This window comes from Lytechinus pictus, chromosome 3 (genome assembly GCF_037042905.1).
Source record: "Lytechinus pictus isolate F3 Inbred chromosome 3, Lp3.0, whole genome shotgun sequence".
Classification (NCBI taxonomy): domain Eukaryota; kingdom Metazoa; phylum Echinodermata; class Echinoidea; order Temnopleuroida; family Toxopneustidae; genus Lytechinus; species Lytechinus pictus.
The window spans coordinates 71,780,968-71,853,056 of record NC_087247.1 but is presented as its reverse complement, the minus strand read 5'-3'; the positions used below and the strand labels follow the sequence as shown (position 1 = coordinate 71,853,056).

General features: G+C 35.4%; 3 protein-coding genes across 4 annotated transcripts; 2 read left to right on the top strand and 1 right to left on the bottom strand.

Moving 5' to 3' along the window:
* The first annotated feature begins 25,105 nt into the window (after window positions 1-25,105).
* LOC129255356 (transmembrane emp24 domain-containing protein 3-like) lies at window positions 25,106-38,639 on the top strand. Its single transcript, XM_064097677.1, has 3 exons — window positions 25,106-25,558; window positions 32,343-32,591; window positions 35,375-38,639. The coding sequence occupies exons 1-3, from the start codon at window positions 25,403-25,405 to the stop codon at window positions 35,603-35,605; spliced, it is 636 nt and encodes a 211-aa protein (XP_063953747.1). The 5' UTR covers window positions 25,106-25,402; the 3' UTR covers window positions 35,606-38,639.
* A 2,193-nt stretch (window positions 38,640-40,832) lies between these two features.
* On the bottom strand, window positions 40,833-61,572 carry LOC129256741 (uncharacterized). Of its 2 annotated transcripts, none has more exons than XM_054894911.2 (11): window positions 61,337-61,572; window positions 56,680-56,828; window positions 56,056-56,142; window positions 55,242-55,361; window positions 54,529-54,663; window positions 50,663-50,719; window positions 49,642-49,728; window positions 47,687-47,800; window positions 46,610-46,741; window positions 42,688-42,729; window positions 40,833-42,464 (listed from the first exon to the last, which is right to left on the bottom strand). In XM_054894911.2, exons 2-11 carry the CDS (start codon window positions 56,710-56,712, stop codon window positions 42,168-42,170), a joined length of 1,104 nt encoding a protein of 367 aa, XP_054750886.1. In that variant the 5' UTR covers window positions 56,713-56,828; window positions 61,337-61,572; the 3' UTR covers window positions 40,833-42,167. The 2 variants fall into 2 exon arrangements, with proteins under 2 accessions (XP_054750886.1, XP_063953745.1); XM_064097675.1 differs by having other exon boundaries at window positions 56,056-56,199; window positions 61,337-61,489.
* Window positions 61,573-65,367: 3,795 nt separating this feature from the next.
* Window positions 65,368-65,907, top strand: LOC135153461 (uncharacterized). The gene has a single exon (XM_064096073.1). The coding sequence runs from the start codon at window positions 65,368-65,370 to the stop codon at window positions 65,905-65,907; it is 540 nt and encodes a 179-aa protein (XP_063952143.1).
* Window positions 65,908-72,089: the final 6,182 nt, after the last annotated feature.

Below are 72,089 nucleotides of genomic sequence, written 5' to 3'. Positions count from 1 at the left end.
TCACAGGAGTCAGCACCATAACATGCATATAATTGTGATTTAAGAGTAAAATATTGTCTGAAAACATAATTTTTAACAAGATATATCATTCATTCTGCCAGGTAGGTGATAAATAATGTATTTTGAAAGTCAAAATGGCCGCTACAGGCCCTAACGGTAGGCCCATTATGTACTTTGTGAATGGGAACATATAATTTTAACAGAATTTGGCTTTGCTTGACTAAAATGGTGTTGCATTTATGGGTGAAATATCGTCTGAAAATATGATTTCTAACCAAATAGATCATTTCTTATGTTATTTAGGTGATAAATGCTATATTTAAAATTCAAAATGGCTGCAATATGTTTTTTTTTTGGAAATTATCTTTCCCCATTCAAATTTTACATATGCAGATAAGGGACTATGGCGGCCATTTTTCATTTTTAAAAGGCAGCATTCATCACCTTTATGACACAAGCTATGATATATTTCGTTAGAAATCATTGGGTTTAGACAATACTTAACACTTATATCAAAATTAAGCCATTTTTGTAGTAAAAATTCTGTCAAAATTAGCTGTCCCCAGTTACAATGTGCATACTACTTTTGGCTATTGCATCAATTTTGAATTTTAAAGTAAGGCCTTTATTACCTTCTTAACCATTATGTGATGTATTTAGTCAGAAATCATGTTCAAGACCAAATTTTACCTATACATCATATACGTGCGTTTTTGGTTCTCATTCTGGTGATTATTAGTTTCCCTATACGCATGTTACAGAATTTATAAGGGCTTGTGCGGCCGTTTTGAAAGTCAAAATCATAGACTAATAAATACGTATAGACGGAAAGGTAGCACCCGCGGAAAAGCCTCATTTAAATAACATTTGCATATAACGTACAGATACTCCATAGGAGCTCCATGGTGATAAGCGTATTTTGTACCACTTTTGGCCACACCTCCAAGGGAGACATTTGAACCGAATCCTAAGCCCCCATTTGCATATTGCTAATGAATCATTTATTTTTTCTTTGCGTATTCGCAAGATACTGTGATTTGATTGGACATTACCTCATGAATAATGTATTTTTCTATTGAAATTCGTACGTCATAATTTGACCCCGTATCGTCACTTCGGCTTAATCAAGGGCTGAAAGGTGACGTCACCCGCACAGAAGAAGGTTATTTCCTTGAAAGATTTTCGGTGAGTACTGTCAGATTAACGCTGAATTTTAATTCATTTACAAAAATAAATCAAAAGATCTGATGTTATATGGGATCTTTAGATGTCTGGGTATAACGTGAATTAATTTTTGTTTATAAAAAGTGAACAATTAGGAAGCAAACGACTTGCGAAAACTCAAAACTATTTCCATCGTCGTGAGCTAAAAATGGTGGCTATAAAGCCTATATTACTTGATGTAAATCTCCATCTGCTACCATTTGAGACCTCGTATATTCAATTCACGCCAGACTTTCGGGCGAGAGTTTCTCTGAAATTTCGATTCCTACCGAAGATCTCAGCAGGCATGAAAAGAACTAGAATCTAGATAACGTTTAGGCTAGACATATTGAGTTTAGAAAGACATTCACTCCATTAACCCGTCCCTTTGAATTCACATATCAAGACAATAGGACCGTAGCCTCTAGAGTAGATCTAGAGTCTAGTCCTCGATCATTTTGTAAAAAAAGATGTTTTTCCCAAACTTATTTCTACTAATATTAATACGGTACTACACTAGTTCTTATGTTTCCTTTTATTTTTTAAACTTGAAAGTTGGGCCTACCGCCTTGATCTAGATCTAGACCAAGTCTAAGTTAATCTAACTTAGAGTTAGACGTAGGGCCTACCCCGGGGTCTGAACGTCGCCACTTCGGACAGCCTCGGACTCGGCAACATAGATCTAGAGGGGAGTAGATCTAGTCTAACTCTAAGTTGGGCCTAATTCATCGGTAGATCTGATTACAGGTCTTGGCTAAAGCTAAAAGAAAACATTTCTACCTCCCAGCCTATCTAGCTTAGGTCTAACTTGTTATAGACCTAGACTAGACTTGGATCTAGGCCTACAACAAAGTCAAAGCGACCTGTAGAATCTATATAGGCTTAGTATTATTTCAGTCAGGGTCTTAAGTTAAGGCCAAAGGGTTCATTTAATTTTGGAGGTTAGCTTTTGAGTTTTGTTTGGCCACGTGCAGATTTTCCATCGGAGCACTTGTCATCAGAGCAAATGTCATGAAACTATTTTAAAGACACTAGGTCAAGACAGCTTTAGTCTAGATCTAACACTTGTATGATTCAATAACATTGAAAGTTCGCAGAATAGTAGGTTCAACAAATATGAAATTTAGATCTACTTTTGATGTAGATCTAGATCTACTTACATTTAGTTCCAGATCTATGTACGTCAGAGTCTATGACTAGATCTAGATATATACGCTATATAGTCCAAGTGTTATGGTTTTTTTTTTTTTACAATAGCTTGTATTGCTAACATTTCTGTCTGTGTATTGTTTTAATCAACAGACATAGAACATGATGCTGCTTCACATCCTCTTTTAAAGACTCAATAATTACAAGACCAAATTAAGCTGCAGGACCCTCCTGATTCAAAAAGGTAAAAAAAAACAATAATCATCCTGTATATCAAACTGAATGACTTCATGTATTTACATTCCAAACGACTTTATCCAAGAATGATTCCAGATGTCAATGATTTCATAATCCTACAATGGTTATATTAAAACCCATTTCAAATTTCAATACCCATGTTCAATAACTTACAAGATAATTGTTTAGTAAATTCTTTTTAGTGTCAATACACAAATTAATTTCTTTGAAATTTTGCTAACTCATGGATTTTGACATCATTGGCATCTGGAGTCATTAATTTTAGCCATGCCTTATTTCGATGCAAATCAAAATCTACATCTCTGCAAAGAATACATACTGACTATCCAACCATGAATATGATATCACATTATTTGGGAGAATATACTCTTTCTAGTGGTATATAATATGCGTTCATGACATATTTTTACCTTAAATTGGGGTTTTGTGAGGTGTCCCTTTTTTTTGGGGGGGGGGGGCTCACACGGTAGACCAAGATCTAAGTTTTATTGAGTAAATGAAAAGAAAATCAGCTCAGAGACTAGGCTGGAGTCGTTTTGACAGGCTCCATTTTCATTTTCACCTGTCATATTTTCACGGGACAATTAATATCACCTACCGGTAGATCTAGCTTGTCAAAATTAAATAAGAAAATCAGAATATACTATACTATAGGCTAAGCAAGTGGAAAGTCATTTGTAATCAATTTATTTGCTTCCTACCCACTCATGAATTCTTCAATCCACACCAGATTTTGTAAAGGCGACTCATTCGGCTTGTGATTTCATTAAGTTTTTATATATTGTTTTATTTCTTTTTATTTTGATGATGGCTTGATTGAATTGCTTACATTTCTGTCTTTTTGTGTGTGTTTTTTTTTCAACAGACATGGAACATGACTCTGCTTCACATCCTTTGTTTTAGAGACTCAAGAAATACAAGACCAAATTAAGGGTTTGTTTTTTTAATTCCAATAATAATTTTCTGGTGGAAGAATTAGGGAATAATGCATTGACAATATGCCAAACATCCTATATCAAACTGAATTACTGCATGTATTTACAATAGAGTATTGTAACCGCTTCCCCCTCACCACTGACCAAACAAAACCCACAAACAATTTAAGAGGGATAGGGTTATTTTAGGGGTAATTATCCTTGCTGATTGTAGCAGTAGTTTTTACAAATATGGATGTAGTTAATGATGATGTTTATGATAATAATACTTAGAATAATAAATTCATTACGATGACATAACAGTAATGATGAATAAATATGATAATTCAGCACTATAATATGTACATGAAATTGTGTAACAATTTTGGCAATGAAGAATTTTAAAAAAAAATAATGATCAATGAATTCGGGGGGGGGGCATGTGACATTGCATCTGTGTTTGAGAGGACAGTAGTGTCTTTCACACCATTTCATCTTAAGCAGATGGGAACGAGCTCTGATCAAAATTTGATCTTTAAACTCAAGAGGAAAATAATTGTTACCTGATTTATGTATTTGGAATAAAATGAATTGAAATAATAATTTTGTCATTGTCACTGAATTAACAAGTCTTCTATAATTCTTTTAGCTGAGAGTTTAGGTGAATCAAGATATTTGAGGAGACACTGAAAGTACTAGTAGAATTAATGGACGAGCAATAGTGAACAAGCAGCATAAATTTAAGAGTAATGAGACCTACATTTTGCAGCCATGGATCAAGGTTGGAGGGGGTGGTAGTTGCAGGTTTTCTCTGTAAAAATCACCCCCATTAAAAAACATAACAAATAATATATAAAGATATTTAAAAAAAATGAATAAATTTGAAAATAAAATAGAAAACAATCCTTTTGAGAACCAGGACCTTTAAGGTGGAGGGCAAAAGACCCCCCCCCCCCTTAAAGAATTTTTGATCCATGGCTGTTATGTAGATGTGATAGAGAATTTCTAAATATATATTTTTTTTTTAATGAGAAAGATACATGGGTGATTTCAAGTTTGCTGTTGAACTTTTGGTGTGGCGTCTTACAAGTTCTACATCATCATCACAGCACCAAAATTACAATCAAATTGATTCATAGATTCATCTCACTTGATGTTGAGCTATTAATGTGATTTGGATTATTTTTGTAAACTCACATTAGGTTTTGGAGGAAGGAAGAACTAAATTGTGCTACGAACACCAACGCCAAAGTTAGAATCACCCAGTGTATTTTCTTTTTTTAATGAATTGCGAGAAGAGCTGAGAGGTGGAAAATATAAGAGAAAGAGTTGTGTGTGTGGTTTAATAATGAGAGTGCGATATGGCAAAGAGAGAGCTGAAGAGAGATTAAAAGAATAGATAATGTATTATAATGATAATGTGAAGGGGCATAGGGTGCACAAGAGAGTGGACAGAGCCAATTGACAATTTACCCACAAGGAGAAACCATAAAGGGCCATTTTATTCTTTATTTATTTTGAGAGGAGGCCGGGATAAATGAGGGAGAAACAATTTATAAAGAGTGGGGAAGAGGAATAAGATGAATAGAGATGACTTTTAAAGACAAAAATTAGGCCAATCAGAGTGTGTGTGTGGGGGGGGGGGCAAAGCCGATCAGTGCGCCCCCCCCCAAATTTGACAGGCTCAATTAAAAATTGTAATGTAAAGTGTGTCCCCCTTCTGAAAGTGAAGACCCCCCCCCCCTTTTTTTTTTTGCTTTTCAAAATTTTCCTTGAGAAAATGTGCCCCCCTTTGGAAAAATCCTAGATCCGCCCTGCCTGAAACTGATGAAGTTTGGTAATGACATGTCACTTATCTGTGCTCTTAAAAAGAGTGAACACAAAGAAATTAGATTACCCCCCCCCCCTGCAAAAAAGAATTAAATGATCATTATCAATAATTGGAAAGGCTTAGCGTAAAAAACACACTATTAATTAATTACAGAAAATAAATGGGTTCTAATTAAATCCAATCCTATTTTCTAAAGAAATATTGGATTCAGAATTTGTTTTTACTATATCATTACTAACATACACTGCGATGTGGAACATGCCTCTAGTGATTCTGATCTGGAGAATAGCAGAGAAAGGTCGTATTTTTTTAAAATGAAAGAACCAAATTACAAAACCAGTAAGTGAAACGTTCAAACTGAAATACATTGTTATTATTTATATTGGCGTATTGTTATTGTGAAATAAACTAGTTCGTAAATATCTTCCCCTTTCATTTACACCGATGTTAAAACGAAGATAAAAACAGGCTGATTCACCCCCCCCCCCCCCATCTCCAGGTTAAACAAGATTAAGAAAAGTGTCAGGCTGCGGTGCTAGTGTACGTTGCATGTAAACTGCATGTATGCACGGATTGAAAAACGATGCATGCATGATGACTCATTGTAGTGAAGAACGCTGATTGGTCAATAGTAGTAAGAAGTAGATTAATCACGTGATGAATATATTAAATGTCATGAATAATTAACGCAAAGTTGACCTCGCTCAATGCGCATGCGTGACGCTGATCTCCACTTTCTGCTTCGTCATATAGAGAGTCTATTGGGATGTGTGGAGCAGCGAACTGATGAATTATTCATGTATATGCAAATGGGGGCTTAGGATTTGCCCAAATGTCTCCGACAAAATGGCGGAGCTTCGGGGGCCTGGTCAAAATACAGTATTTATCACCTACATGGGAGAGGAAATGTTATATTAAAAAAAAAAATCACGTTTTCAAACAATATTTTCCTTATACAACATAACTATATGGATTTCATAGTCAGGCAAATCCTAATTCTTTCAAAAGTATTTGTCCCCATTTACATTGTAGATAATACTGTAAGGGCCCATAGGGGCCATTTTGAATTTTACAATACAGCATTTATCTCATACATGAAAAAGGAAATGATATGTTTCGCTAGAAAACATGTTTTTAGACAATATTTCACTCGTAGATTACAATTACATTCATTTTACTGTTTTTAATCTTGTGAAAATTAGTTTCTTTATTCGCTTTGTTCATAATACAGATAGGGCCTATGGCAGCCATTTTGAATGTCAAAATGCAGCATAATTACCGAAATTGCAAGGGAAATTATATGTTTCGTTAGAAATCCTTGTTGTCAGACAGTGTTTCACCAATATTTAGCAGTTATTGGCATTTTAAAGTCAAACAAATTCAAAGATTGTGAAAATTATTTGTCCCCTTTTATAATGGGTCTATGACAGTCATTTTGAATATTATAATACAGCATTTATCACATTAGATAGTATACAAATGACATAGTTTTGTTAATAGTCATGTTTTCAGACAGTAGTCCACTCGCAGGTCACAATCACATGCAATAATAGTGCTCTTGTTAAAAAAAAATATTCCCCATTCATATTCTACATAATAAGGTATACAGGGGTTATGGCGGCCATTTTGAATATCAATAAAATAAATATTTTATCAAATATCGCTTTTACAACGGGTATTTCACTTCTGCACAACAACTACATGCATTTTATAGCTAATGTGTGGGCAATTCTATGATTTTCATGGGTAATTTGCATTTTTTGGCAGCCATATTGGATTTTGCCAATTTGCGGAAAATGCTCAAGGTTACAAGAGTGGCATCATTCAGATTCGGAATCAGCACCCTCGAATTGACAAGAAACCATCAAAAAACATTGTATATCTAAAAAAGCAAGGTTCGACCCCTTCTCTATGGGGCCTATCCTGGACTATATAGCTTAAATTGACTTTCAATCAACATAGGCCTACTTGAGATAACGAGCAACAAAATTGAAAATCGCTTTTAACATTTATCCCCATTTCTTGATATTAAGAAAAAATTATTGAATTGATTTTGTTTATGTATTATTTTCTTGATATCAAGGGCTCGCCATACGCCCGCGTCGCTGAAAGCACCGTACGTCGCTAAGCGATAACTCGCCAAAATCACGAACTGCTGTATTTTCAACCATGGACAAATTATAGGTCCATGTCTCAATAAAATTGATGGCCTTAACGCCGGACATGGTAAAATAGATAGAAATGAATAGATTCGGGAGTTTTTCGCAAGCACTTCGCAGGTGCTTTCTGGAACGTAGAGAATCTATTGTCAAGAGCCTTCAGGCGGACAAAGCAGTCTTTGTCGAACATCGGTGAATCAAAACAGCAATGTCGTCCGTAACTCTAGACAAAAGGCATATTTGTATTTTTTTGTCAGCTCAGAATTTTAAGAAGATCAGCAGTCCCGGGGGGCGTTTCATGAAAGGACTTGTCGGACGTTTTATCCGACAAGTCCCATTTTATCCGACAGTTACCATAGGAACAGTGCCTCTCAGCCAATCAAAATCATGGAAAGATGTCAGATCTGACAACTTGTCGGATGAAAATATTGATGAAACGCTCCCCCGGTTCACCAATTTTCGACAAAGGCCTCTCAGCTGTTTTTTTTTTTCAAAGTGATTTGACGGGCATTTTCAATAGATTTAGGTTGTAGAATCCGTATTCTGAAAACGTTCTTATCTTTGTTCTTATCTTTTATCTTATCTCATTGAGATAAGAAGACGCTAAAATCATTGCAAATCGGTATTCTGAAAATCTTCTTAACGCGTTCTTATCTCTGTAAGGACTGCCTCCTTTTTATCTTCAACACGCCCATTTTTAGGATATTACCAATCAAAATGCGCTTTATATTGTCGGTTTAACCAATAGAAGCGTTCCTTATATGAAGAGAATATCATGGGCACTGCGCGTACACTGTTTCTGGCGCATTGCTCGAAATAGGTATTTTATACGCAATGACTGATTATTATTTCGAGACACGTGCACAATAAGGAAAGAAAGAAAGAAAGAAAGAAAGAAAGGGGAGGGAGGGAGGGAGGAAGGAAGGAAGAAAGAAAGTAAGTAAAGAAAAAAGTAAATAAGGCAGGTACGAATAAAGAATAAAACATGAAGAAAGAAAGTAAGTAGGTTAGAAAGGAGACAGACAAGGGTCAGAATGAAGCAGAAATAAAAAAAAATGAAAGGAAAAAAACAGAAAATAATGAAAGAGTTAACGAAAGAAAGCAAGCAAAAAGAACTTAAATGAAGAAAAGGAAAGAAAGAAACTTAAAGGAAAAAACGAAAAAGGACAAAAAAGATTAAAGGGATAAAATGAAGGAATAAAGAACTGAAAAAACAGAAAAAACGAGTGAAAGAAAAAAAAAGAAAGAGAAAAAGAAGGAATAAAAAATGTAAAAGGTGAATGAAGAGAGAAAAAAAGGAAAATGAAACAATGAAAGAGAAATTAAAGCAAAAATAAAGACTAAAGAAAGAAATCGAAAGAAAGGTTAATTCAAAGAAAGAAAGAAAAAGAACGAAAAGGGAAAATAAAAAAGAAAGAAAGATGAAGAATAAATGAAACAAAATAAAATAAGAATAAAAAAGAGATTAAAAAATTCAAAAGAATAAAGCAAAAGATATAAATGAAGAATGAAAGAAAGGAAGATAGACAGATAGAAAGAAAGAAAAAGTGAAAATGGATAAAGAAAGACAAAAGGATAGAAAAATAGGTGAAAACAAAATAAAGGGTGGATGAAAGAAAGGATGGAAAGAATACATGTTATTACCAGTGGCCATCTTTTTTAGCAAGAAAGAACACGAACATCGTGAGATGTGATAACCCTCTAGCTATCTTAAATATTATCATAAATATTGTAAAAGATAAGAAAGATAAAAGATAAGAACGTTTTCAGAATACCACTTATCTTTATTTTGTTCTTATCGTTTTAGCGCGCTTTTGTATCATGCGCGTGTAATAAATTTACGCGCTCAGCATAGGATGGAAAGCAAGATAAGAAAATGATAAGAACAAAAGATAAGAAAAAGATAAGAACGTTTTCAGAATACCGCCCCAGTTCGTAGTTACTTTTGGACAATTTTGGTCAAATGACCTTTCATTTCTTTCATTAAGATAGGCATATTTCAAAGCAATATATTACGTATGCATGCCTTACATAGCGGGATGAAGAAATTGAATGGGGTGGTATTCTGAAAACGTTCTTAACTTTGTTCTTATCTTTGTTCTTATCTCAATGAGATAAGAAGACGCTAAAATCATTGCAAATCGGTATTCTGAAAATCTTCTTAACGCGTTCTTATCTCTGTAAGGACTGCCTCCTTCTTATCTTCAACACGCCCATTTTTAAGATATTACCAATCAAAATGCGCTTTATATTGGCAGTTTAACCAATAAAAGCGTTCCTTATGTGAAGAGAATATCATGGGCGCTGCGCGTGCACTGTTTCTTGCGCACTGCGCGAAATAGGCATTTTATACGCAATGACTGATTGAAATTTCGAGACATGTGCACAAAATAAAGAAAGAAAGAAAGTAAAGAAAAAAGTTAAAGAAAGCTGTTACGAATAAGAATAAAGCAGGAAGAAAGAAGTAAAGTAAGTAGGTAAGTAAGAAGACAGAAAAGGGTCAGAATGAAGCAGAAATTGAAAAAATAAAAGGATCAATGCAGAAAACAATGAAAGAAAGAAAAGGTAAACGAAAGAAAGCAAGCAAAAGGAACTTAAAAGAAAATTTTAAAAATGAAAAGAAATAAAAAAGGAAAGAATACAAGAAAGAAAAAGGAGGAATAAATAGAATGATAATCAATGATAAAAAGAGGGATAAAAAATTGAAGGAAGATAAAGAAGGGAAAAAAACGAAAAAGTAAAAAATAAAAGATTAAAAAGGATAAAATGAAGGAATAAAGAACCAAAAAAAGTTAGAAAAAACGAATGAAAGAAAGTAAAAAAGGATGGAATAAAAATATGTAAAAAGTGAAGGAAGAGAGAAAAAGGGAAAATGAAACAAAGAAATAAAGAAAGAGAGGGAGAGAAAGAAAGAGACAAGAGAGGGAAGATAAAAAAATTAAAGGAAAAGTAAAGCAAAATTGAAAACTAAATAAAAATTAAAAGAAAGGTAGATTCAAAGAAGGAAAGAAAAAGAAAGGGAAAATAAAAAGGCAGGAAAAATGAAGAATGAATGAAAAAAACGAAGAAAGATTAGTAGAAAGAATAAAGAAAAAAATGAAATATACTTTTCCCTAAAAAAATGAAGAAATAAAAAGATTACAACAATAAATAAAGTGAAGGAAGAAAGGAAAAGAAAAACAGAAAGAAAGAGAGAAAAGGGGAAAGAAAATAAATAGGCCTAAATGAAATAAAGAAAGACAGAACGAAATGAAGGTCGAAAGAAAGAAAGAAAAAAGAGACAGGCAAAATAAAGGGTGAATGAAAGAAAGGGTGGGAGAAAAACTTGTTACTACTAGTGGCCATCGATTTTAAGCAAGAAAGAACACGGTCATCGTGAGATGTGATAACCCTCTAGCTATCTTAAATATTATCATAAATATCGTGAAAGATAAGAAAGAGAAAAGATAAGAACGTTTTCAGAATACCACTTATCTTCATTTTGTTCTTATCTTTTTAGCGCGCTTTTGTATTATATGCGCGAGTAATACATTTACGCGCTCAGCATAGGATGTTTAGCAAGATAAGAAAAAGATAAGAACAAAAGATAAGAAAAAGATAAGAACGTTTTCAGAATACCAATTTGAGATCGTGACGTAGATAAGAACAAAATTAAGATAAGAACGTTTTCAGAATACCGCTCGAACCTCTTCATCAATTTATACATGTATAACTTCCCCACAGCTTGGATTTCAAGCGCACGCCACAACGCCCAGTTATTATATCTTTATTATAGTCTTTATTCCAGATTGACTAGAATAGCACATCAATGAACACTCTATGAAGGTATTTGTTGCATTTCTACTTTGAATGCAAAATTGCATATTAGAGGATGTTGTACAATGTACTTGGCAAACTGTGAAATATACCAGTCATTCGTGGACGCATTGTTTTTTGTGGATGTGAATGAAAAACACAATTCAAAAAAATATATGAATATTCAAGACATCGAAGTTGGTGCTTATCTCATTAAATTTTAAACCACCATGTCACTTTAGTACAAATGACCTTCCTCTGATCATGCGCAGACTCTTCTGATCATGCGCAGAGTGTAACTACGAACTGGCTTAAGCAATAGCCAAAATTCATAGGACGACGCGCTCTGTTAGTGAATTCATGAATAAATGCCAGACAGTCTCTCATTAGGTCCATGCTTCTACCAAGAGGGAACAACTTAATCCCCCCTGGAGGGGGCGGTCAAATGTATTATTGTACACATGCCGTGGCCAAATTATTTCCAAACACCCGAACGAGTTTTTCTCTGTGTGCAAAATGGCCCCCTAAACAAGTTTTTCGCGAGCTTCATTTACACATTTTGGCCCCTAAACAAGTTGCCGCCAGAATATGACCCCTAAACAAGTTTTGTCTACTTGCTAACAACAATCTTAAATAGACAAAACTATAGGCCTATTCATGGGTATCGCATACCCCCAGTGCAGTTAGGGTTAAAATACCTCAATCGGGAAGAACCCGAACACTTTTCAGAAAAGAGGAAGAAAAAGCTTGGGGAACAACATTTACTCTAAACACGTTTGGCTAGTCTTTAAAAAAAAACTTTGGAAAAAAAAAACCCTAAATACGTTTGACCCCCGCGATTGACCATTGGCTAGTCTTTCAAAATCACCCTTTCTTGAAAATTTCGATACCCTTAACGAGTGCACGCGCGGCCAGCGTTCAAAACTGAAAAAACACACCTTTAAACGCGTTTTTTGGTCACGCATGTGTACAGTATAAATTTGACTGCCCCTGGAACTTAACTCCAGACATACTGTCTGTTCACAATGAATGAACTCATAGGACGTTACAAATAAAGAAAAAATAAATTTCTAATTAACTTTCTTAATCTTTGATGGATTTTTCTCAAACATTCACCAAGTATTGGCTTTAGTAAGGTAACAAAATAATACTGATGATAATGCTTTGATTGCCAATAAAGTCTTTATTATTCACTCGAATTTTCGACGGTCCTCTGTCTTCTTCAGGAGTTTACAATGTAGTATCAGATCAATCAGAGAGATATATGTATTCACATTTTGGTATTTTTACAACAAACTTTTCGTTAGGGTGACTTTTCTCATTAAATATATAAATATATATATATTTTTAACTATTGCTGGTGCTGTACCAAAGCGACTTCCAGATGCATTCATAGAGATAGATCGGGCAACCCGTTTTTTCTCTTTTTTTTCAATTCAGTTTATTTTATTTTCATTTTCAAATAAACATAACAACAAACATACAGATGCACAATATACAAAGCAGAATAAACGTCATAATAGATACTTTAGTTACAAATAACATACAAAAGTAATCGGTAAATAATTTAGCTGTAGTTTTGTTAACACACTTTGATAATTAAGTTATTGAGAATTACAGGTCATAGATAACGTATGAAAATGAAAATGAGGGACTTATTAAAAAAAAGAAGCTTGTATTGATTGGTAAGCCCCTCTGATTTTAACCATGGATAATTATGATAAAATATAACGAAGAGCATTATGGGTTTTTTATAACAAAAAGAGAAGGAAAAAATAGGTCAAGATAAAAACAGTTACATCACAAATTAAAAAGAAAGGAAGAAAGAAGTAAAACAAAGAAAAAATGGAAACGAGTATCGTGTTCATATAGAAAGGGAATAGAAAAAGGATCGAGAGTCAAAGTATTGTGCCAAATGGAGAATCCGTATGTATTATAAAAGGTATTTTTGAATAAATGAACATTTTAGATGTTTTTTTTTAACGAGTGAACGTTGTTTTCATGTTTAATGCTTTGGTGGATACCATTCCAGTATTTAGGACCTGTATAAATTATAGTTTTTGTGCAAGTGTCGTTCTAGTTAGAGGGTGTGATATTGATTTTGAATAGCTTGTCTATGTGAATGTCAGTGTTTTTGGTGAAGAGTGAAGTAATGACAATGGGTGATTCGGTTTTTTTTTATACCTGGAACATAAAATTTCCAAGGTTTAAGAGGTAGAGAACGTGTACTTTTACTATTTTATCTTTTTAAGCAACGGGTTAGTATAATAACGGTGATGGGCATTTTCAATTATCCTGACAGCTCGATTTTGAAGCAACAAAATTCTATTTGACTGAGTTATCTGTGAATTTCCCCATGATAAAATTCCATATTTTAAAATTTAAATAAGGGAGAATGAGGGTTGAGTAGAGTATTAAAAGTATATTGTATATATATATATATAGGAGAGTTTGTATATATATAATAGGAGAGTTTGTATAAGAGAATATCATGATCTATCTATCTATCAAAGGCCTTGGAGAAGTCTAGGGCCCCGTCTTACAAAGAGTTACGATTGAACCAATCAAAACTCTATGGAAATCCATATATATATATATATATATATATATATATATATATAGTTTACCGATTCCGGCGCGCACAGCTTTTTGAGGAATTACTTCCTGCCGGTACCCATTTACCTCACCTGGGTTGAGTGCAGCACAATATGGATAAAATTCTTGGTGAAGGAAAACACGCCATGGCTTGAAATCGAACCCACGTCCCTCAGATTTAAAGACAAGGATCTTAACCACTAGACCACGACGCCCCCATTAATGACACCAATAGAGATCACTCTACAAAAGACTATCAGTATGAGTTTTCCATGACAGTTTATTGTCGATAAATATCCCGAGAAATGTTGTTGATTGGACACAGTCAATATCAACCCCATTAATTTTAATCACCAGGAAGTGTTTATACTGAGGTACTGAAAACATGTAATTGATCTTTTGTATGTTCAGAGATAGTTTATTAGCCCGTATCAAGTTGTGTACAGATTTCAATTCAGAATTCATTAAATTCATTATATTAAGTAAGATTGTCGGGTCACGGTGGGAGAAAAATATATTGGAGTCGTCAGCGAACAAAATAAAAGATAATAGTTTTGAAGATGTATGTACATCGTTCATAAACAATATAGATAATAGGGGACCGAGGAGTGATCCCTGAGGTACACCACATTTTATATTTTCCGAGTAAGATTCGCACCCATTAATAAAAACGTATTGTGTTCTGTTAGTTAGGTAATTCCTGAACCACTACAAGGCCTTTCCTCTTATACCGTAATAGGAGAGTTTGTATAAGAGAATATCATGATCTATCTATCTATCAAAGGCCTTGGAGAAGTCTAGGGCCCCGTCTTACAAAGAGTTACGATTGAACCAATCAAAACTCTATGGAAATCCATCACTGTCATATTTTTTTCTACAGGAAATGGGCACAATGTCCTTTGTAAACAGAAAGAAGCACAGGGAATTTTCCAGAAAACAATGAATGCATGAATATACATCATACATGGCATAGTTAGAAAATATTTTGAACAATACATGTTGATGTTGCTGGCCGTCCATAGTTGCGATTGATCGGATCAATCGAAACTCTTTGTAAGACAGGGCCCAGGAATATTCCAATAATATGAGATTTATCAATGGCTTTAATGACTTTAATGGGTTACCAACATGGCGCATTTTAGAAATGTGTTTGCCTAAAAAAGCATTATGCGTCACACCGGCTGCCCCCCCCCCCCCGCAAGTATACGCCACTGAAGGAAAGGAAAAAGTGTTAAATCTGATATTATTTTCTGAATAATCATATGTAAAAATCACAATCACAAAATCAGATTTTTGCATGGGGGAAAAGGTCAAGAATTTTACCTTTTATTGAGTCAAATAATATAAAAATATACACAAGCAAAGTGCATCTTTTTTGCATAGGGTGCAGGATCGCCCCATGATTGCCCAAATGCTCCCTGTATATAGCGCCGACCCTATACCCAAGTTTTATTTAGGAAACGTTACTCAGAATTATCGAATCATTAGATTTATAACTCATAATTTCAAGACAGTGAATTATGGAGTTTAGTTTGTTTAGTTTGTTAACGTAAAACAAAATATAGGCCATAATCCATAATTCACTCTTGACAATGTTTGATTAGATGTAAATGTACATAATCATGATACAAGACAAAATAAATATCACTTATGGACTGTAAATGAAAATTATGAATCATCCTCTTTTAGACACCGTGCTCCAGCTGTTTGGAACAATCTTTAAGTAAAAATAAGATTAGTTCAACGAATGATTTAGCAGGAAATCGAAATTTTATTTCATCAATAGTGAATGAAAGCAAGGATTTTTACTTCCTTGTGTGTTTGTGTAATGGATTTGTCTGGTAAAATGTGTTTTGTTTTTTATATATCAAGTGATCTCAATTATTGAATTTTATATTGGCACTTGAATTAGGATTTATACTACATTTGCAATTTTAATGAGACTTATTTTATTTATATAAGGGTGGTTGTCTTGACAAACCTTGATAGGTTTTTGTGACCACCAATAATATATCTTTTTATTGCCATTTGTATCTCTGTTTATTCTCTTGTTTTACATTACATTTTCTTGCCTTATTATTGTATAATGTATAACTCCATTCTAATTCTATACTTTGTATTGAATTTTATCGGAATTGGATAAAACATTGAACTGAACTGAATTGAATTGAATTGAACTACACAACACAAGCAACATACTTTTTCTCCGAATATGCCTACGTTATTTGTTAACTGGTCCCACAAAGTCAAATTGACTAGATCGGTAGTCAGCTGGGTACATATCATGTCTAGCCACATTTCTGACGTTTATTCTAGTCAGAAATATCTATGTTCTACTAAATACAACAAGAGTCAGATATGACTATTAACAGTTGCACCCAGCTGACCCAATTAACTAGTCAGAGTGACTGATATGTTTTGAGAGTTCAAGTTGAGCGCACTTTTCATTGTCTGTCAGTGTATCTATTGTTACAGAAAACTAAAATTACATTAATTTTGTTGAAAAATTATGCTGAAACTATTATGAATATTTAGTGTACAAAAATGAATGATACAATAGATAACTCGATGTTTTGCTGTATCCTGAGGCCTATCTCTCCTCTTTGAGTTGGCCTGATTTTCACCTTTTTAAACATTTCTATTGTTGTTTAGTTTCTAAAAGATCTCCCACCTTATGTAGCCTACTCTCTCTCTCCACTTCTGTTCTCCTCTGTCAGTTCTTAATCTCTATCAATTCTTATTTTTGGCTGTCTCATGCTTTTTTTATCTTTCTGTATATAAAACATTTTCTTTCCACATTGCTTGGTTGGTTGGTGTTTATTTTAACGGCGCTTGCATTCTAAAAGAATATTTACGCCTTTTCTAATCATATACATATATATTTTTTTCTCGATTACTAAAAAAAAAGGAATTTTCCTTCATTTTCTTTGTATATATATATATATATATATATATATATATATATATATATACAGTATATATTTAAAAAAATCTACATTACAATTTAGATTTATAGTCTTATTTCAAGACTTTAGACGAATGAGATCTTAAGGAAATGAACCATTTAACAAAATCTTTACAGTTGATAGCCCTTTTTATTTATTTATTTATTTTTTTTTCATTTCCAGGTACACATTATACTCGTAACAGTAGTCAAATTCATTACGTTGAAAATAATCATCATACAATATCCAATATACAATAGCAAATAAAAAAAGACACTAAAAAAAGAAAGAACACCAACTAATGCCTGGGGATTATCAAAACAAAACAATCTGTTAAAAGACTCTCCTCATTAGCTGGTGCTAAAAAAGAACACTAACATCAAATGCAGTTTAACAAATAACAAATAAAAATGACATTTGAAGACATAATTCGCTAATGCAGGTTTAGAAAAAGGATAGAAGGGAAGGAAGACAGAAAGACAGACAGACAGACAGACAGACAGACAGACAGACAGAAAGAAAGAAAGAAAGAAAGAAAGAAAGAAAGAAAGAAAGAAAGAAAGAAAGAAAGAAAGAAAGAAAGACAGACAGACAGACAGACAGACAGACAGACAGACAGACAGACAGAAAGAAAGAAAGAAAGAAAGAAAGAAAGAAAGAAAGAAAGAAAGAAAGAAAGAAAGAAAGAAAGACAGACAGAAAGACAGACAGAAAGAAAGAAAGAAAGAAAGAAAGAAAGAAAGAAAGAAAGAAAGAAAGAAAGAAAGAAAGACTTTTTTGACTTTTCAAATGAAAACTTTATTTACAAATTATAATCACAAAAGTCAGGTATATAATAAAAGAATAGTTTGACATAAACATTCAAATGAGATCAGGTTGATTACAAGCACAGAGTTATAAAACCAAATGTTAAATGAGCCATGCAATGCTGCCCTCGTTAATTGTAAAAAGTAATCTATTCATACACCATTTACGTAAAAAGGCATCAATATTAGAACATAATTTGTAATAAGTAAATTCATAGAGTATTCTGTTTTTGAGAGGATGTAACCAAATAATAAGTGGATCGGTGAAATTTGAGGTACGGTACATAAAATAAATGGTACTTTTTAAACTAATAATAAGAAAATTAGCAAGGCGGATAACCTTTCTGTCACGCCCTCTGGCATGCGGAATGAGTGCCCAGTATAGGTCAAAATTAAGTTTGAGAGAGGGGAGGAGATTGTTCAACAGTCTATGAAGAAGATTGAGAGAAGGTTGGATTCCTTTACATTCGATGAACAGATGTTGAATGGTTCCTAGTTCTCCGCACCATCCGCAAAAAGAAGAAATGTCTGTATTAAGATGATGGAGTATAGTGAGCGACGGTAAAATATTGTGAAGGAGTCTGTATTGAATATCAGCCTCTTTTTTAGGTGTTGGTAATTGATAGATAGATAGCCAGTTCACTTTTGTAGATGGATCGAGAAATCCAGTATCATGCCAATGTGAGCTTGATAAGATTGTCGTATTATCTAGTTCTTTCCTGTAGATTCTGTAGATAGCTTTAGAAGAAGCAATAAGTCCATTTTCGGAAGAAGCCAGAGTGAAGTTGATCGGAGTAACTGGAGCAGACAATAGATCAGAGTATTTGTGTTGACAGCCTGAGTCATTAAAATATGTAGGGAAAACTTTAGAGAGTGCAGTTCGAATGAGTAATGTTTCACGTTCGATGAGACGCGATGATGGTTGTCGAAGTCCTCTTGGAAAGTTCTTTTGGAGACAGCTACTCTCAATCCAAAGACCAGTTGAGTGGTTTATCAAATGGCGAACTAGTTTCACTCCGCATGCCATCAGGCGCGTCGGAAAAAAATTATCAACATCAATTGCATCAATAATATGAAAACTATTTAAGGGCATGTTAATTGCATGGCTGAAAGAGAGAGATTGTGTCACAATTCGAGCTCCAGATGTCAACCAAGCTCGCAGAACTTCACTATAGTAAACTGGAAGACTTGTGTAAAACTTAGGATCAATTCTTGTAAAGAACAATTGGTAATCAAATCCTAATTTACAATACTGTCTCAGAAAATGAGCCATAAAGTCGTTTACTGGATGAGAATTTAAGGAAAGAAACCGTTGAATAATCGAAAATCTGTAAGTTAGAACACGAGCTTGGAGACAAGCTAGCCCCAGCCCTCCTTCGTCAGGTTTTTCATACAACACTTCTTTCTTTAACCAGTGCCGCTTATTTGACCAGATGAAATTCACAATTAAATTCTGAAGTTCGTTTAATACATTTTCAGGAGGAGAAAGAACTGCAAGAACATGAAATATTTTTGATGCAGCGAGCTGGTTTGCAATCAATACCTTGCCTTTAAATGAGAGTGAGTTCGATAAACGAGACCACGAAATGAAAGTCTTATTAAGTCTTTCTTTACATTTAATCCAGTTTTGTTTAGAATAATTAAACGTGTTCCCTAAATGAACTCCTAAAAAGGGGAGACCTTCACTATTCCAAGAAAAGTTGAGGGGTTTATCATTCCGCCCTTTCCAACGGCTGACCCAAAGGCCTTGTGATTTTTTTGTATTTAAACATGCAGCAGAGGCCAGACTAAACATATTGTAAGTTTGTTCAACTAATTCAAAGCCAGCATCGGCTGTGACAAATATCGATACATCGTCTGCATATGCAGATACTACACAAGGTTTGTTAATAGCAGGGATATTTAATGCATGATTTGACACGTTCTCTCTTAGTGAGTTCAGGAGAGGCTCAATGGCGAGAGTATATAGCAACCCTGATAGAGGGCATCCCTGTCGTATTCCTTTCTCAAAGGGGAAAGGAGCTGTCAGGGATCCACACACTTTAATGAGGCTTTCAGCCCCTTCATACAAAATTCGTATATAGGATATAAAATGACTTCCAAAGCCCATGCGTTTCATAACATTGAATAAATAAACGTGATCTACATTATCAAATGCCTTTTTCTGGTCCAAGTTCAATACAGCCAAAGAAATATTATCAGTGTTTGCATAGAACAAAATATCTCTAATGAGATTAATGTTGTCATAAATAGAACGACCGGGGATACAATAACTTTGGTCTCTTCCAATAACATGATAAATGCATGATTTTAGCCTACTGGCAAGCAGCCTAGCAAAAATTTTATAGTCTGTGTTGAGGAGGGAGACGGGACGCCAATTTGAAATATCAGCGAGGTCTCCTTTTTTGGGGAGTAAAGTAATGACCGCCCTCCTAAAGGAGTATGGTAAAAATCCAGATTCAAGAGAGGAGGTAAGAACTTCGAGAAAATCATCTTTGAGCATGGGCCAAAAGACATGATAAAATTCAGAGGTAAGTCCATCGATACCAGGAGACTTATTTTTACCTAGCTGCTTGACAGCATTATCAAGTTCTTCTACAGATATTGGATTCTCAAGGTCCTTTGATAAGGACGGATCAAGCGTTTTGATATTTACAAGTAAACTATTGATGGCGCTTTTGTCAGTTGGCTTTCGAGTGTAAAGAGATTCATAAAAATCCCGAACATGATTTTTTTATCTCAGAAGGGTTCTCCGAAATACGTCCCGAAGCGAGCCGAATGCGGGATATACTTTTTGATAAGGAATTCGTTTTTTCTAAGTTGAAGAAAAAATTGGAGCATGAGTCTGTTTCATTTGTGTATTTAAAGCGAGACCTCACAAGAGCTCCGCGTGCTTCATTTTTCAGTAACGAGTTTAATGCATTTCTATGCTCGTCGAGAGTATATTTATCTTGTGGGCTAGATTCTTTTGCGCTCTGAAGTTTATCAATCTCCTTGTTAATTTCTATGAGAGCTTGCCTTTTCCTTTGTACTATTTTTTTACTATACATTTGAGTAATTGATTTTATATGAACCTTTCCGAAATCCCACCAAGATGCAAGATTCGGGAAGTCATTTCTTTCTTTTTGCCAATCTGACCAAAAAAGACGAATAATATCAATGTAACTTTCGTCTTCCAAAAGGGTGTTATTGAAAATCCAATATGCACTTTTTCCTTTAGCCCGTATTGGGAATTTCAAAGTAAGAGAAACTGCAGAGTGGTCAGATAAGGAACAAGGTATAATTTCACACGTATGAATAGAAGAAACTAGACACGACGGTACATAAAATCGATCTAATCTAGACTTTGAAAAGCCATGTGCACTGGCTGGATTGTGCCGTTGCCAGGTGAATTTCTTTTCATTTGGATTTAGAAAACGCCATGCATCGCAAAGAGAAGATTTATTCAGAACATTTTGCAAAGCCGTAACAAGTTTAGGTCTGCGTTCTGTGAGCGTGCACAAACGATCAATGGCAGGATTTTCAGTGCAATTAAAATCACCCACAATCACAATATTATCTTCGCAACAGGTGGAGATATGACAATTAAGGGCATTAATAGCTTTAATTGCCATTTCATCAGATTGAGGAATGAGTGTGTTGTATACATGATAAATACAGTTATTATGGGAGAGCTTGTTATACAATATATAGCCATCAAAAACAATAAAAGTAGATAAAATATCGACTTGAGAATTATTGACCAAAGTTGTCACTCCTGACCCTCGAGTAATACCGGGTGAGCAAAAAGGTTTATGGGACCAGTTGCTCCAGCAGGGATTGCTATCTTTAAGGTGGTAAGTTTCCTGTAAAAATACAACGAGCGGGTTGCATGCAATTTGCTCAACATAAACTCGGAAGGAGGCGTTTTGAGTTTGGGAGGAGCATCCTCCGGTGTTGAGGGTCAGCATTGACAGTGCCATTATGGCTATAGCAACTTGAGCGTACGTAATGAATGGAGAGAAGGTAAAAAGGAATTAGCTCTCCAGAGTGCTGATCAATTTGTATATCCTCTGCTGCATGTTACGTTTTACTAGGGGGCTGTTTTTCAGGGGCTTTAATTGTTTAACTAGCCCTGGAATATTTGATGTATATTTCCGTGCAATCTGGGCAGGCTTTTTCCGCCCTTTCACGTTTGATAGAAATTTCACAATTTGGCCTTGGGAGAGGGGGCCTTGAGTCAATGGGAGTGCATCTTCCTTCGGGATATCTTCATCCGTTTGGGCATCTTCCCAAGTCATGGAGTCAGTGTCTGTAGATGAATCTCCAACTGTGGAGGATGGGGTAGGAGGGATATTGGGGGTTTGGGAGTCAAGGACTTGTGTTAGGGTTGGAGAGTCTACGGTTTCGGTTTGGGAGGAGGGAGCTTTCCTGGCCACTTTCCGAAGAGGAGAGGGGGCCTTCAGTGTAGTAAGAGTAGTATTGTTTTCGTTTGATTCGGGTGTTAGTTGCTTACGTTTTGAAACAACTTCAGAGAAAGTTCGGACAGGTGATGGGGGAGTTTTCCACACAGGCGAAGGGCACGCAGAAATAGATTTGGGGGGAGGGGACTTGGAGGACACGACTATGGGCGTGGTAGTTGAATTGCTGGACGGTTGAGCAGGTGATGTCAGAGGTATGTGCAGTGGGGAGGATTGAGGCTTCCTAATGCGCGAGGGGGTGGCTGAGGTTGAAAGGGGCCCACGATCACGAGGTGGTAAACTAGGGAAATCAGAGGAGGTGGGTACAGGTGGGGGCATTGTAGTTGCCGCCAAGGGGGGAGGTGATGGTGGCATGGGGTCCGAAACCGTAGTGAGAGGCGGGGAGGATCCGCGCTGGCGCACTCTCGTGTCATTTGAAACTGGGGCAGCGTTTGTCTTTGACTGATTAGTATTTGTGCTCGTTTGAGGTTTCTTACAATTGCGGGAAATATGACCAAATTCACCACAGTTAAAACATCTAACTGACTCAGTTGAAATAAATACACGATAGTTCATACCTGAAAACACGAAATTGATGTTATCTGGAAGTGTTGTGTTAGGTTTCACTAACACTTGAACGTGCCTTCTAAAACTCATAATATGGTTTAGACGCTTGTCTTTAAATCCTAGAGGTATTGGTTTGCAGTCGGACACAACTTTGCAAAAAGGTGCTAGATTTTCAGTCAAGACAGAATTCGGTAGTTCTGGGTATACATTAGATAAAATGACTCGAGTAGTGGGCCGTACAAGGGGGGTTAGTTCAAGAAAGGCCCCCTCATACTCAAGGCCTTGTTGTACAGCATTGATAACAGCTTCTTTGGATTTTAGGTACACAGCTATGCGACCATTAGAGATGCGAGAGGCAGATATTACGTCATTAGCGGGTATCGTTGTAGTAAAGACATTGATATAAGATTGTATCGTTACATTTTCAATAGCTTGAAAGCTTACACCATTGTGACGGGTGACATTTTTAAAATGTCCTACATTGTTTAACAAAGGGCCAGCTGCACTTGTGGTACGCTGGCCCTGTGCACTACGTTGGTTTGCTTGACTGGCCATGTACGAACCAGTCTAGAAACCTTACAAAAAATAACAGAAAATGTGTTTAAAAAACACTAAAATTGGTAAACCTGACGAAGGAGGATCGAGTCTATATTAATCTATAACCCAACACAATTTTAATGGTACAAAATCAAGGACCAAATGATCATATCAATCAGTGAAAAACCAGAAAAACCGGAGCTCGAAAAAAACACAACTACCTCACGAAAGAAAGAAAGAAAGAAAGAAAGAAAGAAAATGAGAGGAAGAAAACAACAGAAAAAGGAGAAAAACAAGAAGGAAAGAAAAAAAAAGCTAAATAAAAGTGAAAAAGGAGAAATGGAGAAAGCAAAGTAACATGAGTAAGGAGAGAGGGTGAGAGGTTGAATGGAAATAGAGAGAAATAGAATTAGTGTAGAGAGGATTGGGCTGACAGTATCATTTATTTTTTTTTTTAAGATTGATGGCTAGAATGCAGAAATAGCGACCTTTTCGATTTGTGGCATGTTACATTAAGAATTATGTTGATATTTAGAAGTAGATTTATCTATAGGCATAGGCGGATCCAGGGGGGGGGGGCGAGGGGCCGCCCCCCCCCCCCCTATTGGCGGAGCAAATAAAAAGAAAAAAAAGAGGGAAAGAAGGAAAAAAAAGAAGGGGAAAAGAGAGGAGAAAAAAGAAGGGGAAACATAGGAGGAAGACGAGTGAATAGAATAAGATGAGGGGAAGACCTTCATGTCACTATAAAATTTTCGCTCGCGCTTCGCGCTCGCATTACCTTTTAGGTGTGTACATATCTTGCTCAATATGGAGCTTAAAATATCAAATTTTGAAGTCAATATACAAAACATATTACAGCTCGGAAATCAAACCATTATTTTGTTTGATTCATAAATTGATTTTTTTAAAGTGCTCTGTAAAAATGTCTGTTTAATGGTCTGAATATTAAAATATTCTACTCGCGCTGAGCGCTCGCAAAATTTGATTTGCCAAGTATCTATTATTTTCCTGTATGCCATAAAGTTCTCAAAATATTCCTATTCAGGTCTGATTGTCAAAACGTATCGGCTAGCGCTGCACGCTCGCATTTTGATTGGCGAGTTATGTAGGCCTATATATATCTCAATATTAATTCTATAACAAACTTCTTAAAATCCACATTTCATGACAGTTTATCAAAATTTCGGCTTGCGATTTGCGCTCGCATTGATTTTTGAAAATATATTAATGCATCTTATTCATAATTACAAAAGTGCTTTAAATGTCTCGTTTTCAAGCCATACCAGATTTCTCATTAGGCTTATTAGATTAATGGATAAGATATTACTTTAATAATCATATTGTCTTTTTTCAGAATGGAATATCGACAAGTTCCATTTCGCCCTTAGGAACAGAAATAGGAAGATAGTCATCATTTTCATTATGATGACATAATGTTCTTAGAATGTCCCGGTCCTATATCAAAACTGAAAGTAGTGATATTGAAACATATCAGCTCTTTTTTAACTGTGATCCATATCCACCTCAAAATTTTCCTACAAAGTGCTTGAAATACAGAGCTTAAATTTACCCCCTTTTCAGTTCGAAATTTCAAATATTTTAAGCTCGCGCTTCGCACTCGCTTTATTGATTTTCAAGATATAAAAGGTATTTAGAATGCCCATCAGATTTTAGATAGCGCATGTTTATTCAGATACGCAGCTTGTTCTCTATTTATAATATCAATATCCAACATATCAAAAAATTTCTGCTCGCGCTTTGCGCTCGCATTATTAATGAAGAAAGATTTCCAATTACTAATCATTTTCATGATTTACAAAACATGAATAGAGTATCCCATTTAGGTAGCTTTAAACTATGGGTTGATCAATATGCATACAGAACAGCTACAATATGAAATAAAAGGCACGTTTACTACTACGAAAGCAGGTGGGAGTAAAGTATCGCGTAATAACAACAGTCTCTGACCTGAAGCTCAAAGCTCGTATGTGCATGTGATATGTGCAAAATATGTACGTGTGCCACGTTGCCCAAATGCAGTACCGGTACGGTACGTGGTTTCGCAGGGGTTGAGCTTTGACACAGAAATGAGGCTACTTCGGGAGAGAATTAGATGATTTTAGGCAGGACTTGAAATAAATTTTTCTCATTTTAACCGCTCTTGTATTGAACTTTCATCGTCAACATAACATCATAGCTTTAAAATGTGTGAAATCATACTATTTCTTAGTATTTTTGTGACACTGTGTTTGCTTGCCGTCTCGCAAGCTGTTGAATTGACTTTTGAGTTGCCAGATAACGCCAACCAGTGCTTTCATGAGGATGTGGAAAAAGATGTGAAAATCATTCTTGAATATCAGGTAATTTTCTCCTTGTCATAAGCTATATTATAATTTTTACATATTCTTGCAATCCAGTTGTCGCTCCGTCCTATAGATCTACGGTATATTAAATGCAAAAAAAAGTAGAAATCTTTTAGTTCAGTCCCGTGTACTGAGATTGGAGTGTGTATTCTTTCTGTAAATTTGCATTAGATCCAGTATACCATGTATACCGGCACTACCAGAACTTAGTCTTGAGGCGCACGGCCAATATGGGAGACTCTCTCCAATAGGGGAGACAATCTCCCACATTGGAGACTTGCTTTGCAAAAGGACAAAAGAAACAACACCAACAAAAGCATGATTTTTTCCACCCAAAATTTTGTCTCACTGAGTCTGAGCCTGAGGTCAGAAGCCCATTTGTTTTGTGTGTGATTGACAACAAAAATCCTGACCTTATCAAAACAAAAGTAGACGGTGAATATTTATAGTAGATGATGAAAAGGGGTAATTTTTCATGAGGAATCTGCTTATCACATTTTTATTTGCCGCGCCAAGGTAATCCTTTTGCAGCAAATGTAAACAAAGGAAATTGGACTCCAAAACTGGAGACTGGTCTCTGAAATTGGATACCCAAATTCTTTACAAAAGTCTCTGATATTGGAGATAATCTCCCACATTGGAGACAGTCTCCAATATTGGCCGTGCGCCTCTACTGTATACTCGTTAATTCAGCTCCGACAGACAACAACAAACAAGTACGGTAACAACAGCTCCAGTAGAAATTTCTAGGCTATGGCAGTGTGTTGAAACTTCATGTGTGTCATCCATAATATCATGCATGATGGGAAGTTCACCCGGCCCTGACCAAAACTTTCTTTGTTGTAAAGCAGAAAAAATAATTATAAACAAAAAGGTTTGAGTAAGATCCATTAAGATTAAAATTAAAAAGCCAGGGTACATGCACTCACACTAATACGAGGTTAGTATATATACTAACCTCGTACAAGGGACCGTGTTTGACCCTGGATTTCGAAGTAGTCGGCAAACATCGCTTCATTGCTGAAGTAATATTTGCCGAAAATCCTTCTTGCTACGCACCGGGGCTCTTTCCGGTCAGTAGCAATACCTAAAAAAATTATACATATGATTTGGAAATAATTTCATTACAAAAAGAGCAAATTTCGCTTACCTCGGCCTAGCAAGTGACTTTGTTTGTCTCTTCTACGGAAATACAAGGAAGCCCGTTGGTGGCGCTAATACATTTCACAACCTTGATTCAGCTCCTCGGTAATTTTATAACTGTCTAAATTCTTTGAATGCGCAATTCTTATGATTAATTTACTAATTATGGGCACCAATAAATGAAATACCTTCAAAAACATAATTCAAGATTACTATTGGCGATGATAACACTTTTTTGCAATTAATTTAAAACGATGACTAATAAAAAAAATACACATGCCTGGAACAAAACCAGCAGTACAAACTGGGCGTTGTGGCGTGCGCCTGTAATCCAAGCTATGTGGGGAAGTTACAAATTGATGCAGAGATTCGAGGTTCGATCCCTGGTCACGTCTTTCGGATGGTGACGTTAAGGTCGGTCCCAGACGTAAATAATCATATCTGATTGATACACGTCTGACAAAACTCAAATACACACACATCAATAATACGGTATAACAAAGTCTATACAGTGAAAAGATTGGACACTTCACGGACTTCGCGTAATGCCTTGCGTCGATTTGCATGTAAAACAGTGTAGGTGCCTAGTCTTTCCCTTGTCGTGTCATTGATATGAATATAAATCGCGCGCCCTCCTTAGGCGAGAATTGATATCCACGCTGACCAATTTTTATCTCCGTGAAATCTTCACTAAAGATCAAGAAAATATACATATTTTTTAAAAGAAACTTCTAGGAGAAGTCACGGAAGGATCTAAATGATTCGGTAAGCGTCATAGCAGAATGTGAAATACCAGATTATGCGTGATATTTTATGTGGGCAAAAGCCCAGTATATTTTGGATGTGTTGTGTGTGTCGCGTGCATATGACTGATAATCCTTCGCACGCGAGATGATATGAACCCATGGGTGGGGTACATGTACCTTAACTTAAAGGTCAAGTCCACCCCAGGAAAATGTTGATTTGAATAGATAGAGAAAAATTAAACTAGCATAATGCTGAAAATTTCATCAAAATCGGATGTAAAAGAAAGTTATGGCATTTAAACATGTTTATTTTTAAATTAAAGTTTCGCTTACCTTTCACACAACAGTGATATGCACTATTCAGTGACATGCAAATGAGTCAGTCACATGCAAATGAGTCAGTCGATGATGTCCATCACTCACTATTTCTTTTGTTTTTTATTGTTTGAATTATACAATATTTCATTTTTTACAGATTTGACATTAAGGACCAACTTGAATGAACCACATAGTATTTAAACAATGCTAATTCCACATGTTCAGGGGAGAATTGATTGTTGTTTCACTTGACAATGTGGAGAAAATTAGAATATTTCATGTAATAAATTACAAAAGAAATAGTGAGTGAATGACATCAGTCTCATTTGCATACCAACTAGGATGTGCATATATGATGGTGGGCCCCAAGTCTGCGCACCTAACAATTTGAGTTAAGATTAACATGAATTTCTTCTTATTTCACAAAATCTTTCAGTTAATAATGTTCCTTATATTATTATGAGTAAGTGTACCAAATTACTTATTGAAAAATGAAAGAAAATATAGGATTTTCTTGAGAAAACCTCGGGCAGTCATTTTCAGATTGAAAAAAAAATGGTACCCTATGTCTGCGCACTCATTCACTTTGCACACGATTCGGGGATTTTGATGAGAAAGGCTGCATTTTGAGGCCGTCACATGAAATGCCCTAAATTCATTATTTTTCCACTATTTTGAGTCAGATTTTTTTATGAATACCTGTCTCTGTATTGCATGTGTAAAGTCTGTTTGTTGCGTATCTTCTTTTACTAGAATCACGCAGATACGCGAGTGCGCAGATAAGGGGGACTGCGCAGACTTGGGGGAACTTGCCATAACTGTTTTGTGAAATTAAGCGAAACTTTAAAACGTCATAACTTTCTTATTTTACATCTGATTTTGATGAAATTTTCAATGTTATGCTTGTTGGATTTTTCTTATTTTATTCAAGTTAACTTTTTGCTGGGGTGGACTTGTCCTTTACAAAGTGATGTTCGTGCAGGCTCCACTTCACTACCGCTACACTATGCTACACCTAGTGACTACATCACCTACCCGAACATCAAGGTGATGAACTCGCTCTGATACTCCAAGTGACAAAGGTGGGATTTGTATGAAGGAAAATATAAAACTCATGCACCAACACGATTTTAAAAAACAATACAAACTAATATTCTTACTTCTCATTCTAATTTCACTCCATATCCATCCTCCGGTTAGTCACAAAATTGGTGATTTAGAGCCAGTATCGGGTTCCTCACACGTATTCATTCTCTGCCGATTCCAAAACATCGCAAACGCAAATTGCGCATGCGCGTAAATCGCAGCTCAATTTATGAAAATTCATAATGGGACTGTAGATCGGGATCGTTTTGTATTTGGACAGATCTCCTATTTTTTCCCCCATATGATATGTAGGAATGCTGCTCGCATATGAGGTCACAAATCAAATGAATAAAATTCTAAAAACTTTTTTATTCTTTGATGGAAATACCCTCACATTTTTGCCAAATTTTTTTGAAATACATGTGTATCATCGTGGGCAGTGCCACAAGTGGGGGTGGGGACTAGCCTTGAGGATTCCATGTCTGACATTTTTTAACATTTTGACATATACTTCTTCAGACATGGAGCCTTGAACCGCCGGCCATATATGTATAAGAGACACATGTAAACAAAGATGGATTTCCCTAGGAAATCCATAGTTAGAGGGTGAAATCGGTTTGTAGGGGTGAATTTTATTTAACCTTCATGCGCCTTATGCGTATAAAGGGATAAAAATTATTTCACTATAAATGGTAAAAATGAGACGTTTCTTACCAGACCGATCTCCTGTAGATCCCTCGATCCGTTTGTCAACAAAGCAAATACAATACAGCCTGACCCTTGAACCGCTTCGTTATGACGTACATTCGATTAGCGATGCCGTTTTGAAGAACATTTATAGATAAAAATAAAGGTACCGTAGAATTTTGAGCGCTATACGAGCTGCATTTCTTCTCTGATCATCTTCAAATGTGGCATGAGGGTCCATCATGGTAAAGCAAAGCCGCCTATTGATTTTGTTGTGGGCGGAGACATCGTTGCCATGGTAACAACTAACAAGTTTTTGTTGAAATAGCAGAGATGTCCTTGTGAGTGCTCTTACTCTACCAGCTGCATTTCTTCTCCGATCATCTTCAAATGTGGCATGAAGGTCCATTATGGTAAAGCAAAGCTGCCTTTTGATTTGGGTGTGGGCGTAGACATCGTTGCCATGGTAGCAAGATTGTTTGTGGAAATAGACATTTCCTTGTGAGTGCTCTACTGGCTGTGTTTTTTCTCCGATCATCTTCAAATTTGTCATGGAGGTCCATTATGGCATAGCAAAGCCACCTAATGATTTTGGAGTGGATGGAAACATGGTAACCATATATTTGTGGAAAATTTAGTAAAACCTGTAACTTCTGCTTTTCCAATTTGTAATAACAGTTGGCACACAGACGCAATATAAAGCTTATACTCAGCTTTCAAATGACACCAATTTCATAATAATTAATAGGTCTCCATTAAGCAAAAAAAATCATGTCATAAATTTTTTTTATGTGAGAATATTGGGTGTTTTAAGTTGAATTTTTAGGTTTTTTGTCTCACCTGCATAGCAGAGTGAGACTATAGGCGCCGCTTTTCCGACGGCGGCGGCGGCGTCAACCCCAAATCTTAACCAAAGGCTAAGTTTTTGAAATGACAGCATAACTTAGAAAGTATATGGACCTAGTTCATGAAACTTGGCCATAAGGTGTCTGGTTAATCAAGTATTACTAAACATCCTGCCTGAGTTTCATGTCACATGACCAAGGTCAAAGGTCATTTAGGGTCAATGAACTTAGACCATGTTGGGGGAATCAACATCAAAATCTTAACCGAAGGTTAAGTTTTTGAAATGTCATCATAACTTAGAAAATATATGGACCTACTAGGTCTAGTTCATGAAACTTAAAAATAAGGTTAATCAAGTATTACTGAACATCCTGCATGAGTTTCATGTCACATGACCATGGTCAAAGGTCATTTAGGGTCAATAAACTTTGGCCATGTTTTTTTTTTTTGTTGAATTACCATCATATCTCTGTAAGTGTATTGGTCTAGATCATAAAACGTGGACATAAGAGTATTAAACCAAGTATCACTGTACATCTTATGCGAGTTTCAGGTCACATGACCAAGGTTTAAGGTCAATGGATATTGGCCATGTTGGGGGTATTTGTTGAATTACCATCATAACTCAGTAAATATATTGGTCTAGTTCATAAAACTTGGGCATAAGTATCACTGAACATCTCATGCGAGTTTCAGGTCACATGACCAAAGTCAAAGGTCATTTAAGGTCATTGAACTTTGGCCATTTTAGAGGTAATTATTAGATTGATGTCATAACTTTCAAAGTTTATATAGTGTATAAAATGTAGATATAGGGGTAATCAAGTATAACTGACAAGTTTTAGATCACATTATCAAGGTCAAATGTCAATGAACGTAGTATTGTATCATATGAATGGTGTTTTTTGTGAATAATTATTAAAAGGTTGTTTTTCAAAGTCAGCACTGCTGCTATATTGAATCGCGTGATGCAGGTGAGATCGCCAGAGGCATTCCACTTGTTTAGATTAATTTATTGCTAGTTCAAATTAATTAATTGAAATAAATTGTCGAAGATTGTTGGATTAAACTACTCACTTCAAGCTTTCAAATGAGACCAAAATGATGTATCTAGCCCCCTGTGTACATACCAAAATTATTCATGTTTAAAATATGAAATGTGACTTTCCATAGACTGTGTGTACCTCTTCCCCACCACCCTTGCCCCTTTTACGTTCTATCAATCGGGGTGTCGCGAATTTATGTGCTATTGCGCTCAATTTTTCAGACATGATAGAGTAAATATTTAGCTTAAAAATGATACCAATTTCATGACAATATCTCTCCGTTCAACCAAGATATCGTATGTTAAACCGAATGAAAATTGAAAAAGCATAGCAAATCCACCCTTTTGTTGTGCGAGTTCAAGACACATGGCCATATATGAAGAGTTTGGTTGCAAAAGGGGTAAGGTCCACTCCAAGAAAATCATTTGTTTAATTCTCCCATTTTGCAATATTCCTATGCGAAACTAAATTTTCATGATACCCTACCATGAAAACATAAAATCGGGTATAAAAAAAATCTACCTGTCTTCATATTTTTTTAAGTATTCTTTTCCAAAAAAATTCTGTGTAGACCTAACCCCTTTTGCAACCAAACTGAAATGGACCTAACCCCTTTTTAAAAAAAAAGTGATTTTTCTTTGCCATTTTAGTTCTCTTTTTAATGGGAATTTCAACTTTTTTTGGGTATCATCTTATAGAGCTACAAAAAATCTTTACAATTACATTGAGACAAAAAAAAAAATCAAATTTTATGAAAAATGGACCTGCATGCAACCCCTTTTGCAAGTGAGCTCTTCATATGTTGGTTTTGGGGGCTGAAACTGACATACAATTGTTTATCCAGGGCCTTCCAGGCACTAATAAAAGACTCAGGTTGATTGGTTTAACAAGTGATTTGTGTGTGTTTAGGTTGTAACAGGTGGGCAGTATGATGTGGATGTTCTGGTAAAATCTCCCAGTGGCACTGTGGTCTACAAGGAGAAGAGAAAACAATATGACACATTTACTTGGACTACAGATCAAGCTGGGACTATAGAATTCTGCTTCAGCAATGAGTTCTCAACATTTGCACATAAGGTTGTCTACTTTGACTTCATGGCAGGAGATGAAGATCCTCTTATTAGAGATATTGGAGCTCATGCTACAGCATTAACACAGGTGAGTAAAACTGGCTGCGCTCCAAAGACAATCAAAGGCAGTTTTTCGCTACTCTTATTAAAAAAAAAAAGTAAGTCATTTTCATTCACAAAAAAACTCAAATTTAACACGTTTTGACGATTGAGGCTTTTTTTAGCTTCTAATTGATTGATTGAATTTATTTCCGTAAAAAAAAAAAAATACATATGAAATGATACTTGTGAATTGATAAATGAAAAAAACGGGAGGATGGCCCTACTCAGCAGCATCAATCATGGTACTGCTGGTGGCAGCTGGTCAAGGGGTCCTCATATAGCATTTCTGATTTCTGTAATTATGTCCTTTTGTTCAATTTAACGCAGGCTCATTTATATAAGCTTCAGAAGCTTCAGAATGCAGCTGCTCGCATCGTCACTTTTTCAAATAAACGCTCTCATATCACTCCCATCTTGAATTTGCTGCACTGGCTCCCTATCAAAAATTTGATTATTTTTAAGATTCTGTTGCTTGCTTTTCATAGTATTCTTGGATCAACACCACAATACAGTCTTTCATTTATCAATTACTACAGACCAAGTAGGTCTTTGCGCTCATCTACTTCTGGCTGCCTTGTTATTCCAAAAGTTCCAAAAACTTGGGGGGACAGATCATTTGCTTTTGCATGTCTAACTTTGTGGAATAGCCTTCCTGAAGACATTAAAAAATGAAGATTTCACTTGCAAAAGGGGTTAGGTCCATTTTTCATCAAATTTGATTTTTATGTCTTAATGTATAGATTTTTAGTAGCTCTATAAGATGATACCAAAGAAAAGTTGAAATTCCTATTAAAAAGTGAACTAAAATGGCAAAGAATTTTTTTTTTTTTCAAAAGGGGTTAGGTCCATTTCAGTTTAGTTGCAAAAGGGATTAGGTCCACACAGAATTTTTTTTGGAAAAGAATATCTCTAAAAATATGAAGACAGTTAGATTTCTCTTATACCCAATTTTATGTTCTCATGGTAGGGTATCATGAAAATTCAGTTTCGCATAAGAATATTGCAAAAAAAAATAAAAATGATTTTCTCGGAGTGGACCTAACCCCTTTTGCAACTAAACTCTTCTGAAGAACTCATTTGTCAAAAGGGGTTAGGTCCATTTTTCATAAATTTTATTGTTTTCTGTCTCTAAACCTCTAAATTTTTAGTCACTCTGATGATACTAGTTAGAGACAATTTGAAATTCAAATGAAAACGTGAATGAAAGTGGCAAAGAAAATCACTTTTTTAATAAAAAGAGATTGGATTCATTTCAGTTTACTTGCAAAAGGGATTAGGTCCACAATGATAATTTTTTTTTAAATATATAGAAAAAAATTGAAGACAGGTAGATTTCTTTTATACCCAATTTTATGTTCACATGATAGGGTAGTACATCATGACAATTTAGTTTCTCATAAGAATATTGCAATAAATGAGAATAAAAAACATGGTTTTTCTCGGAATGGTCCAAAGTGGACTTAACCCCTTTTGCAACTAAACTCTTCAAATGTACCTCTGTCGAGACTTTCAAAAATCTTCTAAAAACTTTTTTATTTAACTCTTAGCTCTTTATGTGCCTTGAGCACTCTACAATCTGGATTTGGCACTTTATAAGTCGCATTATTATTATTATTATTAAAAGAAAATTACACAAATATAATTTATACACAATACAATAATAACATACCAAAACAATAAGAAATCAAACTTATCTGTCATAGCACCCAGCCCATGCCCTCCCCTATATTAACACACCCTACACTTCAGTGTATAGTTATTAATTGAACAACAGAGAATAATGTACAGTCAGACCCATTTTAAGATGTGGTTATTAACTGCATTATTAAAAGAACTATAAGAAACAGAACATTTAGCATCACTTGGCTATTCATTAAAATATGACGTACCCCTGTATGAAAACATTCTTCTGCAGTATTCAGTCCGTGGTTTTGGAAGAGACAGATTTTTATCAGAACAAAGATAATATAATTTATGAGATGAAAACTAAAATATATTATGCAAGTAAGGCGCACTAAGACCATTCAAACTCTTATAAACCTTTGAAAGAGTATGTTTTATATGCCTTGATTTTAGTGATTCCCAGTTTAAGAGTTGAATAGTATGGTTAGACTCATATTTGTACGGACTAATTTTGAGTATTATTCTATGACAGGAAAAGTTGTTGCACACAATTTGAATGCATATAGAATGGAAAGCTGCTCCTTAAGCAGGAAATAAAATACTGAAAAATTGTCCAAATCTGTAGAGTTCATTAATTCAAGCTTGCAGGAAAAGATATCTCTATGTGAAAGAAGAGAAGAAAAAAACATTTGTAATCTGGAAAGCAGAAAAATCACCCATTTTTTCTGTGTGCAAACCTATGGAATCACAATGCTTCTAACACAACCTGACGTCATGGTCTTGAATCTGGTGAAAAGAACAAGAAAGCCAATATTCAAAGTCGGATAATGGGAGATATTCTTAAGAAGTACACATGGCTGGTAAGCAGTGAAAATGGATGAAGCTTGAATTGCTTTGTTTAGTACATTTAAGATTTTTATTATATGATTTGTCAATTTCATTTTTCGGTCCGGTCTGGTAGAAGTTATGATGGAAATATTCCTTTATGTAGATATCTCTCCATTAGTCAAATAATCACCTAACAGTCAAAGAAGTATGTTAGTCCAGATTATGCAAAATGTACATGTATAATTTACTTTTTCAAATTTTAAAGAAGTTGATCAAACAATATATTAAAATCTGTACCTCTTGTTGCTCTTTTTTCAGTTGGAGACATCTTGTGTGACAATCCATGAAGCTCTTAAAGCTGTAGTCAACTTCCAGACACATTATAGGTTACGAGAAGCAAAGGGGAGAGCTCAGGCAGAGCGTCTTAATCAGAGAGTCCATCTTTGGTCTTTAGGAGAATTTATCTTAATTCTTATTATTGGTATAGGTCAAGTTATTGTTCTTCGTAGTTTTTTCACGGACAGAAAAAACAAAACTGGCAGAGCATAGTTATTAGTAGGAATTTATTTTTCACTGTTTAGTTCTAGGTTGAATATATTTTGGAGATGTTCTTGTCCCTGTTTTTGTTTATTGTTTGCCTTGAAATTGATGAACTTTTGTGGTGGTTTGTTGTTTTTGTTTTTGTTACGAGAATAAAAGGTCCATACCCAAGTTATTCTATGGTAAGTATATAATTGACATAACCAATATGGAATGTTAATTCAATTACATTTTATTCAAAGAATTAGGGAAAGTTCATAAAAGTTCCAACAGCCTTTTCTACTGCTTTCCTAATTTGACTTTCAGATTATTTATGCAAGAAATCCAGGTTAATAATAGAAATGGGTTTCCTGTAAACTTTCTGTCACATTTTTTCGTCATTTAATTGCTTGTAATTTATTAGCTTTGTCCGCTTTTCTTTCAAGGACAATCTAACCAAAGTAGTTCATTTTTTAAAGCAAAAAAAAAAAAAAAAATAAAAATGCAAAGTTGCAGAGGGGATTAAGTTTGAAATAGATCAGACCAATTTTCTTTGGAAATATTATTTAGCTGGGTAAGTCTATCTAGTTGGGTGTGTTTTTGTGACATACTAGAACCAAAAAAAGTGTCTCTTTTAAAATAGGCAAATATCTTCCAATGATAAGTTCAGCATAAATTGGTGTCCCACAAAGGTTTTCTTATTAAACATCATGATGTTGTGCAACTTCAGACCTGTCAATTTATTGCCAGTGATAGATTGTGATGTCCATGTAATATTGATAAAAAAGTATCTTGCAACTACAACAAACCCAGAAAAGTTATCAAGATCTAACATGAATTAATATGATAGGAGGCATTCCTCACATTGATACATCAAATCTGAGATCTTCACTGTAAAATACATAGTTTATACCTACATTACATGGACATCTTGTAATTTTCTTTTTACTCAACCCAATTGACTTACCCAGCTTCTCCTGTTTCCTGGGGTAATACTCAAATACATCGTTAAAAGGCCTCAGTTCACTTTTAAAAATCTTGCTAATTAATGCATATTCACATGAGTATCTTGATATGTGAGAATTGTTCAGCACCTTAGGATACATGCACATCACAACAATACCACCATTTCAGTTATTTTGATGTACCGGTACCTATATTGTTTATATTTTATTAATGTAATTATATAAGTTACATAGAAAATATCTTATTAATTGTCCACCTATACCATATTAATTATCTTGATGCATATAGGTTTCCTTTAAAAAAGGGGTTGTTTCACATGAATCGTTACTTTGTTGTAGTCCAATGTATTCAGAAGAAATAATAAGTTTAAATGGGTATCAATTTTGTTTAAAAATACATAGTACCATGTCATTTATTGCAAGGTATGCAGGATAGTCTAATTAAAGGAAAGGTGATTTATTGATAATTTTGTGTGCCGTTCCCAGTATTACGATCATTGCTTTGGTTTAGTATTGTTTCATTGTATAATGGTTTTTCTTTCTAAACAAATACTAGTAGTTCATACCAGCTGACAACGAAATGTCAAATCTCCTTATCCTCAGACCAGGCATTACAGAAAGATCGATTTCTATTTTTCCAAAAGCACAATCATATTACATACATGTATGAAAGCAAATTTTGGAGTCTGTATGCAACAACAAAAAACTTTTTTCCTCATTATTACTAATTGAATTTAAACAAAAGCATACAAGCTGTATAGTGAACTTAAAGTTTGAATGTTTGTCTACTTTGTCAGTTTGGGCAATATTGTTAATAATTTTGTAGTAGGAAGTTTTGTTCGTCTTTAATGTCGAAATTGTAAATGTGTGTTTACATGTACGTGGAGAATCATAAAGTTCTGTGAACTTGCTGGCTGTTATGTACAGTATGTGATATTATGTGAAATAGCACATCTGATGGAAGATATACTGTATGAAGACATACAGTATATAGTTACTCTTCATTTGATGTAGATGTTTAGGAAAAATAATTCTTGGTATTTATACTTTCATTGAGCATTCTTCTTAGTGGCGTATCTTGGAAACAACTGTCAGGGCAAGCACTGATATCATATCTCTTAAATTCTGATGTTAGCATTAAGTGTTTTTTTTTGCTTTTTTAAGTAATTAAACTTACAAGTATTTATCATTGTTATTAGTCACTTATGATTTTTTGGTGGACCAGGGGAAACCGCCCACTCGCCCCCAAGATACGACATTGATTCTACATATGTCTTAATGAATCGTCTTTTATTATCTTTATATCAAGGTGTAAATTTACATTTCCTTTTTTTTTTGGAATCATTTAACAAACATTTGTAAATAGATAAGAGATATTTTGTATAGTTCTTTGTTTGTTTAAATATCAAGAGAATGAGGTCATATGTTACAATTTAGAAAATGTTTTATGTAGACTAGACTTGAAATAATCACATGGTCATCTTCATTTTAGCCTCGTCTTGTCTCAAAGAGTATGAACATTGTGAACATGTATTTATAAATAATGCTTTCACTATCATTATGCTATGCTTGAATATCCTTTGTGAGTAGACCTTTTGTATAGATTGCTATTGTGAAATTGTATAGATCATATTGTTTTGTCTCTACCAATACAAATAATCCTACGTATCTGTTGTTTATTTAAGTGTAGTTCTCTTCACAGATGCATACTTGGTTTGCTTGCATGATTTCAATTTCCAGTATAAGATTTCTTTCGTGTTGAATTTCATGATTATCATGAACCCTTTTTTCTATGTAGGTATCATGACATGACCAATGAAAAGCGGCGTTTTCTGATTTTGTATGTATTTCTGGATTTAGGATACATGGTAGTTAATGAGGGGATGTAGTCAGCTCATCCAGGGAACCTGACTTAAAGCACTGATTAGCAAACTAAAGAATGCATGACTTTCATTCTATTATTCTATAGTACATTTGTATAATGATATTACTTTGGTTAAAACTATTTCTTACGATTAAAACCTTTTTTCTTGGAGAGATAATCAGGTGAATATAGTTGTAATGATTTTATCAAATTAAAGTTGATTGGATCTCTGATATTCATTCAAAAGCTTTATATGGCTTCTTTATTTATAATATTAAAACTTGTTTTGGTTCTGATTTGAAATGTGCATGGTGAAAAAAAAGTGATTTTGATATTTGGGTAGTGCAGGTTTACAACATCTTTGTTCTACCTACAAGAGAAATGATAATCAACTTTATAAGTAGAGAGATAGAGACAGACAGACACAAAATGAGGGGGTGGTAGAACGAGGGGATAACAGTTTGACATAGAATGGGATATTTCAAAAGGGAAGAATTCGTTGTCAATGGCTGGAAAAGGATGATGAAAGATTTGTTTTAAAGATGACATTAGATAATAGAGTGAATATTGAAAGGAAACTATTCTATGAAACAACTGCTACAGAAATAAAGCAGAGTTTAACAGAACTGATGGAAGGGGTGGTGAAGGAGATAGATGTTGGATAATGTGAAGGACATAATGATACCGGTGGCAACAAATAATAAGATGATGAGTCTTGTTAAGATGATGGTGTAGCTGATGAAAGAGAATAATCACGACCATGCTTCAATGCTTAATGTTTTAAACTACCGAGTGTGGTAGGGAAATTTGAAATTGAACAGATTAAGGTTTCGGGTTTGCACTTGTCGTTAAATTTCAGAGGTGACGAAAGGAACGATGGAGAAGGGGACAAGAGACAATTGGGTAATAGGAGAGAGAGGATGGGGTAATGGGAGAGAGAAGATGGGGTAATAGAAGAGAGAGGATGGGGTAATAGGAGAGAGAGGATGGGGTAATGGGAGAGAGAAGATGGGGTAATAGGAGAGAGAGGATGGGGTAATAGGAGAGAGAGGATGGGGTAATGGGAGAGAGAAGATGGGGTAATAGGAGAGAGAGGATGGGGTAATGGGAGAGAGAAGATGGGGTAATAGAAGAGAGAGGATGGGGTAATAGGAGAGAGAGGATGGGGGTAATGGGAGAGAGAGGATGGGGTAATGGGAGAGAGAGGATGGGGTAATGGGAGAGAGAGGATGGGGTAATAGGAGAGAGAGGATGGGGTAATGGGAGAGAGAAGATGGGGTAATAGAAGAGAGAGGATGGGGTAATAGGAGAGAGAGGATGGGGGTAATGGGAGAGTGAGAGGATGGGGTAATGGGAGAGAGAGGATGGGGTAATAGAAGAGAGAGGATGGGGTAATAGGAGAGAGAGGATGGAGTAATCGAAGAGAGAGGATGGGGCTAATGGGAGACAGAGGATGGGGTAATGGGAGAGAGAGGATGGGGTAATGGGAGAGAGAGGATGGGGTAATAGGAGAGAGAGGATGGAGTAATAGAAGAGAGGGGATGGGGTAATAGGAGAGAGAGGATGGGGTAATGGGAGAGAGAGGATGGGGTAATGGGAGAGAGAGGATGGGGTAATAGAAGAGAGAGGATGGGGTAATAGGAGAGAAAGGGTGGGGTAATAGAAGAGAGGATGGGGTAATGGGAGAGAGAGGATGGGGTAATAGAAGAGAGAGGATGGGGGTAATGGGAGAGAGAGGATGGGGTAATGGGAGAGAGAGGATGTGGTAATGGGAGAGAGAGGATGGGGTAATAGAAGAGAGAGGATGGGGTAATAGGAGAGAGGATAGGGTAATAGAAGAGAGAGGATGGGGTAATAGGAGAGAGGGCATTGGGGTAATGGGAGAGAGAGAGGATGGGGTAATGGGAGAGAGAAGATGGGGTAATAGAAGAGAGAGGATGGGGTAATAGGAGAGAGAGGATGGGGGTAATGGGAGAGAGAGAGGATGTGGTAATGGGAGAGAGAGGATGGGGTAATAGAAGAGAGAGGATATGGTAATAGGAGAGAGAGGAAGGGGTAATAGAATAAAGATGATTGGGTAATAGGAGAGAGAGGATGGAGTAATAAAAGAGAGAGGGTGGGGTAATAAAAGAGAGAGGGTGGGTAATAGAAGAGAGAGGATGGAGTAATAGAAGATAGAGGATGGGGTAATCGAAGAGAGAGGATGGGGTAATAGAAGAGAGAGGATGGGGTAATAGAAGACAGTGGATGGGGTAATAGAGAGAACGGGAGAAAGTATCTCGTAAAATAGTAAAGGGGCGATCGTCTCTTTAGGGAGGGTTCTTTCACAGCTTGATGATGATGATTGTCCAACTTCATAAAATTACTAGAATTATATTATTTATTCACAAACTATTACTGTCTGATAAATGAATCAAATAAGAAGCAATTAAAAGTTCATATCATCATCATTTATTTATGTTATTGGTGTATATAATGTTGCATTTCTTTCATCAGTTCATGGACAACAAGGCGCGCCCGTACAATTTACAAGAATTATTTGTCACTATAATTACAATATCATAGCACTTATTCGAACCCCGTTACACATGCAATGTTAACAATTCAAAGGGTGAATTTCAATTAATTTGTATGTACAACGGCAAGTACTGCTGGTGTTAAAATAATGCATCCATGTGTGAAAAAAAAATCGCTTCGCGCGCCATAAATAGACACTTAATTAAAAAAAAAGAAAATACTCAATACTTACGTGCCTTTAAATTTCATGCAAAGATAAAAAGAAAAAGTATTTAAAAAAAAAATCCTTTGGGGGGGGGGCTGTTGGGGCGAATTAATCGGAAACTCAAGAATACAGCAGGTCTAATGTTCTAAGACAAGGGCGAGTGTGGGCTGAGAATGTCCCATAAATATTTAAAATCTATTAAAAATACTTTGTTAGTTATATTAAGAATTTTCACAAAATAAAACCGAACATAATTTATGCTGAGATCTTTCGATCTGAATTAAAAGGTGAAAAACCACCCTCTCTGCAATAGAGTTCTCTCGCTTTATAAATTTTTCTGTCACCTCTCCCTGGATCAGGGGGAGGGGCACTCACATTTGGAAAGGGTATGTGTATAGCCCCAAAATCTGAAACCATACCCTTGCAAGTTGCCCATAAAATAAGGGGCTTAAGAGCAGACAAGTTAGATGGCCCTCTACAAATGGGGGCGCTTACGACCTAGAAATTAACGTGACATTAAATCTTGAGAACAGACGCCTGAGATGAGGGGCATATAGGAATGGGGGAGAACGGGTTGGTCAATAAAAAGGCGAAATGGTGATATGCTTGGGAACGTCTGGTAAGTCTTGAAAAGGCGGTCTTAAGAGCCTCACATGCACATGCACATGCCCATACCATTATACGTGAGTGCACCCCCCCCCCCCCCCCGCCACACGTAGTCATTTTTGCTACTACATGCGGCCATGGTTAAAAGTCACATCTAAATCTATATAGGCTTATTCTGCATCACAGATTTCATCACGACGTGCACTCAGGATGTGCATTGCATTCTGCATTTCAATCATACAAATTTCATTACAGAAGTAACTTTTCCTAATTATGTACAACCTTTGTTTCTTGACATCTGGTTCATAAAAATGAAGCTTTCTCAATATGTTGTCGTATCACTTCATCTCCTCAGTTTTATTCTCCGTCCTCTTATGTTGTTTGCATTGTTGTAACCACTATTATGATTGTGTTGTTGACATATTCTACTGTCAATCACAGTATAAGACATGTTGAAGACTGTTTGTTTGAGTTCTCATCCTTATTCTTATCATTATTAATTAATCTACTGTCATGGTGATCATCAGTACTTGTACTTGACACTGTATTGTTCTCATGGTCATTGTCGTTATCAGCTGCTGTTTCCTTGTAGATATGTCCACGTCCGTTATTGATACTGACTACACTGACACTGTCCCATGCCTTAATTTCCTCGACCTCATCTTCATTGACGCTGGCGATGAAGATACGCGGTACTTTTTTTCGATATCGCGGAAGTGTCTCCAATTTAGCCTGTGAATAACGAGGGAATTTGAAATCAAGATAATTTGAAAAATATCGTATGGTGCACTGGTTGGTCATAAACCAGTAAGATTAAGACGTTAAGAAGCAACTTCTGCAATAAAAATTAGAAGGAAATTATCGATTTAAAAACAGATTAAAACTTTGATGGTTTCATTTTCAAATCATATCTATTTTCACTCAACTGTGTAATTTGAAAAAAAAAAACCCTTACCTTTGGGATATCTTTCGACGGGATAATTCTAGGCTCTCCACTCTGCAATGAATAATGGTATAAATTACTCGGAATTACTTCAGTAGTAAAGGTGATGACTTTTCTTTACGTTTCAGTAGATAAATGCATATTGGCCAAAACGTAATCGTGTCGGCGGTCTGCTGATTAATGAATAAGTTCCTTGATATTTACCAGCATTATTGAAGTTTATGACCAGAAATCATGGAGGAAATATAAATGTTTCGTATTATTTTTTTAGTAATGGATATATAGGCTTATACATGATAAAAAGAAGGCTATACACTTGAATCTATTAGGAAACACTTTTAGTTAAAGTCATCCATATTTATTACTATAATAATGTTTATTCATTCACCTTCAAAAAAGAAACAGACAAACCGAACAATTGCATAATTACAACAATTTTGAATAAGGTTTGAATAAATTACAGAAAAGAAGAAGATAAACAAAAAAAGAATATCCATGTACCGGTGCTTGTTAGGTCCATTGTTGTTGTTAAGAGGCATGCAAGCCCCCACAGAAAACCAATGAAAAATATAATCCCACAGATAATTAAGAAAAATGCTTTACATTCGATTTAAATCAATATTTAAAAATTCAATTAAACCTATATAAAAAATAAAAATACTGCATTGAGATTAAAATTGAATGGTAAAAAGATTACATTCTATGCAATAAGAATAATACTTGATTGTGATAATAACAATTATACTAGTAGCCGAAGAAGAAGTAGTAATAATATTAGCTGAATTTATAGATATAAAGCGCAACTATCATTTCCCCGCTTCAGCTCGAGCTATAATATCACTAGTGGCGGTTGTGGAGCCAGGATCAGTGGTGGTGATGGTGGTGGTGGTATAGTAGTAGCAACAGCAGCACCAGTATAATAGTAGTAGCAGCAATTAGTTGTAGTAGTAGTTGCACTGGCGTAAATCCCGGGGGGGATGGGGGGGGTATATCCCCCCCACTTTTCGAGGAGGGGGGGATGGCCTGTACAAACATCCCCCCACTTTTTACGAAAGAAATTTAAAAAAATCACAAGAGATAATTGTTTTATTGGTGAAAATTCTTCCTAAAATACCGCTTAACAAATAAAACAATATTATTGAATCATAAAATGCAAATAAAGAGTCAGTTCACCATTTCCAAACGAAATACTTATGTCCATATTATAACATTGAAGAGAAACCCCCGTTTCTTCCAATTCATCAATGTTGGGGTCTTTGGGAAGGGATTAAGATGGAATGTCAATTTTTTTTTAATGTAATCTCTAATAAAACCATTAAACCATCATGGGTTAAAAAAGATAATAATATTGGAGGGGTATTTGCCATATGGACATACAGTGGCGTAACTACGGGGGAGGGGGGGGGGGGGGCACGGGGGCGCATGCTCCACCCATCGGCTGACCAAAACAAAAACGGGGAAATGGGGAAAAATAGAAAAGAGGGAGAAAGGAAGAGAAACGTAGTGGGAAATAAAAAAATATTATTTATTATAATGTTATATTATATTATAATTATGTTATGTTACATTACATAAGAAACATTTCTATCATCACTTCATGAAACATAATTTGCCCAGGGCCTACGTCTTCATTGTTACTGGTGCTCGCATTGTCTATTCAACGAAATATATAATCCTGTTGTACTAAAATATCCCGTTTTCAAGTCAATATAAACCAAATATATTTCCTAGCACTTGAGTTATCATTGTTTTATGTAGTGACGTATGCTTCTTTTACATGATTAAAAAAGTGATTGCTCATGTTAAGGTCTGCGTATATATAAAAACATTTCCTTCCGTGATTACGTTCGCATTAGTGGATTGGTGAGATATGTCTGCTCTTCATGAATTCCTAAAATCAGTCCTTAAAATGTCCCTTCTTCTGATCTGAATATCAAAAATTTTCAGCTCGCGCTTCGCGCTCGCATCATTTGGTTAATGAAATACGTATGGTCCTAGTTAATTCCTACAAAGAAACCTTAGAATGCCCCACTTCAGGTCTGAATTATCTAAATTATCTAAATTTTCAGCTCGCGCTTCACGCTCGCAATATTTGATTAGTGAGATGCGTATGATAATCATGATTGCAATGACTACAAAAATTGTTTCATGTGTTCATATGTAATTCTAATAAAATCAGCAAGCGCTTGGCACTCGCATTAGATGACTATGGTGAGATATGCATACTCTTAATGGATTCCTAAAATGTATTCCTTAAAATCTCGCTGTTTGGGGTCAAAATAAACGACAATTTCAGCTCGCGCTTCGCGCTCGCATTGTTTAGCGAGACAGGTACCTATCATGATTACACAAATTTGATTATAATGTCCCTTTTTAGGTGTGAATATAAAAAAAATCAGCTCGCGCTTCGCGCTCGCATTATTTGATCAGTGAGATAAATATCCGTTAAATGACATTGTCCTTAAAATGTCTCTATTAGGTCAGAATAACTAGCAACTGAGCGCGCTTCGCGCGCTCACTCAGTGATTCAAAAATTTTGCTGGTGCCCCCACAATGCCGTGACCCACGGTACGCCACTGTGGACATATCAATTACAATTCCTTGCATATCTAAAAAAATGATGGCAAAAAAAAAATGCCAAACTATTTCAGTCATCCCCCCCCCACCCCTCAACACGGATTTACGCCAGTGAGTAGTTGTATTAGTGTAGTCTTTGTCGTAGTAGTAGTAGTAGTAGTAGTAGTAGTAGTAGTCATCGTCGTCGTAGCAGTATTATTATTATTATCATTAGTAGTAGTAGTAGTAGTTGTAGTCGTCGTGGTCGTCGTCGTCGTCGTCGTCGTAGTAGTAGTAGTATCAGCAGCAGTAGTAGTAGTAGTAGTAGTAGTAGTAGTTGTAGTAGTAGTAGTAGTTGTATTAGTGTAGTCGTTGTCGTCGTCGTAGTAGTAGTAGTATCAGTTATATTAGTAGTTTTAGTCGTCGTAGCAGTAGTAGTAGTAGTTGCAGTAGTAGTAGTAGTAATATTAGTAGTAGTAGTAGTAGTAGTAGTAGTAGTAGTAGTAGTAGTAGTATAGTAGTATTAGTAGTATCAGTTGTATTATTAGTTGTAGTCGTCGTAGTAGTAGCCGTATATAGTAGTAGTTGTAGTAGTAGTAGTAGTAGTAGTAGTAGCAGCAGTAGTAGTAGTAGTAGTAGTAGTAGTAGTAGTAGTAGTAGTAATAGTATTATTAGTTGTTGTAGTAGTAGTAGTAGAGTAGTAATAGTAGTAGTAGTAGTAGTAGTAGTAGTAGTAGTAGTAGTAGTAATATTAGTTGTAGTAGTAGTAGTAGTATCAGTTGTATTAGTAGTTTTAGTCATCGTCGTCGTAGCAGTAGTAGTAGTAGTTGCAGTAGTAGTAGTAATAGTAGTAGTAGTATCAGTTGTATTATTAGTTGTAGTCGTCGTAGTAGTAGTAATAGTAGTAGCAGTATAGTAGTAGTTGTAGTAGTAGTAGTAGTAGTAGTAGTAGTAGTAGTATAGTAGTAGTAGTAGTAATAGTAGTAGCAGCAGCAGTAGTAGTATAGTAGTAGTAGTAGTAGTAGTAGTAGTAGTAGTAGTAGTAGTAGTAATAATAATAATAGTAGTAGCAGCAGCAGCAGCAGCAGCAGCAGTAGTAGTAGTAGTTGTAGTAGTAGTAGTAGTAGTAGTAGTAGTAGTAGTAGTAGTAGTAGTAGTAGTAGTAGTAGTAGTAGTAGAGTTGTAGTAGTAGTAGTAGTAGTAGTAGTAGTAGTAGCAGTAGTAGTAGCAGTAGTAGCAGTAGTAGCAGTAGTAGTAGTAGTAGTAGTAGTAGTAGTAGTAGTAGTAGTAGTAGTAGTAATAGTAGTAGTAGCAGTAGTAGATATATAGCAATATAAAGATTATAGCGTTAGGAGTAGCATTATGATCCAATATTTACCACTTTGCCAAGTGCTTCAGCTAAGAGATGAATAAATGCATCTAATTCTTTGGATGGACATTTTCCTTTGATCATCTCTGCTGCTGTTAATGCTGTTAAATCAATCACATTATCCTCTTCCTTGTCATAGTTCTAAAATGCAGGTTAAACAAATGAGAATGTCCCAATGAATTCATGTTAAATCAATAGTAGCCTAATTTCAATTTGCTTGCTGGTCATTGTGATGTTCGTAGTACATATTGCACTATAACGCAGTGAGTAATGTCAGCATTCTGACCAATTAGAATTTATTATTCATGTGTGGAATATTCTACATCATGTACTTTGTATTCTCACAGATAACTAAAACAGTAATTCAACAAGTAAAGCCAAAACAAAGAGTAAAAACTTGAGTCGTTAAATTTGATGATTTCATGATTACTATCGGTGAAATGACAGGGAAAATCTATTTTTTTCTCTTTGCCTCTGCCTTGAGGATCTACTGTTCCAATATATATATTTACACATAGACATATTAGATATATCAGGAATACCCTTTATTTTCTAAGAGTCAAATAATATAATGCCTGCATATTACAACATAGTTTTTTTGAGGTTGTGTTTTACGTGATAATTATAAACTACAGACTGTGTAAAATCTATTATCAAATTAACAAAATCAAACTTTATATAATATCCAATTAACAATGTTTTCAATGCTTATCGCCATTTCTTCTTTGAAAATAAAACAAATCATCCTAGATGATTTTCCAGTATAGAATTTAATCTTTGTTTAAAAAAAAGAAAATTATCAAACGTCTCAATTAATTTGAACGTTCACATTATACTAACAATTTCCAATTGTACAGATTGTCTCGAGAGGGTAATATAGTATTCTAGGCCTATGTTAAAATCATTTCATTAATATAACACAAAACCAGTGGTGTTTTAACATTAAAAAACAACAACAGTGTTTAGGATTTAAACAAATGGTCTTACATTGCTTAAACAAAATACTCCGCGACATAATGTTCCCTGAAATAAAACAACAAAAACGTTTAAAGTACTTGATAATAATATTTGTTAAAGAAACTTTACCAGATAAACCGTATCGCATTCAGCACCCTTTTCAAGTAAGAAAGCCGCTACGGAATATCGCCTTCTTATGATTGCTAGAATCAAGATTGACATAGCATAACCCGTCTCTCCATCCTAAGAAAAGATTTAAAAAAAACATAACATTGTAGTCCACTTTGAGGTCTTGATCATTGTCTTAAATTATAAAAATCTAAATTTCAATTGTAAACGTCTGCTGGTGCTGTGAGTATGTAATGGTATGTCCGCGTGTGAATGCGAGTGTGCAATGGTATATGTCCGCGTGTGAATGTGAGTGCTTGCTGCCAGGGATGGGGGGGGGGGGTTTCCTATCTCCATGGTTAGCAAAATATACGTTTGAGTAGATCCAAAAAGAAAGAATATTTTGTTTGGGGTGTGGAAAAGGTTTTGTTTGTTTTATTTTGTTGATGTTGTGTTTTGTTTTGTTTTCGTGTGTGCTTTATATACAAAATCTTTATTCAGATTATTGTATACTTTCTAAGAATAAACATAGAGACTTTTTTTTTTCTTCTGTATTGTCTTACAAAATTTGGAGGAATGAATATACATATATAAGTACTTTTTTTTTATTATGGGATAACCTCTTCACTTAAAAAAGTCTGTACTTTTGATTTTTCATCATACAATACGGTATTATTATACAGTAAATACATGTGAAATTACGAGGTTTTTGTTATTGGTATTATGGGTTATGATAATATTTGTTCGAAAAATTTATATCAAGATGTATATTATTTCATATGTTATATTGCTGTATAAGTGTACTTCACTTTAATTTGCATACATGTATTTGATTTATTACCCTTGTACATGAAAAATGTAAAAGTATCTGAATAAAGGCTAAAAAAGCAAGAGAAAAAAAAAAAAAAAAGTGTGTGGTATGAATGTGTGAGGGGGGAGAGGGGGAGAGAGATTTCATGTATTCATAAAGTTTAACCCTTATGAGGCCGGGCTTTTTCTGGGGGGGGGGGTAAATCAATCCTTGAGATCTCCGCCGATAGCGCAAGCACCGCGATAATTTGCTCAATGGTAGTGTGATGTTATCTACAAGGCTTTATGTTTGATTTTCTGAAATAATAGGACTTTATTATATTTGACTTAATTACGCTAATCTATGAATTAATCATACTTTTTGCTCTAAAATTCAATAGTAATTTAAATAATAAAGCTCCCAGAATACTATTTTCGGTGAAACTATTATTTGTAGCATTGCTATAAATTGGGTTTGAAAAAAAAATCGGTAAATCTTTGTATGTATTTTATTGTTTTCTAAATTTCTTATGTATTTGTATTTATTTGTTTACTTTCTTTTTTTCTTATACTTTTTTTTATATTAAATTGAAGCATAATTATGTTTAAAACAAAAATTAATTTCAGGTGATGAAAGCAAAAATAAACTTACTGAATAAGATGAGGCAGCTTTGTATAATACATTGACTTTGTCCTCAAAATCACACTTTGGTGCAATTTTTGGTCTGACATGCACTTACAAAATATCGCGTAATTTCTAAACAGCGTACCTAGGCAATGCAAATTTGGCATCAAAAGATACGGACGACTTGAAAAACGAAAAAGGTCAGGGAGCGGCGCGATCGAAAAACTTCGCTCGGCGGAAATGTGGGGGGGGGGGGGTAATCATTCCCCAGCCGTTTAGGGTTAAGAAAACACCCTACGTATTCACAGATATAGTCAGTTTTATATCATCAGTAATGAAATATTCCATGATTCTGAATTCGGTTTGAAAACTATATTGTCGAAAAATAGTTATGTCATGTACGTTGAGATTCCTAAAACAATTGAGGATTGTCAGAACAAACGACGTTATGCCTTAAAGGTTTTGTCCGCTTCTGTACGGCAAATTATATTGTTATTTGTTGGTAACTAATAGCGACTAGTCATAGTTGAATTTCACCGCCAAGTACATACAGTTAACTTACGATATGAACGAAGTTAACATCCATTCCATGTGACAGTAAGATGGTTACTGAATCGAGATCACCTTCTCTTACCGAGTCCACCAGTACCTAAATATAAATAAATAGATAAAAAGTTGAATAAAAGTTTCTTACCCTATAAATTATATATCAAGTGTTTTATCATTACAACCAATTACCGGTCTAGTGTCATCACATAGGGTTATCGTGTCTGGTCGGGTAATGAAGTCTATACCGACCATTCGAGAAAAGAGCCCCCCAAATAGCCAAAAGTTCGGGTTCAATTTACCCGACACTTTATGATAATAATCACTTAAATATACGAATATTCGGGTCCGATATACCTGATGCCTTGCAAAAATTAAAAGCCAAAATATAATGATAACAATAACACCAACAACAATGATAATAATAATGATAATGAATAATAATAATAATAATAATACTGATAATGATAATAATAATGATGATGATGATGATGATGATGATGATGATGATGATGATGATGATGATGATGATGATGATGATGATAATAATAATAATAATAATAATAATAATAACAATAATAATAATAATGTGGGCGCGTCGTGGTCTAGTGGTTCTGACTCTCGTCTTTCAAACAGAGGGTCGTGGGTTCGAATCCTAGCCGTGGCGTGTTTTTCTTCAGTTTTCCTTCAGCTGCACTCAACCCAGGTAAGGTAAAGGGTGAGGTAAAAAGCTGTGTGCACCTGTATCGGTAGCCGGGTAATAATAGCAGGGCCCGCTGGGAGAACAGTTATCAGAACTGAAGTGGCTACCCTGGGTAAATATACCGTTATTATTATTATTATTCGTTGGTTGTGAATAAATTATCATTTCATAGACGACATATTTATAGAAACGTATAATATCATTGTTTTGTATATATTAACTATATAGAAAGGTAGAAAATGTCTGCAGTAGAAAATATTTTTTTTCCTCTTGTGATACTATCAGTGTTTTAATAGGGTTTAAAGTCTATAATGATCAGTGTCATTTCATTTACCTCGTTGGGAACATCCTTTGGAAGATGAACTGGAGGCACTTTATATGGTTCTCTGCCCTGAAAAAAAGACAATAATAATCAATTATAGTTCAACACAGGTTGCGGTAAAACATTGATGACGGGTTGCAGTGGCGTACCGTGGGTCACGGCATCGGGGGGCACCAGCAAAAAAATTTGAGTCACTTAGTGAGCGCGCGAAGCGCGCTCAGTTGCTAGGTATACTGACCTAATAGAGACATTTTAAGTACAGTGCATTAAACGGATATGGATGTCACTGATCGCGCGAGCTGAAATTTTTGTATATTCAGACCTGAAGAGGGGCATTCTCAGGCTTTTTTGTAGGAATTCACTAAGACCATACGTATTTCACTAACCAAATGATGCGAGCGCGAAGTGCGAGCTGAATATTTAGGAAATTCAGACCTGAAGAGGGGCATTCTAAGGCTTGTTTGTAGGAATTCACTAAGACCATACGTATTTCACTAACCAAATGATGCGAGCGCGAAGCGCGAGCTGAAAATTTTTATATATTCAGATTTAACTTAGAAAAAGGGACATTTTAAGGACTGATTTTAGAAATTCATGATCAGCAGGCATATATCACCAATCCACTAATGCGAACGTAAGCACGGACAGGAAATGTTTTATATTAAGACCTTAAAATGGAACAATCACTTTAAGCAGGGGCGGATCCAGCCTTCGCCAATAGGGGGGGCCCGGAAATTTTTTCAGCCATATTTTTCCGATAGGCCGATCGAAGATGATTTTTGTTTGTTTCTTTGAAGGGGTAGTCCTAAAAGTCACTTCTTAGCTTTATTCTTATAAATCATCTTAAACATATAGTATCATAATCCTAATTCATATAATGCGAGCGCGAAGCGCGAGCTATTTTTTTCAAATATGTTATGTATTTTGTCCTAAAATTGGAACATTCTGGGCAATGTTTGTTATCCTGAAAAAGATGTGCATGAACTAAATAATTACTACGAACACGAAGCGCGAGCAGAAATTTTAATACACGTTTTGAACTGATCGAATAGGCACCTGTTAAGAACTGCTTACAGTTAGCCATGAAGACGTTACATATTTCAACAATCAAATAATGCGAGCGCGAAGCGCGAGCTAAATTTTTTTGACATTTCTATCTAAAGAATGGAAATTCTAAGCACTTATTGTAACTTAAATAGGATAGCTATTTATTTAAACAATTGATGATGCGAGCGCGTAGCGCGAGCGGAAAATTTCGAGATTTAGACCTAAAAACGAGACACTCTATTCATGTTTTGAAAATCATGAAAAGGATGAGTAATTGGGGATCTACCATACAATAATAATTCGAGCCCAAAGCGCGAGCTTAAAATTTTTGACATTTCCACATAAAGAATGGAAAATGTTAATCAATTTTTGTAATCAGGATTGCTATATAACTAAACAATTGATGCGAGCGCGAAGTACGAGCGGAAAATTCGAGATTTAGACCTAAAAACTGGACACTCTTTTCATGTTTTGTAAATCATGAAATGATTAGTAATAGGGGATCTTCCTACATTAATGAGGCGAGCACAAAGCACGAGCAGATTTTTTTTTGAAATTGTGATCTGAAACTGGATAATGATATAAATAGAGAACAAGTTGCGTATCTGAATAAACATGCGCACACGTGTTTCAGATTTAGACGTAGAATCTAGGGCTTCTAGTCATTCTAAATACATCTTTTATCATGAAAATCAATAAAGCGAGCGCGAAGCGCGTGCTTAAAGTATTTGATATTCCGATCTGAAAAAGGGTTAATTTATGGATCGCTCTTAATAAAGAGCTGGGGTCCGTTTCATAAAGAGTTACAACTGTGTAACTTTGCCATTATGTCAACTACCATGGCAACAGGGCTCAACAGCCAATCACAATCAATGTTACCATGGTAGTTGCCATAATGGCGAAGTTACAACAATTGTAAATCTTTATGAAATGGGCCCCTGATATTTTTCATTATTATTAATTTTAGTTTTTACATATAGGACCGGGACATTATAAGGACATTTTGTCATCATATTGAAATGAAGACTATCTTCCTATTCCTCTTCCTAAGCGCGAGATGAAACTTGTCGATATTCCATTCTGAACAAAGGGACAATTTAATTATTAAATCAATATCTTATTTATTAATCTAATAAGCATAATGGGAACGCGAAATCTGTTAATATTATGGCCTGAAAAATTGACATTTCAAGCATTTTTGAAATTATGAATAGGATGCATGAGTTAATATATATTTTTAACAAATAATGCTAGCGCAAATCGGAGCCGAAATTTTTGATAAACTGTCATGAAATGGGGATTTCAAGTAATTTGTTAAAGAATTTATATTGACATAATTATACATAACTCACCAATCAAAATGCGAGCGTGCAGCGCTAGCTGATAGTTTTTGACAATCAGCCCTGAATGGGGATATTTTGAGAACTTTATGGAATACACGAAAATGATAGGTACCTGACAAACAGCGCGAGCAAAAATGTTAATATGACATTTTTACAGAGCACTTTTTAAAATCAATTAATAAATCAAACAAAATAATGAAAGTTCGATTTCCGAGCTGAAATATGTTTTGTATGACTTCAAAACTTGATATTTTAAGCTCCATATTGAGCAAGATATGTAAATCACCTATGGCAATGCGAGCGCGAAGCGCGAGCGTAAATTTTATATAGTGACATTATTTTTTTTTCCAAGTCTTCCCCTCATCTTATTTTTTCACTCGTCTTCCTCATCTTATCTTTCCTCTTCTTTTTTCTCCTCTCTTTTCTTTTTTTTTCTTTCTTTCCCCTTTTTTCTTTTGTTTTGCTCCGCCAATAGGGGGGGGGGCCCCCTCTGGATCCGCCTATGCTTTAAGTAGTCATGAAAAAGAAGCATATGTCACTACATAAAACAATAATAACTCGAAGTGCGAGGAAATATATTCGGTGAAAAATTTGAGGTTTTAGTACAGCAGGATTATATATCTCGTTAAACAGACAATGCGACCACCAGGAACAATGAAGACATAGGCCTTGAGCAAATTATGTTTCATAAGGTTATGAAAAATGTTTTTTTTTAATGCAATATAACATAATTATTATTATAATTATAATGAACAATAATTTCTTCTTTCCCGCTACGTTTCTCTTCCTTTCTCCCTCTTTTTCCCCTTTTCCCCGTTTTTTTTTTGTCAGCCGATTGGGGGGGGGGGGGGCACGTGCCCCCATGCCCCTCCCGTAGTTACGCCACATAACATAATAATAACTCGAAGTGCGAGGAAATATTTGGTGTATATTGACTTTAAAAACGGGAGGTTTTAGTACAACAGGATTATATATCTCATTAAATAGACAATGCAAGCACCAGGAACAGTGAAGACCCTGAGAAAATTATGTTTCATAAAGTTTCGATAAAAATGTTTTTATGGAATATAACATAACATACATGTAATTATAATATAACATTATAATGAATAATAAGTTCTTCGTTTCTCTTCCTTTCTCCCTCTTTTTCTCCTTTCCCCCTTTTTTTGGTCAGCCGATCGATGGGGGGGGGGGGGCACGTGCCCCCCCATGCCCCCCGTAGTTACGCCACTGGGTTCATGATATTAGATGTTTGCTTTATATTGTTGGGTTTCTGACAAAAGGAAATCACATTTGCCAGAAACTTAAAGGTAGTTACTCTACATTCATTTTATATAATCATGATAATATTATTAATGAAATTTTGATTTAGCCGGAAAAGATAATGACATGCAAACACTATTGACTGTTGATATATTCCATATCACAAAGTCACCAACTAAACTAAAAACAGAACAAAACAAAAGAAAAAGAGACGAAACGTCTTACCTCTGTGTTCTTCAGGCGTTCTTCCAAGGTATTTAGCATTGTGCCTAGAGTATTACTCAGTGTAAACTCATATAACATCCGGGTTGTAGCTAGAGCCGATATGCCATACATACACTTGTTGGCACTGTCATAATTCTGAAGAAATAACAAGATAAGACGCATTATGATAATGGGGGTATCTATTGTGTTATGTGTACGAGGAGTTCGTGCAGTAGGCCTTTTTATCAATCAGGATAAAACAAAAAATATGTTACGTTGTATATGAAATGTTATCCTTTATATGTATCTGCTTGTAAATGACTCTGCTGTCGTAGGGTGTGCCCCGGAGGTGTGCATGGACGAGTCTTGTCGGACAAAAATTAAAAAATACCCCCCCCCCTATAATAGATATTTCACTTGATCTTCGTTTTTGGTTGCTTTTATTGACCCACCAATCAGCTTTAATCGAAAGTGATTGTAAGACAAAACGTATGTTACATTTGATTTTAAATATGTTCAGCTTACATGATTTCAAATTTGCAATGCCAATTTTGTCTTGGTTTAAGACGGCATGTTCAGCCCATAATGAGAACAAGCCCGGAATAGCCATATTCGCACTAATATATTATGAAATAAAAGAGTCATTTACTAATCAATAAAATCATGGTGGTTAATCATGGGGGACAGCGAGCAAGTTCGGAGTACAAAAAATCAGAAAGTTATTTCGAGCTTACCAAGAATATTGTATTGACATGAGCACCAGCTTTGATGAGTACATCAGCTACCTCGATTTGATTTAGAGAGATAGCCAGGATGAGAGCTGAATGCTGACTTTTAACGCCATTCTCAGTTTGCTGCATGGTGATGGTAGATGAAGGGAAATATTGATTTATACATCAACATTCTAGATTATAGAGTCCTGATATATAGATGAGTGAAGTCGTAACCATTTAAAAATATATATCAATTTGTCATATCATTACGTTTATTTTTCAGAGATACATTAATCTTAATAATCTCGTTTATTCTATTTATTTACTTATTTCATTTTATTTCCAAGAACACAATAGTAAAGATTGATACTATGATAATGATGACCAATACAAGGCGGTACAGGCGAAATTTCTTGCCCCCATGCACAATATAATAATAGAAGAATAAAGCATCCACACAAACACAAAAATAGATGGATCATAATTAGCACAATAAAAAGTATATTCAGGACTAAAACGGTATATAAAGACTGCATGTGTTTCGATATGGACTATGGGTATAGTGGAAAACGCCTCAACGGCTGACTTTCAATTAATATAACTAACGTTATCCATGTACGTAGATAGGAGAGAAGTCTTGGATACAACTCGCAACGTTCGTCCTCAATCATCTATCAAATATGCATACAATATTGTTTATTGGGACGTAAATATTTATGTGTATTTTGTAACATTTATTTTGAATATATCTAAATGGGGTAAAATACCGCATACTATATGTTCATATAAATAATAATATCGAAACAGACATAATTTAGAATAACTTGAATCTTACCGTTTCTATCATGTTAGGATTCATTCCTGCTTTAAGCATTCTTTCCAATCCAATGGCATCTCCACCCTCAATAGCCTGCTTCATCACCTGTTATTCGGGAATTGATATCTCACGAATAAACATGATAAAGACAATAACCCATTCCTATTGATGTATATTTATTGTTTTTAAATACATCGTTGGAAGTAAGGAAAATAGGAGAGTGAAAAAAGGCTAACTAGATCTTAAAACACACATTAAAAATTGAAATAATAACAAATTAAAATGTACATCTTAGGGTTTTCGGTGGATGTGAAGCCCTTCTTTTATTCTTTGTCAAAATAACTTTGGAGCTTTAGGTCAGATTGTAGCGTGAAATCAAAAGCCGATAGAAAATATCTCGTTGAGTCACAAAATATATCAGAAACTAAGAGGCTAACAGAATGTAGAGCACCAATGTTTACACTTTCTCAGTTGTTGCAAAATAGAGGCTTCAGATAACAATGAAGAAAACCGTCTAAAACTACATATTTTTCATCAAATGCAATTGGTATAAAAAATACTATAGTAACCATGGATTACCATAATATTCAAACTAGTAGATACAAAACTAAGAATGAAATCTTTAGAAAGATATATACTTACCGGCGTGATTGGGATGAATATAGAACTGGTCATCGTTTACTCTTTGTTGTTATTCGATTGATGAAAACTAACTTGGTAGTTTAGAAGCCGCCATTGTGAATTTGATTAGTTATAAACGTTATTCTTATTCCACATCACCCGCCAACATCCTGCTCGATAATAGAAAAGTATGTGAAGAGAGGGGAGGAGAATATGGAATTACCAAGAGCATACCATATATACGCTTTTGGTTATAGTGCAAGTAAAGCAATTTTGGAGAAAATCGTCGATTGAATGTGAATATATACCTTACCAGTGGAGCACTATAAAATATCTAGTTTAAAAGCCTGTCAAAATGAATATAATATTGTTGGTTTGATTAACAATAGGTCAACCAAGAACTTTCATTTTTTAGACAATCTACTTTGTCCCTCTGATCATGTATTCAAACTTGCGTTGATTGTTTTGTGTAGCTTATCTGAGCTCAATTAAAGAAGGAAATGAACCAAACTTAATAGAAATATAGACACAAAAGCTCCATATAAACTTTTTTTCACCTGGATCAATCAAACGAATGAACAAAATTTTGAAAATTAAAAAACATTGATTAACATTAACAATTAATGTATGAAGTTATCATGAATATAGTAAACGAAATGTAACATATTGGGGGGTGGGGGGGGGGGGTCATCATAATACCAGACAGAGCCATGCTACGATTCCAATCATAATAGGCCTAGATCTCTGAAAACATAGGACTTTTAATACTTAAAAAAAAAAAAAAAAAAAAACCACAAAAATCTTGCCAGAAATTCTCAGCAGAGGTGTACACAGTAAAAACGCTGTTTAAGATTTTTATACAAAGCTGTTTACTATATGAACCTTACAGTATTTGTTTAACCGTTTAAACAATCATGTTTAATTTATCGAAGATTAGATATTGAAAATTAACTTTGTTTCTTGTTTAAACTGTTTAAACAATTACTGTAAGGTTCATATTGTAAACAGCGTTGTATAATTTGTTTTACTGTGTATGGCGTTCATAAGAATTCAATTGACCATGTTGACCTCTAAATCTATAGTAAATCCGTAATGTAACAAACAGTTAACCGTTATAGTGAAATACACGGGAAATACTACAGGCGTGCACACTTCTTATTTCTTCTTAGTTCCAGATCTGTTGTGTTCTTTTGAACCGTTCGATCAAAATAGGATTTAAGGATGAGCTTAAGTATTGAAGGAACAAAACAGATATCAGCCTTGGGCCAAACTCACTCCTTCATTTCTTTGTACGTATACAACCTTGTCTATGGCTTCTCAAAATCTAACGACAACGACTGTTTAGATGCAATGACGACTCCGATTGTTAATATTATAAGTTTTCCCTTTCAATTTCACATTTAAATCATTTGATTTAATATTATTACCATTTAATTTCGCGATAGCCATGATATACCTCGCTTATTTGTGATTGTATTTCATTATTTGTCACTTGAATGTATTTTCCGCGCAAAATAATTATCAAGCAAGTAGAATTTAATAAACCGCATGTAATTTAATGAATTCGCAAGCATAACAATTTTTCTGCATGTGGGTCTACTATCTCTGCAAAACATTCTTCAAGTGAATCAAGCGATTCTTTTTAAAGAGCATGCAATTTAAGGAATAGGCATTCAAAGTAATTTTTTTCCACATGTGAATTCATTATAGTTGCAACATCTTTTTTCAAATGTGTTATTCATAATTATATAACTCAAACGAAGATTCTTGCCATCTGATTGGTTGAAAGGTGTTCAATATTTGGTCCATTTTTTACTGCGTGCATTTTGTAATTTTCCATTGCACGGTGACCGTGCATTTTTTATTTTCCCATTGCACGGTACGCGCGCTAGCGCTCCCTCAGTATAATCATGTGTATGTCTACTTATTGTGTATGTGTGTGTGTGTGTGTTCGCGCGCATGAAGTTAGCGCAGATCAAACTGACTGTGCGCACTCGACTCAGATCCATGAAGCAATGCGCGTCACAAACATGAAAGCAAAGGGCTGATGAGCTGTCGATACATGGTGTTATCCACCGACTAGCAATTATCAGAGAAAAATTAGTTGCTGGAAATAGGCCAACCTAATCTTTATCTTTTTATTCCTTTTTTTACATTTTTAAAAACTTTGTAACTTATATGAGTTATATAAAACAAATAATGAATGTAAATATTTGTGCAATGGAAAGAATATTGAGTTATATAAAACAAATAATGAATGTAAATATTTGTGCAATGGAAAGAATATTTACATTCGATGAAAGATTAAAAGTTCCATTCAACTCGGCTAACGCCTCGTTGAATGGAACTTTACATCTTTCATCTCATGAAAATATTCTTCCCATTGCACGCATACACATTCATTATTTGTATATTATGTCAAGAATGTGCATGGAAATTTATGCGCATCATCAGATGGTGTATGGCGTGGCATGCGCAGCTGTTTAGTCAAACGAATGGTCGTATACAGGCAAACGTGTTTTGAATTAGAGCATTTGATTTGAGATGTTAAGCAACAACTCACTTAAAATATGTTGATTATTGGGCAATTCTATTTCATGTGTAAGCCTACTTTTCATGTTAGTAATATTTTGAAATAATGTTACAAAAATGTACTAGAATAATATTTTTTCCGAGAATAAGCTAATTAAGGCAGAATAAAGGCATGGGTTAATGGTATAGAGCACCCATGAAATTTAATAAAGTTGAAAATATGTATAAAAAGGGACATGTCAATGGCGGATCCACTTTTTAGAGGCACAATTTTATTTACTGGAATGTGTCATGTATGCATAGGCAATTGGGGACCTTTTTTTTGCTTGTAAAAATTTTCCTGAACAAAATCCCCCCCTTGGGAAATCCTGGATCCGCCCTTGGGACTTGTAATAAAGCTGAAAAGAACAAACAAAAAGAAATAGTAAACATTGATGAAAATGCCCACACAGCATTGTCGGATAAAAAGGAAGAAGAAATGTCCTTACACATTTGTGAACAAAACACAAAACCCTATGCAAAAGATGCAAAAATTGTGTTTATGATGAAATTTTGTGGAAATTCAAATTTGGGCTGAAAACAAATATCTAAGTTAGCCACAATACAATACGATTCTAATTCTATCATAAATTTGTTTATACATTTACATAATTATAGATACAGAAGCCATGCAAAACGAACGAATTGCACATCATAAAGTTGAACTCTCAAAAATTATATTGGTCGCTCAAGCAATCCTATCGGTCATTGTTGATTAAATTGAATGCGCAATTCCTGAATTTTATAGCCCAAAATTTAGAATAAATAAGTGCATTCGTTAATTATTTTGTGAGACCATTAACGAACCTCTTTGCCTTAGAACGAAATCAAAAGCACATGACAAATACTAAAATGATCAAATTTTAAAAGTCATGACCATCAATTCAATTGAATGATTATAAATTAATTTTAATGTCTTTAAATGATTCCCATTGTTTGATTCCAAAATTTGAATGACCGATATCTATTGGAAAATGATAACGCGTGAATTTAAATACATTAATACATTTAAGTGATTCATATTGGACGGGAAAACCTATATATCATGAGCTTCATGGATAATCTTAGCAGGGAAGTACACTTCCCTGGTTAGAGGAAGGCGAGTGAGAATATTTCATCTCCTTTTAATTGGTTCGTGTACATATCATGTCTATCTTGTATATCTTAATTTAATAAATACATTCTCCATTCCTCATGCATATCGGTCTTGATAGCCCTCTTTTATGTCAAGGGCAGTTTCGGGGCGGGGGGGGGGGGGGGTATTTGTCCAATGAATTGACGGACTTAATGATTTTATCCGATGATTATGGTGAGAAGAAATTAACATATTATTATTTTGTACACTCTTCTCTGATTTCTTTACTATGAAATACGGTACACGTGCATGCTGAAGACGTTTATTGATTTTATTATTAGTTTGTCTTAGGCGGAAAGATAAACAATAATGTAGCCGAGAATGGTTGCAATAAAACAATGTGTAGGAGAGAAATCAATAAATTCATTCAATGTCTTGAGTTGTCATTGTCAATGACACTCCATCTATCTTTCGATAAGTTAACTGCTCTATACCAGTATTTGAATGACGATTAGTATCGGAAGACGTGTATAACATGTACAATATTGAAAGATAGTTGACCAAGCTGGTTCAATCTGTACTCGGATGTATACTACTATAACTAGGTGCTGAATTTGCCGGTAAACTTTTTTTCACTAACCAAAAGAAGAAAAGGTAACTAACTTTTATGAAAGTGTAGGATAAACATCTTCTTAATTTTGTCAACATTTCATCAACGACAGTTGAGATACAATTTTCAAAAATGGCGACTTATACCATGTTCATTCTTTGGCTTGTAGTATCTACTTTTCGTACTAGATTGGTGGAATAGTTCTCGTGTCAAACTCACAATATTGTAAGCCAACAATTAATATAGAAGTTAAAAAAAAAAAAAACATTATGTTTAGTTGAATTCGATATCATCGGGCACAAATAGAATTCAGAGCTGGTACATGTAGAAGTAAATATTATTTACAAATACTTTTACGATCAGAATTAAAAAGGTTGGTTCTATTTTATATCTTCAGTTACTTTCTCTATGTTTAGACTTACCTTAATGTAAAAGTATGTAGGATAATCCTTGTAATTCCCTTCTTTGAAATTATTTTAAAGGAAACAAAAAGTGCATGAGTTATTAAATAAAATCTGAATATGAACACGAAACAACTTCTCGAAGCGAGTGCATCGGTGTTTCTATGGTGGCGTGGTCTTTGAAGTTCTTAATACTTCTTGTAGGGTTCCCACTCGCTATTGAATGAACAATTGATGACTTATCCCTTTGTTGGAAGAAGGCAGGTCTATTATATGAAAGACCTGAAGGAGATAAGAAAAATCGATGAGTTTTAGGCTGCGGAGTATCACACAGCGGCTACCTAAATGGGACCATATTCAGAAAATCTTTAAAGCACCACCCCAAGCGTCTTCATCATCAGTTTATAAACAACTTTATTTATTAGAATCTGCTTTAGTTCTGATTGTATGAATCATTAGAACGAGCTGTATTATCTCACTTCAAAATATGAAATGACGATGATGGACCTTTTTTCTTGGGAAATTTATATATGCTATGAATCGCTGACATTATACTAAAACTTAGATTAACTTTCATCAGAGATAGATGATCGTTTGATACGACCATAAAAATATCACCTAAAAAAACAATTGTCACCATCCTTATGATGATAATGATGATGATGATCATCAGCAACAGTAGCATCATCATTACCATCATCATCATCATCATCCTCCTCCTCCTCCTTCACTCCTCATATTCCACCTCATCATCATCATTTATTATGCTGTCATGCGATCGTCATCCACAGTACATCCCCATTCATCTTTTTTGTTACTACTAATTCGTGCGTTTTCAGGAGGCACTAGACGCTGGTCTTAATAAAAGAGAAGAAATACATTTCTTAATGAATCATCGATATTCGATACTGTAGTACTACTTATTCTACATTAACATAAATAACTTTCATTTATATCACTTAAATACACATATATTGATTTTCTGTTATGAGTAAACGCAAGCCCTACCCCTTGTCTGCGAAGATGAAATGGCTCTAACTGAAATAGTAACAACTAACAAGTGAATATATAAAAATAGAATGACGTTTTGTTTGGCCTTTTTTATTTCAATTTTGATAGGGCGGTCTCGTTATAACTTTAACTTTTATCAGTTGTTCTCATGCCCCTATCTTGTGTCATAATTAAAAAGCAAATGCTTCATATATCTCAACTGAATGTTTTAGAGGTCTCTTTTCTTTACACTTTATCCTCAAGGCCATTTATTTTATTCATTAATTGTAATAAGGGATTTCAAATGTTATTTTAAACTAGAACTCCGTGGCTTACCTTGGGTCACGAAGGGGGGTGGGGGGGGGGGGGGGAGGGAGCATGAACAAAAGTCACCTAATAATAGTTATTTTTTAAATAATAGCTAGCTTTTATATAGGGCTTTCCCCATAACGGCTCAAAGCGATTCACAGCATATCATTTCCCCGGTCATTGGATTCACTTCAATCCCGCATGAAAAACGCACAATTTCCACTCCCTCAGAGCATTCCTTGCATTAATCGCAGCCTCATAATGGCGCTGGCAAATTAAAACATACTATAACTTTCGCATCCTATAGCACCTGGGTCGAGAGCGGCAAAGTGTGGATTAACGCCTTGCTAAAGGACGCTAGACCGCGGGGGGGGGCAAAATCGGCCGCCAAAAAATTTGACAAGCCAAAAAAAAAAAAAAAAAAAAGGTCTTCAATAAACAATTTTAGGTTTTCGTACCAGAAAATAAATTGACAAGCAAAAAAAAAAAAAAAAAAAAAAAAAAAAAAAAGGTCTACGATAAAAAAATTTAGGTTCTCGTACCAGAAAATAATTTGACAAGCAAAAAAAAAAAAAAAAAAAAAAAAAAAAGGGTCTTCAAGTTCTATAGGGGGGGGGGGGGGGCAAAAAAGGTCTTTTAAGCTCGTCAGGGGGGGGGCAGGTATATGTCTTTTGTATGGGTTGTGGCTCGTCAGGGGGGGGGGCAGAGTGCCCCCTCTGCCCCCCCCCCGTAGGTACGCTAGTGAGTAATATATTACTACACCACGGCTCTTTCGAAGCGCACTCAATTGTCATGTACACTGACCTGAACATGGGTATTTTAAAGACTATTTGTCATAATTTATGAAGAAATTATGGTTCTCATCAATTAAATAACACGAACGCGAAGCACGACCTTAACATTTTAAATATTCAGACCTGAAAAGACTACATTTACTATAGCTTTCCGTACTCAAGTCACGTATCTTGCTATATAAACAATGCGAGCGCGAAGCGCAAGCCAATTTTTTTTTATATATTGACCCGAAAATGGAACCTTTTAGCACTGTATGACATGTTATGTAGGAAAGTGATGAAGATCATACATATCTAAAATAATAGTAATAATAATAATTGGAGTGCGAAGCCCGAGCTAAAAATATCAGATTGAGACCTGAACACTGGTAAAATTTAAGCACGTTTTGTAATCATGTACAGGAGACGTATCTGACAAATACAATATTGCGAGAGCGAGTTGGAAATTTTTGATATACTAAACTGAAAATAGACATCTTAATGACTGATTTAAGGTATGATTTAAGATATATGAAGAGCATACATACCTCGCCATTAAACTGAGGCGAGCGCGAAGCGCAAGCTGATTTTTTTTTAACAGACCGAAAAAGGGACATGTAAAGTACTAATAATGATGAAAAACATGCGTGTCACGAAACAAAATAGCTCGAAGCGCAATTGTATATTGACTTGAAAACGGCATATTTTCAATTCTCATCTCACCTCTAAATGGCGAGTAAATGAGTTTTCATTTCATTAAAAAAAATATCGACTGTTTGATCCTTAATTGCTAATTTTGATACAAGTTTATATTTCTTTTGCTTTTCTTGTTATTGATAAGCTACCATTATTTTCCTCTTTATGTACATTATTAACCCAGGGAGCTCCGGCCCGCTTCGCGGGCCGGAGCCCAGGAGTCCACCGTGTATTTACACATAGACACGGGACTAGGGTAGATTGTGGTTTCAATAAACTTGGAAAGAAAATTGTGAAAACAGAAATTATGCACTTACCACGATTATATGGATGAAGGTCTATCCGTGTGGCAGTATCCTGACATCGAGGCACAGACTGGAACCTCAAAAACGAAAAGTTCTCTCCTTCTATCCCAGTCTCGATCGGCCCGTTTTGTTATGAATTTTGAAAGAATTAGGAGAGGTATCGTGGCCATTGATGATGTACGAGATTGCAATGACGCATGTCGAGAGGATGGAGCAAAGAATCTCAGTGCACATCCGGAAGTGGCTTGGCATCCCTCCATGCACAACAAACATAAGCTTCTATGGCCATTCCACAAAGCTGAAGTTACCCCTGAGCGCTCTTACAGAGGAGTTTAAAGTGAAGAAGGCTCACATGTACTCGACACTTAGGGACTCCAGCGACCAGGTCGTTAGGGGGACTGTGCCAGACATTCGCACAGGACGCAAATGGAATGCCCAGCAAGAAGTTGAGGAAATGGAATCTCGGCTGAGGCACAAGGATATGGTTGGGCCTACACAAACCAATAGAGCAGGGCTAGGCATGAATCCAACCCAGTACTTCTTTAAGGCAAGCACAAAAATGAAGCGGAAGATGGTTTCTGACGAAATCCGTCACAAAGAGGAGGAACGACGTGTCGCTAAAGCAGTTGGCCTTGTGCAGCAGGGAGCTTGGTGTCGATGGGAGTGTGTAGAACCAAGGTCGCTATCCTGGAAAGACATATGGAAAATGGAATCAGGCACACTCAAATTTTTGTTACGAGCAACCTACGACGTTCTTCCTTCTCCTCATAACCTGAAGAAGTGGGCCAAGACTGAGAACGAGAATTGCCATAGATGTGGAAAGAAGGGTTCACTCAGACACATTCTATCAAATTGTCAGGTGTCTCTGGTAGAGGGCCTGTATACATGGAGGCACAATGAGATCTTGAAAGAACTGAGCAATGCCCTAAAGATCACTATTGAGAAAGCAAACTAGACAAAGCCATTAAAAGCTCCAACGATGATCTCATTTGTGAAGGCTGGAACAAGTACTGGAGCCAACAGAAAAGCTAGACAACACACAAGTAGGCTCCTTTGTCTAGCAAGAGATTGGCAATTGGTCTCAGACTTGGATGAGCAGATGACCTTTCCCAGTGAGATTGCGACTACCAACATGCGACCAGATATGGTAGTCTGGTCGAAGCAGTCCAAGTCTGTCATCCTCTGTGAACTGACTGTGCCATGGGAGGAGAACATTGAGACGGCCCATGAGTACAAAACGTCAAAATATGCCGGACTTATCCTAGAATGTAAGGAGAGGGGATGGAAGGTAGACTACTACCCAGTAGAGATTGGCTGCAGAGGTTATGCGACAAAGTCTCTCCATTTCTTCCTCTCAAGAATGGGGACAACCAACAGAAGGAAGCTGGCTTTGGACCTAATGGAGATCGCCACAAGGTCCTCAGCCTGGATTTGGAATAAATATAAAGCCAACTTACCAAACAAGCAGCTGGAGGTGGCATCTTGTCTTGATGCTGCTGGCCCGCCTCCTGCCACATAGCCATATCGAGGATAATGGGCCGAAATGGCTGGCAGGAGGACCTCGACTGAGGATCCAGCTGTTCTGGAGGACATTTCTCTGCACAAGGTGTGTTTTGATTATCTCTTGATGTCTAAAATATAGCCGCCACTGGCCCGAGTATTATGTACAATGACAATGGCCGGGTCCAGAAAAATGACAAGAATGAGCACTAAAATGCATATTATTAAGATAAACGAGTGGAATACTGACTTAAAACATAATTGTTAATATGCAGTTTATGTGATAAATGCTGTATTTTGAAATTCAAAATGGCCGCCATAGCCTCTATATTTATTATGTACAATGCGAATTGAGAAACTAATTTTCACACGAGTAAGAAACATAAAATGCATGTAATTGTGATCTACGAGTAAAATATTGTCAGACATGTTTTATAGCAAGACATATCATTTCTTTTGTCATGCATGAGATAAATGCTGTATTATGAAATTCAAAATGGCCCCTATAGGCCCTAACAGTATTATCTACAATGTGAATGGGGACATATAATTTTGTAAGAATTTTGATTTGCTTCACTATGACATCTATATAATCCTGTTGTATGAGAAAAACGTTATTTGAAAACATTTTTTTATAGCATTTCTTCTGCCATATAGGTGATAAATACTGTATTTTGACATTCAAAATAATCTCTACAAGCCCTAATTAAATTATGTAACATGCGAACAGGGAAACTAATTTTCACAAGAGTGAGAATCATAAAATGCATATAACTGTGATGTACGAGTAAAAATATTGTCTTAACCATTATTTCTAACTAAATACATCACATATTGGTCGTGGAGGTAATAAATGCTGTACTTTGAAATCCATAATGGCTGCCATAGGTCCTAAAAGTTCTGTGTACATTGTAACATGGGACATATAATTTTGACAGAATTTGGCTTTGCTTGACTCTAAATATTGCATACAATTGTGAATTGTGATGTAATGGTGAATTATTGTCTAAAACCATGGTTTCTAACGAGATAGATCATAATGTTGTGTAATTAAGGTGATAAATGTTGCATTTTTAAATTGAAAATGGCCACCATAGGCACTTATCGTATAATATGCAATTTGAGTGGAGACAAATAATGTTCACAAAAAGGGCATATGGCAGCCATTTTGAATGTTGAAATACAGTATTAATCACCTAAATTGCATAAGATATGATATATTTTGTTATAAATCATGTTTTCAGACAATATTTCACTCATACATCACCATTTGGCCAAGCAAAGCCAAATTCTGTTGATATGATTTGTTCCCATTCACATTGTGCATAATACCGTAAGGGCCTGTAGCGGCCATTTTGACTTTAACATAACAGTATTTATCACCTAACTGGCAGAATAAATGATATATCTTAATAGAAATTATGCTTTCAGACAATATTTTACTCATATAGATCACTATTACGTGCATTTATGGTGCTCACTCCTGTGAATATTGGTTTCCCACTTTGCATTGTACATACATGTATATACAAAGTACAGTATTTAACACAAACTTGAAACCTGAATGATATATTTCGTTAGAAATTACGTTTTTAGACAGTATCCAATGAATTTATCACATATATATGCATTTTAGTGATCACTCTTGTGATTTCTTTTCTCTTCTTTCTCATTGTGCATAAAACTTTTAGGGCCCTTGACAGCCATTTTGAATATAAAAATACAACATTCATTACATACATGGCATAACAATAATATATTTAGTTAACTATTGTTTTTAGTCAGTATTCCACTCGTTTAATCTTCATAATAAGCATTTTAGTGATCACTCTTGTGAATTTGTTGGCCCCCATTGCCATTGTATGCAATACTGTTTGGGCCAGTGGCGGCTATTTTAGATATCAAAATACAGCAATGTTCCCATATATGACATAATAAATGATATATCTTGTAACTAATGATGATTTGCCTATATTACTTCGTTCATACATCGCGATTTTTTGCAGTTTAGTGCTCATTTTTGTGAAAATTAGTTTCCCCTATTCATATTGTACATGATAGAGTATACAAGGGCCTATGGCGGCCATTTTTAATATCAGGAAAATAAATATTTTGTCAAAAATTATTTTTTCTGATAGTATTTCACTCCTGCCACACAATTTCATGCATTTCATAGCGAATGTGCGTACACTTTTATGATTTTCATGGGTAATTTGCATATTTTGGCGGCCATATTGGATTTTGCCAATTTGCGGAAAATGCTCAAGGTTACACGAGTGGCATCATTCAGATTCGTAATCAGCACCCTCGAATTGACAAGAAACCATAAAAAAATATTGTATATATAAAAAAAACAAGGTTATGCCTCCTTTAAATGCCATCGCCAAAAGTAACAGATGGTAGTATTGTGTACAAGGTTTATATATTTCCCGTGAGGTGGGGATGTCCCCACAATATGGAATTTTCAGCTCAATTTATTGTTATTACCCCCACCCCATACGCCACTGGCTTGCGTATATTTGGGCTTTGACGGTGTAACATACAATGAACTATTTGCTTTGACATATCTTGAATGACGTTATTAAAGGTCAAGTCCACCCCAGGAAAATGCTGACTTGAATAAAAAGAGAAAAATCAAAACTAGCAAAGTGCTGAAAATTTCATCGAAATCGGATGTAAAATAAGAAAGTTATGACATTTTAAAGTTTCGCTTATTTTTCACAAAACAGTGATATGCACAACTAGGTGAGTCAGTCGATGATGTCCATCACTCACTATTTCTTTTGTCTTTTATTGTTTGAATTATACAATATTTCATTTTTTATAATTTTGACAATAAGAACCAACTTGACTGAGCCATACAGTATTAAACAATGATAATTCCACATGTTCAGGGAGGAATTAATCGTTGTATCACTCGACAATGAGGAGAAAATTAGAATATTTCATATAATAAAATACAAAAGAAATAGTGAGTAGATGACGTCATAGTCTCCTCATTTGCATACCAGCCAGGATGTGCATATATCTGTTTTGTGAAATTAAGCGAAACTTAAAAAAAAACTTTCTTATTTCACTTCCGATTTTGATGAAATTTTCAGTGTTATGCTTGTTGGATTTTTCTCTTTTTATTCAAATCAACTTTTCGTTGGGGTGGACTTGTCCTTTAAAGAATTGATTGAAAGAGACTACAACATTCATTAGATTTTTTGTTGTAATGAATGTAAAGAATGACTGGTGTTCCAATATGGCTAATGGGTGGGGAAGAAATGAAATAAAGGACAATCATAATGGAAATGGATCAAGAACAAGGCGATTAAAGAGGAGATATAAAAGCATAGTGACGGTAAAACTGTAGGAAAAGAGAGTGGCGATAAAGACGAAGTTTGAAGAAGGGTTGGCTGGAGCGTATACCCATCGATAACTCACAAGGTTGTCCATCATTCCTTTGTCGCACGGTGAGAACAAAGGGATTATCTTCGGGGAGGGTCCAACAAAATGTGACAACAATTACGACTAGATATCAATTATTTATAAGGATGAACAGAGAGCTAGGAGAAGATTCTTCGAGGAAGGGCGATTCTTTTATCATGGGTGTTCGTAATTATTCAGGCAATTAAGGGAGCCATAGCTTTGGGACGATGTAAAATGCGACGGTCACAAATATACATAGCAATAAATGGTATCAAATCTCTCGTGTGGTATTCGCATAAGTAATTGTGACCACTATCTCAGAACGATAAATAAAGACTTTACTTTCTGCAAACCTACGGCGAACAGGCGCGCCGGAACACTTTCAGTTTTTTGGGGGCAAAATCCCGAAGGGGGCACAATATTTTTGACAGCGTGAGATACCGAAGCGATCGAGCGGGAGAGGGTGTGGGACCCCCATGGTAAGGACTTTGTGTAAAAATGGAGTATAAAAGTTGCGTTTCTAAGAGCATTCAGCATTCAAAAAATAAATTTCTTGAGAATTAAACATAGAATTCACTACGAAAGACTATACTCATAATTTATGAAAACCTATGAAATCTACGCGCAAAGCAGTCGCTTCGGAATGTGGTTTTCATGTCTGATCAATTAAAGTACGTAGGCTATTACCCTTTTATTGACTCACAATACCAGAAATTACATTTTTCATGCAATATCCTTTCAGAAACATTTATTTATGTACATTTAAATACACGGACGACGCGAGAGAGCACAATATAAGTTTCAAGTATCTCCTGTCAGAACAAGAAGCGTAACAACAGAAACACATGAAAGAAATTCTAATGACTGTCTTTTCATATTCAAAATGTCATACTGTTCTGACGTGGCAGATGTCGATAAGCACTTAAATCCCCATTCTATGCAAATCATTTCTGACATCAGCATTGGAGATAGTCCCAGATTATCCATGCATGGGCAATACGTTTCATATTTTGTAACTGGAGGAAAAAGAAATATGACAAGCTTAATTGTCTAACAATTTAACACTTTTCTGATAATCATTGAAGTTTAAAACGTTTCGATTTATGTGTTTCCTTTTGCACGTTTCATATGGACGGGAAGCACTTTTGGATGACTCCTTCAAAATGTTCATTTTTCTTTACATATTTTCTGGGGAAAATGTGACCATAACTAGGAAATGATGAATATCAAATTCCAGGAAATATTCATTTGTAAATAATCATGAACTGATTAAGAAACTACCGCTGTTCATAATGTACATTATGTATCATTATTTAGAAGAAAACAATTACATTCCAATAGCGGATGTAGTTGACGGTACACCATGTGGAGTTTTCGAAAAAGTGGATAGAGGAAGAAGTGAAATTTGATAGAGGAGGAAGTGGACAGTTGGGAGTCGAGTATTTTTTTTTAAATGAGCATAGTCCTGAAAAAGACAGTAAACCAGAAAAGGTTGAAGAGTTGAAGAGGCTTGAGTAGTTGATAGATGAGTACTTCTGCTCTGCACTCCATTCGCCGACTCAAGCTAGCATCTCCTCCCCGGGATCTCCAATAATCCAACTCAAGCCTCTTTAACCTTTTCTGTTTTACAGTCATTTTCAGAACTACACACATTTTCAAGAAATATTACTCTAGGACCTACTCTCAAACTTCAAATTTCTCGCCTATCAATTTTACTTCTTCCGAAGAAAAAATGGAAGATTGAGAGTATGGTTTCAAACCGCCTCGATCACAAGAATCCCCGTTAAATTACGAGAACTTTTTTAGGCTGAAAAATACCCATTAATTATTCCTGCATTCACACCGCCCTGAAACATACCCTTCGGGATAAGTTCCTGAAGTTACGAGCATGCGCAGTATGGTCTGATAAGCAGCAAGGCGCGAAATTCAAAATCACTAGCCCAGCAGCAACCCATGCACGGCGCCGCACCCAACGACACGCTGGGCTAAAAGTTCCCGTAATTTGCTTTCAGACCGCCAAAATACCCACGACCTTGGAAAAATCCCCGCGAAAGTTCTCGTAATTTCGCCAAGTACCTACTATTTATCGGGTATTTTCTTTCGGGGATATTACGCGTAGTTTGCTTTCACACCGCCAAAATACCTGGTATTTTCTGATCGGGGTAAATTTCCCGATCAGAGAATACCTGGAACTGGCGAACTTCGAGGCGGTCTGAAACCAGTAATATATGACGACCTCGAGATGTTATGGTTTCTGGGCTTGACAGCTATGATTCCATATGTTGCTCGAGTATTAGCGTTCACGCGCGTTAGTGACATCGGGTCCGGTCTGAGCGACCGCGCGTTCGTTAGCCGACACATCCAGCATGCATTGGTGAACCACTTTCATTTCGCCATTCGGTTTTAGTCTGAAATGTATTAATTAAAAGGTTAAACGTTATCACAATGTAATAAGATGGAAAAGGGGCTTCTCAAAGGTATGTTTTACAGAGGGACATGTTCGTCAAAAGACGCGAGGCTTACTCTGATTGCCCCGTCAGGGGCGAATTTTTTTCATTTTTGACAATGGAAATGACAATTTTTAGGCAGAAAAGTGCCTTCATCGTTTACTTTTGTCCTTAAATATTTATCATTTTTCTACTTTAAGGGGGGCACATTGGGGGGGGGGGCAAAATCTCGTTTTGCCCCCAAAAAACAATTTTCTTTGGGGGGCAAGTGCCCCCCCTGCCCCCCGCTTCCTTGACGGCGAATGTTTGTAAATAAACCCCTCAAAAAAGTTTGGAAATG

What these genes read in the sequence shown, in the direction of transcription:
- LOC129255356 (XM_064097677.1), top strand. Translation starts at nt 25,403, where the DNA reads ATGTGTGAAATCATACTATTTCTTAGTATTTTTGTGACACTGTGTTTG. An exon ending in AAATCATTCTTGAATATCAG is followed by an intron (nt 25,559 to 32,342) that starts GTAATTTTCTCC and finishes GTGTGTGTTTAG; the next exon opens with GTTGTAACAGGTGGGCAGTA. An exon ending in ATGCTACAGCATTAACACAG is followed by an intron (nt 32,592 to 35,374) that starts GTGAGTAAAACT and finishes CTCTTTTTTCAG; the next exon opens with TTGGAGACATCTTGTGTGAC.
- LOC129256741 (XM_054894911.2), bottom strand. Translation starts at nt 56,712, where the DNA reads ATGACCAGTTCTATATTCATCCCAATCACGCCG. An exon ending in CAAAGGATGTTCCCAACGAG is followed by an intron (nt 49,729 to 50,662) that starts GTAAATGAAATG and finishes ATTTATATTTAG; the next exon opens with GTACTGGTGGACTCGGTAAG. An exon ending in AATGCGATACGGTTTATCTG is followed by an intron (nt 46,742 to 47,686) that starts GTAAAGTTTCTT and finishes CCTGCATTTTAG; the next exon opens with AACTATGACAAGGAAGAGGA.
- LOC135153461 (XM_064096073.1), top strand. Translation starts at nt 65,368, where the DNA reads ATGATCTCATTTGTGAAGGCTGGAACAAGTACTGGAGCCAACAGAAAA.